At 38.4% G+C, this 72,089-nt stretch overlaps 4 protein-coding genes across 4 annotated transcripts in view; 3 read left to right on the top strand and 1 right to left on the bottom strand.

Annotated features, from left to right (window-relative positions):
- The first annotated feature begins 7,473 nt into the window (after positions 1-7,473).
- On the top strand, positions 7,474-33,223 carry LOC149779880 (uncharacterized). Its single transcript, XM_089937316.1, has 2 exons — positions 7,474-7,495; positions 32,160-33,223. The coding sequence occupies exons 1-2, from the start codon at positions 7,474-7,476 to the stop codon at positions 33,221-33,223; spliced, it is 1,086 nt and encodes a 361-aa protein (XP_089793442.1).
- A 3,381-nt stretch (positions 33,224-36,604) lies between these two features.
- Positions 36,605-44,640, top strand: LOC149779881 (N-terminal Xaa-Pro-Lys N-methyltransferase 1-B-like). Its single transcript, XM_089936564.1, has 2 exons — positions 36,605-36,854; positions 40,734-44,640. The coding sequence occupies exons 1-2, from the start codon at positions 36,693-36,695 to the stop codon at positions 41,244-41,246; spliced, it is 675 nt and encodes a 224-aa protein (XP_089792690.1). The 5' UTR covers positions 36,605-36,692; the 3' UTR covers positions 41,247-44,640.
- Positions 44,641-57,922: 13,282 nt separating this feature from the next.
- On the bottom strand, positions 57,923-71,410 carry LOC149779882 (large ribosomal subunit protein uL29-like). Its single transcript, XM_089936566.1, has 4 exons — positions 71,314-71,410; positions 64,630-64,704; positions 62,163-62,224; positions 57,923-58,183 (listed from the first exon to the last, which is right to left on the bottom strand). The coding sequence occupies exons 1-4, from the start codon at positions 71,314-71,316 to the stop codon at positions 57,952-57,954; spliced, it is 372 nt and encodes a 123-aa protein (XP_089792692.1). The 5' UTR covers positions 71,317-71,410; the 3' UTR covers positions 57,923-57,951.
- Positions 71,411-71,583: 173 nt separating this feature from the next.
- Positions 71,584-72,089, top strand: part of LOC149779883 (actin-related protein 2/3 complex subunit 5-C-like) — a 9,290-nt gene continuing 8,784 nt past the window's right edge. The window contains exon 1 of the mRNA XM_089936565.1: positions 71,584-71,856. Within this exon, the coding sequence (XP_089792691.1) occupies positions 71,714-71,856 (143 nt within the window). The 5' untranslated portion in view covers positions 71,584-71,713. The remainder of the gene's footprint in view (positions 71,857-72,089) is intronic.

Consider the following 72,089-nt stretch of genomic DNA (forward strand, 5'->3'; position numbering starts at 1 on the left):
ATGTCCCATAACATAGATTACAAAGTCCATGACTCCCGAAACGGTGTTTCCCAGGATGACGTTTGATGATATTATAATTTCAGCGCGAAAACACGTGGGAAGCCAAACTGAAGAAAATGAAGAAGGATATAAAAGTAACCGCATCGACATTAATCTGGAAAAAGGAAAGAAAAAACTGAAGCCAGCGTGGAATTCTCGAAAAAGAGGAAGCCGATTATATTTATAAACGAAACACGATTCAAAGTGAGAGAATCAGATAGTGGATATGAAAAGAGAAGAGCGTAGGGTACAAACCTGCTCAATGACATCAAATACAATCACTATACCGAACTGAGCAGAGGATGGCTGAAGCATTGTGTGGAATATAAGTTCGCCCCCATGAAGATCTTTGTCAGCACGGGATCGAAAATTGATGGCTGCACGATGCATGCTCACGTATGTCAACCGAGATTCATCGAAGCAAGGATGAAAACTAGAAAGAATAGATGAATAAGTGGCTGAATAAGTTAAAAGAGTACAATGCTCAGTTGATAGGACACACCACCAGACGATTACTCAATACAATGTTCAACGTGCCAGGAGTGAAGCAGGCTGAGGCCCCGGCAGGATTAGAGTCTGCTAGACTGAAAGAACAAGTGTTACTAAATTCAGCGACAGAGAAGCGTGAACAGTTAGAAGACGTGCTGAGTAAAATTGATGAGATGAGAAAGCCTCGGGAATGGATGAATGATCCCCCGACAATGGGACAGGGACTCCGTAAAGGAAAAGGCATCTGCAGGGGTAGTTTTGGCACCAACACCATCCGCTACTACAAACATCCAGCCGAGATCGTCTCACGACTAAAAAAGCTGATCGATTCTAAACAAGAGGAGAATGTCGACGTGGAGATCGATAGCGAAATGGTGGACATCCTCAGTCATCTCCTGGATCACCAACTGGTAACGTCGGATCAGTACCAGATTCTGTATGAGGACCTGATCTAACTGAAGTCCATTTTAGTCACATACACTTAGGTAGAAAAGACCATTTTTTATATATAAAAACTGTTCCAAATGACTCTCGACGCTACAATGCTTCTGTTCGATTCGCGTTCCGTGATTTCCATGGTATGGTAAGGTATAACCCTCAGCAGTCATCGAAGGAAATCACGCTGATCTCCGCCGAAATATGGAACATCTTTTATATCAAATCGAACAACAATCAGTTTTTGTACTTGACGGTAGCACCGTCGTAAGGCACTCCACGAAAGGCGATGACGATCTCACCAGGTTGGTCCGACTTCACCAACATCGCCACGGAAATCTCCAGGCTGATCACTGCCAACGAAGACACCTCCACAAACATCCGCAAACATCAAGATCGAGCCTAATTATTCTACGATGCGCACCAGAAACACCCTCTCGGAAGGATACGTGGTGGGATTTTACATCGCCCACTCGATCGGATCTATCATCGTTTATAACGCGTGCATTGTGGTGGATGGCAATGGAGTGGACGAAGGAGATCTCCCAATGATCACCACCGACATGAACAGTCTCCTTATCAACTGCTCGCTCGCTCAAGGATAGCTCTCCTCTGTCTGTTTGTGATTTATTCTACGGCGAATAACGTCTCACCGGGATCGCTAATGCTAATCCCTTTATTTATTATCCCAACCTGAACACGTACACGATCTCTGAAATCACCATGTGGCTCACCGATCATCCGGAAACGACGTCGTTAATAACCAAGAAAGAATCACCTTATATCTGCACGAGCGGCGAAAAGCAGTATGACGTAAAGTCTGATAACAAAGCAAAACTGTATGGCGTAGGAAGATGCAAGCATCGTAAACGTCGAGATGCATTGGCATCGTAAAGCCTTATGACACAAGACGGCTCACAAGAAAATATTAGCAGTTAAATAGTAGCTGTTAAATTAAACAATCACGCGAACAACGGTGTAAAATCGTGGGTGGATTTTTATCCACGCTGGTTTCCTCAGTACAATCAGCTTTTCCAGGAATTGAAGCTAACGCAGTTCCGATTACCTTCAAAGCAACTGAAGTAGGAACCACCGGAGCCGCCTCTACCGCTGAAACTGCCAGGGTTCCAAAAATAGTAACAAACATCATGCCGCAATCGATTATGTCAAAAACACAGTCACTGACATCATGAGCAACAAAAGCGTCGCCCCTGCAGGAAACTCAGCTGTCCGAGCTTTTCAGGAAGGCCAAACTGGATCTTTAAAAAAGGTGGAAGTCCACATCGCAAAATCAGAAAGAATTTTACAGGATCTGGAGAGAAAAGTGAGTGCATATAGTTCACAATCTCTTGGCGCCATCATGTCCAGTTATAGATTGAAAAGATTGTAGTGAGAAGGACAACAAAATAAAGAATGCCTTTTAATAGCAGTGTACTTTTGTAACGGTGTTATTTTATAACACTATTATAACCTATATGCGTTATTATGTCATGTATTCGAGATTCACTCCCGATTACCTTCGGCTGAACGATGGCAATGGCATCGATGACTGGACGACCGAATTCGAATACGTCGAATACCAGAACACAAACATTGCGAATCACAACACCAGCACGCAGCGAAAAATAGAAACGCGTGACGAAGATATGTACCTGCTTCCCATCAATGTCTTTCTGGAGGTCCCAGGAAAATTAAAACTATAGCGTTCGGAAACTACTTGGCGGCTGAACAAGTCACGTTGCAAAATAAAGGTTGGTCGTTTTCAAGTCGGTCCAATATCAGCTGGATAATCAGACCGTGGAAGAAATTAATGGCTACTTACCTCAAGCCAGCACGATTCTGAATTTAATCACGTTTAGCGATGACTACGTGCGAATGTGCGCCACCAACATGTGGTGGTTCAGAGATACAGCTACGGGAGAGGCTGTGAGTTCTGCGTTTGCAGTAGCGACTGTGAGTGATGCTGCCGGGGCCAATGAAGGAAATTTCAGAGTCAATTTTGCTCTTGTGCGTAATGCCATCTTAAATGTCGGATTCACAGCCCGACGCGCTCTCACCGATAACAGCCACCAGATCTGCATGCTGCTTCCTCTCATCAGCATCTTCGGCGTGTGTCGAGATATTCGTACCGTCTTCAGAGGTGTCAACCACACGCTGTTTGTGAAAAGAGATTTTCCGGCCCAATACCAGCACAAATCAGCAGCGTCAAATAATGGACAATTTACCATGAAGTAGTTATCGTTGTGGATGCCCAAAATTACTCCCTCGAAGGCTCACATGCTCAAAATGGAATCGACGATGGCCAGGTTCACCGAAAACTTCACTTTGAACAACACCTCATTTACATGCAACATGCTCCGAAAACGACCTCGTAGACAGTAGCTACCAATTAGGGCAGCGAGCTTTCAAGACGTGTTCGTGGTGTTTCAGCTGTCAGCACGACGTGTAGACCAAACTCAAAACAAGCACCTATTTGACCATCTAGGGTTGTCTCGCATTCACATCAGCATCAACTGCAGGTAGCATCCAGAGCGAGAGCTCGAATGCAACTTCTTCGACGACACCACCCAAAAATATTCTCGCGCCTACATGATGTTCATAGAAGCCATGCAGAAGTACCAGGACGTGGACTTGTATCCCATCTTCCACTTCGATGTATCCATATATTCCAAGCACCCCTAAGATTCATCCGCCGACATCGAGATCCGGTGGACTATGGGCAATCCTACAGATGAAGGTTACGTCTGTTACGCTCTGGTGACGTCAATTATGCTCTGGTGACGTCAGACAGATTAATGACGTTGGATGTGCTCAATGGAGAAATGGATATCCTTGTATAGAGAATGCCTTCTCAGCAAGAAGGAGGCTCGATTGTGGGCAATGGAATTGGCAGTGCGATCATTCCCTACGTGAAGACTGGCGCGCAAGTTGTTTGCGTCGGTCCTTGCACCGTCGGGACCCATTACTGGAGCTTTAAAAAAAGTGGTGATGGGTCGTGGCACGTATGGCTACAGCGTTGCTTGTCGCGGTCTCCTCCAGAAACATGCCATCGTCACCTCATCCGGCGATTATGCTAACCGTTGCTATCAAAATAAACCTGTCCAAGAAAAACCAACAAAATAATAGCATTCAATATAACACAATCTCGTGCATCCCAGTAAATTTCACGCCGTCACCGCAGCAAAAGAAAAGTATCGCTGTTGCAACATCCGACAAAACGCCTGTATCGATCAGGATTAAAGCGTCGGTGCTTACAGGACCGGACTAACTCATGCTGACGAACTTGCCAGACCACCTAGCTAGCTAAACATCCTACTGCACGAAAAGGCAATGTTCTTAACTCATCAAATTCGCCGTTGTTCGCTGGAATGTTAATGCCAGGATTGCTCAGCATCGGAAAAGGACTCTAACTTCCTGGAACCACACGCGGTAATGAACTTTCCAGAAGGGGCATGAGAAAAAAAAAGGTTTTTACGTCTCGGGAACCAAAACTTGATAAAACAAGGTCTCCTAAAACACAGTTTCGTGAGTCTATGACTCCTACGACAACGTTACAAGAACCTTTGTCCAACCTTGACCTCGATAAAGCATTAGCACCCAGCGTTGGAAATTTCAGAGTTGTCCTTTTTAAGGATCGGCTTTCCAAACACATTACGCCCAATTAGAGCTGAGTGATTGACCTGTAAATTATTAAAATGGGCATGGCACTCACTGGGTCGCCGTAGTCAACGATCCACGTTACAGTGACTTGGAGTATTTCGACTTGTTTGGTTTACCTCCCCCCTCCTCCAATGATGTCGTGCGCTATCTCTGACAACCAAACAAAGGATCCGTGTACAACTCGTTACAGCTTCAAAACGTCAACGATAGCAAGTGTGGATGGTAATGTATCGATTACATCCAACGCAGATACAGAGGACAATCCCCCGTAGAAACAGTGTTATCACTGTTTCCAAAATTATTTTACAACTTCGAAATAGATATTTCTGAAACAGCGTAGTTGTCAAAATAGTGTAAACTATAGGATATACGCAGCCAGCATGAACTCTGGTGCCTTAAGTGCAAAACAAGAACGAAGAGCTTTGACCCCGTCAAGGTGGTCATAAAGGATCATCTCCTCATGATCAAATCTAGGTGTGCCGTGTATGGTTAAAAAAATCGCATATCGTCACCGGTAAAGAAACACCAGAGTTCACTAAAATGTAGTGTCATGGCTCTGTATAAAATTTACCATTGTAGACATTGTGATCTCGACACGAGCTGCGAAGATCATGGAAAATTGTTCCAAAAAAATCTTTGTCCTAGTTAACTTATTTATATCCTGTATAGAGTATCAACTTGTTCTTTGAACAAGACAAACACGTTGTTGTTGTTGGGGGTTGGGGTTGGGATTGGGGGGAGTATTGGTTGGGTTGTATTTGTTCAAACTATTGTCAGATTTACTGTTAAGTCGGGTCGAATTGTCTTTGTATTTGGGCCGAAGTTTCTTTTAAAGTTGGGCCGCATATATATATATATATATATATATATATATATATATATATATATATATATATATATATATATATATATATATATATATATATATATATATATGTGTGTGTGTGTGTGTGTGTGTGTGTGTGTGTGTGTGTCGCACTGAGCATTTTATTGAAGAAGAAATACTTGCTAAAACTATTCTCAATTGTATTGTTGAGTTGGGCTGAATTGTCTTTCAAGTTCAGATGAATTGTCTTAGTTTCGGTCCAATTTGGACCTAATCGTCTTGTACCGAATTGTATCGATACCAAACACCGATGTAAACTGTTGATTAAATGATACGCACATGTTCCTAAGTAATATGCGATAAGTGTAATGTGTTTATGATATTATGTTGTATTAACGTGCATGGCCTTGGAATTGGTGTACCACTGACAACTCGTTGGATGAATTTTGTGATATGTTTGCACGAATCACAAATGATCCGTATAGTTTTATCATTGTTTTGACTTGTTGTCTCACACAACAATTTAACAATTATAACAATAATATAAAATGACTATCAATGATGTCATATAAAACTTTGAAAATCGACGCCATCAAACTGCTCGTGAATGCCGGTATTTAATTTGTAATGTTATGTATGGTTGAAAAAGTCTCAAAGACCTGTTACAGTTAAGACAAACTGCTCAAGAAGCTCCCACGGTGGGTTTTGAACAAACATTTGTGCCAAGGATTGCAACAACAAAGTAAATTGCGGAACATGCTAAGGATATTAGAAAGGCAGTAAAAGTAACAGTAGAAAAAGTGGCGGCGCTATTGGGAACAGAATAAAATTCAAATTGTAAAATAGCTAAATGCAACAAGTATATTAAGAAATCAACAAGATCAAGTGCAGAGACTACTACATGATTGCCACATGCGATTGGGGAAGTCAAAGAAGATGCCAGAGAACTTGGAGAATCTGCGGATGTACCCATTTACTTGATTAAGATGTTAGAGAGGCAGTTACCAAAATACCAAATGTGCCACACAAATAAAGATCACAGTTGTCAGCAAAACCTCAATATTTCAACAAAACGTTCGTTACCCGATCTTTACAAATTCTGTGTTGCTCTTCGTAGACCCGAGTACATTATTAGAAAACCATCAGCAGCGCATGACAAATACATGAACAGGAAATAGTCTAAAATTATGTTTATCGAGTTTTCAGTGCTCGGTGACGACAATTTTGTACAAATGCTTAATGCATTATGAGTGGAAGAGGTCAAGAAGGTGAAACGTTATGGAAAGAATGCATTACACTTTACACACCTCAACCAGAAATATCATCGCAACTTCAGGAAGAATTTCTAAAACAACATCACCAACAATTTCTAAGGCAAGTATCACATGTAATCCAAAGTGAAGAGCAACAATAGACGAAATATCCAACCAAAACATATATCACCTTCAAAAGCACTAGAAGAAAAAGAACAAAAAGAAAGGAAAGTTTTCCCACAGTTTAGTTCAAAGATATATTGGATTCCGCATTTGCCATTGGAATGTCTGTGCTGGTGGATCGAAGCAAAGAAAATGTTCAGCATTACTCATACCCGGCTAGTATCGTAATATTATTCAGGGATTATTTAGAAGGATGGCTCCCAAGGCAGCACCAGTCGCAAAACAATTATCAATGAAAGCTATCGACGTTATTCGTGAAAAAGCTCCTAGTGCAGTTGCTAGTGCTGCTGGTAAAGCCTTCGCGGCAATCAAAGACAGAATAGCACGACTATTACGCAGACGTCAGACGGTACAACCAGTAAAACTACCGTCTACCGAGGTTATGCCAGCGAATATAAGTAAAATAATAAATCAGACCTCAAATCAAAAACTAGCAGCCTTGGTAAATCAAGGAGAACCTAAAGAGGAAAAAATAAACACGATTTTTATTTCAGGAGGCGGCGTTTTCCGAAGGTCTAGGCGACCACGATTTAAAAAATGAGCAGTATAATAAAGATGTTCAAACGTATATCCGATACAGCATTCGACATGGATGAACCAGTTCAAAAAGGTAAATCCGTGCGTGATTATCAGTATTATTCTTATGACGCACGTGTACCTAAGACACGAGGAAGAATTGAGTTACAAGTCCATGATACAAGTAAATATTTTCTACCCGCCGAGGCATTTACTGAGAGAAGGCGAGCTTGTAACAGATGTTCCTCTCAATACAGAATATGGGAGGGATGATATAATTGGTTTTGTTAATAATGGTATTATGGCGTTATTTGACAGTGCCACATACATGATTGATGGAAAAAAATATTGAGACAATTCAAAAAGACGTTGACGTTGCCACAACAATAGTAGGGTTAGCAAGATACTCCGACAAGTAAACAAGATCAACGGGTCCGTCAATGATGTTTACCAAAAATAACGCTGATCATTCTCATGCCAGTCAATTTTGTCATATACTTGTAACACAAAATACTTCGGTTGACCCACAACCAGTTGGAGGTGTACTTAGACCCGCCGCTAACTTTTTGATGCCGTATATCTTCAACAACAATTACAATTTAGGATGTGCTACACGTAAATTAATGTTGAAAGGTGATCATAGAAGATTTTCATGTGCGATTCCACTGTCGCATATATTTGGATTTTGCAGAAATGTCCGAAACGTTATCTTTGGAGCGAAACACACAGTTGTGCTTGTACGAAAGGGTAACGATAACGATGCTATTTGACGATCAGATGCAGATGGTGCTGGTAAAGTAATACTGTTTAAACTCTCACTATGGATGCCAGTAATGACTCCATCGATTGCTGATTTTTCAGTGTTTTGTGTAACTTTGCTAACGCAGCAGGGACATCACAACCGCCAGGTTTTATGTTATAAAAACCTGCGTTCACCCGGTCTGACAAAGGTGAAAGTCTTTGCTTCACATCGAACACAAGTTTCAGCTGTTGCGGTTTGACGATTACGTGTTTGAACTCGATTTGGATTTGCTGTACATATTTCTGTGAGACATTGCACACATTATGAAGGCATGATTGTGTTATAAAACATATGACATTTAACGTGACAAATTAGACAGGAAAGCTGAAGATTTCAATGTCACTGATTTGTCCGCACAGGCGGCACATTGAAAAAGGAGAGATGAAGATTTCAATATCATAGACTTATCTGCACAGGCAAATCCCCAATCACCCAAGCACGATGATACGTTTTTAAACTCAGCATGCATGCTAAAAATTGGCCCAGATTAATCAGGGAAAGCCAAACTGTTGCTGAATCTGATGACGAGATGCTTATAGTGAGATCGATGTAATTGCGCCTTTTGAGGACGATCAGCCATGTTATGGTGTACTCAAGGATTTTACCGATGCACTTCAATCATCGTCGAGAAGCAAAGCGTCTACCATTAGTTTCTTCTCCACCATCGACAGGACAAATGGGAAGACCTCACGTCGAGTCATGAACAAAGGTTTAAGCCACTTATCAAAAACACGCGTTAAATGGCGAATAAAGTGAAGAAAGTCGCGGAAATCACCTCAGCGATAATAGGAACAGAAGATGAACAGGACAGCCCGAACCACTGAGCAGTCACCACTGCGCCCAGAATATTATGTGGACCCAGAGACGGTTGTAGGCCCTTTAGTCCAACAAGAGGCAACGACGCAACCCAAGTGTATTTTAAAGATACCACGGATTATATATTTAACGAGCTCGTCCGCACCAGATATGACACATTCGTCGCTGAGGACGGTTCTATGTTAGTCTGAAAATATTAATAAAACTCCAAAGGATAAACGAAATGCAGTGGAAAACGAAAAATTCGATGGGTCTTATTATAACTTTGTTTCTATGTCATGGATAAAGACAAACTTTCTATGGATGATGTATAGGTGAGGGTGGGCGACCAAGCCAGGACAAGATAGAATTTTGGCCGTAAGGATAACTCTGGAGGGATTTGATGAGATACTGAAGACGTTTCGGGAAGTTCAACACATAAAGGGACAGAAACAACCAGGTATGATACATTGGAGAGTATTACATGTAATTTTTGGTCAATTATTAATACTTCATTCATATGAAATCCTTTGTTTTATGTAAAATGTTCTTTGAATTACCGTGCAAAATAATGGGATGGTAATGAATTAGTACTCTAATGCAGGGACGTCATTGGGGGGAGGGAAAGGGAGCATTCCCCCCCCCCCCCGAATTTGCATGTGCTGTAAAATGTAAAATTGTTGTTGCCTATATACGAAAATTAACAAGCCCGTCAAGTTTTGTCCCCCACCCCCATTCAAAATTTGTCCCCCCCCCCATTCAAATGTTGCCCCCCCCCCCCGAAAAAAGTTGAAATGACGTCCCTGCTCTAATGCACACACAACTCTCGTGTACGACGTTATTCAAGGTAGGGGCCTTTGAAATTCTAACAGTTTAGAATATAAAAAAAGGAACTAGAATATCAGAGTGGGACAATACTCCATCTCTCTCTCTCTCACACACACACACACACACACACACACATATATATATATATATATATATATATATATATATATATATATATATATATATATATATATATATATATATATATATATATATATATATATATATATATATATATATATATATATATTTATATATATATACATATATATACATATATATATATATATATATATATATATATATATATATATATATATATATATATATATATATATATATATATATATATAAAGGACCTGTTTTGTGAGGGTTTTCTGGACCCCCTCTCGCTGAGAAAAAAAAAAGAACACACAAACGTACTATATCACTTGTCTTTTGAAATTTGACTATAGTTTTATTCTTGCCCACGTTTATAGGGTACTATGCACACTTTAGTAAACAGTCACGTAGACATTTGTTTTGGTACCCTTTCGAGAAAAGTCAAGGCCCTTTTGAAATTTTGTATGTATTGTCCCCATCTGGTATTCTGCCGTTTTCTTACTACTGTGGTATAATTTCAACGGCCTGTGTTCAATGTAAGCCGGCTATCCAGTGATTCTTACTTGATTTCAGTTAAAAATAAAACATATGCTATCTGACTTCTACGACAAAATCCCATTCCCGCCTCTAATTGAAAACTAATGTATAGTGACCTGAGCCGACCCTGACAGTACGGATGTTGATCGGGATGTTTCATATCATTATAAAGGATGTGTCATTGTTGCTTTGTGGAAATAAAATTTATTCAACGTTAAAGGAAAACCGCATGTATCCCGAGGTTGTATAACCTAGTATTTGTGTGAAGAGAATACTAATTAGAGACGTTTGAATGCACTACAGTTTATAATTTATTATAAAAGATAAAAGAAGTGTATCATGCTTGAATTCACATACATTTTTTTTTTCTTACCATGTGGGAGCTTCAAAAATCACACGATGAAAATAGGATTTCTGCGTGGTTTTAGCACGAATTCTTACATTTCAGTCACAATTTGTTCTTGGTCCTAAATAATTGTCTTGTAACTCTTGGTACTCACATTTGTTTCCCATAGCTTTTTTCTTTTCTTTCTAATCTTCGTCATTTTGGTCAGTGGTCAGTATATACTAACTGATGTTGCAAAATGACTGTATATGAGAGAGATGTGGTTTTGGTGGTGGTAGTGGTAGTGGGCTATTTCTTTAAATTAGCATTGTATCCACGCGACACGAATTGGTTTGACTTGAGTCTTGCGGTATAACAACAAAATTAGGTAATTTTGTGCAGAGGCTGTATGAGTAAATCTACAAGACACGGATGCACTGGTGATACGCAAGAATCAAAGAAGCACGGATTCAAAACGTAAAGTTCTAGGACTCACAGACCGATTCGTTGTCATATTTAACGGCAAAGATTATCCCTAGTTTGGTACAGGTCTTTTTAATCTTAAGTATCATACAAAGTTTTATTACAGCCCTGCAAGACATGTATTTGCTGTTAAATTAAAATTCATGATCCAAAGGATAACTATCATGTCAAACAGGGGGCGTAACTCATATTATCCCCCCCCCCCCCCAACACACACACACACACACACACACACACACACACACACACACACGCAGTGAAAATGAAATCTGCATTATGTGTTGCCCTCTTGGCTGAAATGGGGCGGGGGGGGGGCATGTACTGTTTATTAAGTAACTTGAAAAGAAAGCCCTTGTTTTTCAAACATATGCGAGTTTTTCATAAATATTTTTGATATGCAAATAATGTGATTTTTAATTTAACCATACTATAACAATTTTTTTTAAACAATTGCTTGTGTTGGCTTTAATGGCACGTTATTAGCTTCATCATGCCGAAGTAATGGGAGCTAAGACAGTCGACCCGAGGTGGCCTGGCCAGGGATGGAACCGTGATCCCGGGATTCTTTTATTACGAATCAGACGCTCACAAAATTTATGGCGGCACCGGCTATAATAGTTTTAGAAATCAAATCATCCGTGAAAGTTAGCAACACTTATCCGAAACACGCTGATACAAATAAACTAGTTTATGCTAATGAAGGACGGAGTTTGGTGGAGGCGAGTAAACTACTAGTTGGATAGATAACATCACGCTCCAGTCATGTGTTTCGTTCGATAAACTTTCTATGACCTTGTCATGCACAATGGATTTTACAAAGTATGGGGTATGAGTAGTGAAAGGGGATACCCTACGGACAATGGGAATTAGCATTACAGAACCCCTTGGGACAATCTACGGACAATGGAAATTTAACATGGCGAAAAATCGTGGGACAATCTACGGACAAGGGGAATTTAACATGGCAATAAATCGTGGGACAATCTACGGACAAGGGGAATTTAACATGGGGAATAGAGTTTGGGCTTGTTTAGGGACAAGGGGAATTTAACATGGGATTTTTCTTTTAAAAAAAAATTTTTAAAAAGGGGTAGGCAATGGAAAGGCTATCTCTTTTCGAGATATATGGGGCCCTGAAAAGGGCCTTTGGGTTTTTTCTTCTTCTTTTAACTTCTTAACTTCTTCCACCATCCTCTTATTTTGTCCATCATTCCTTTCTTCTTTTTTTTTTCTTTTTCCGGCAGCCAGTCCGGGTGGCCCATGGCCCGGAACTTCTCTTGGATTTTCATCCAGTTTGTGTTCAGTTTTTCGAATTCATCCCTTTTTTTTTCTATTTTCTTCTTCTTTTCTTTCCTTTAACCACTTTTCTTTGATCTTCTTGACCTCTTCGGTCAGCACATTCCTCATTAGTTCTTCAGCTTTCTTAAGTTTTTCTAACCCCCACTTCGCGAAACACCAATCTGTCCATTCTACAATGTCTTCTAGAAAGCACCTTGCACTCGTCACATGATCTATCGCTTCTTTTAACTTACCCACTTTGACATACGGTGGGTTAATTAAACCTCTGATTCTCTTCTCCTCATCCTCTATCATTTCTTTTACAATATTTACGGATAAGTGGAGGCTGGTTACTTGTCTTGAGACGAAGTCTTTTGTCACTGCATACCTCCATTCCTGTTCAACCCTTTCTACTACACTCAATCCATCTACCATCCAATACCAACTTCCCATAAGATCGTTGTATAAAGCTGAAGCTGCTGGCATCTTCTTGTTTGCTTATTCCGTAGAATGGGTTCCAATGGCCAACACTGTTAGTTTTATACTCAAAGCGCGAACGTGAAGGAAAACATCCCCCTAAAAACATAAAATGGATCTTACCTAGATCATGACCCAACAATGCGCGGACGTGAAGGAAAACATCCCTCTACTTTTTTCATATAATATAACCCTAACTATACTCTTCACATACGCTAAGAAACCCATAATCTACTATTCACACAAACTTACTTCACCATTTACAAACACAAACACACACACACTTCCACTATTAATAAAGAGTTAGTGTTTATTTTCACACTACTCTACCTACACACATTGGCAAATTAATAGTTATTTCTTTTCTAGAGTATTGGGTAGCCCTGAAAAGGGCTGTTTTGTTTGGAACTTCATGGACACCTGGTTAATGGTGGCACCTTCCAGGCCTGGCGCCACATACACATCTTATCCCCCAGTTACTTTTTACCTTTTGGGGGGAGAGAGCAGAGGCAGGATATGTCGCTTCAGAATCCCAATTTTCACTCTCTGGGATTCTGAAATTTTTTCTTCTCTCCTTTTCCTCCTCCTCTTCTTTATATCTTCTCTCCTCCTCTTCTTTTTTTCTTCTTTCCTCCTCTCTTATCCTTCCCTCCTCGACAATGGCTTCAGCGGCCAGTTCATTTAATATGCGCCTGGCATATTCCAGATGCACATGAAGTTCCAACAGTTTCTCCAGTCTCGTGTTCATTTTTGGTGTTGATCAATCAACAAGGGTAGCTGGACTGCCGAACGAGTTTCAATTTATACTGAAAGCGCGGACGTGAAGGAAAACATCCCCCTAAAAACATAAAATTCATCTTACCTAGATCATTAACCAGAACAACGCGCGGACCTAAAAGAAACACTCGCTCACTTTTTTATGCTACACATCACTTCAATAGACTATCCACATACGCAAAGCAATCCAATCTAACCCAAAATATACACCTCAAACAGCCCAAAAAACAAACATCATTTTAATCTACTATCCACACCAACCTACTTTATCACTTACAAACACAATCACACAAACACACAAACACATACCCTCACATTTTTTAAAGAAAGAGTTAGTGTTTATTTTCACACTACTCTACCTACACACATTGGCAAATTAATAGTTATTTCTTTTCTAGAGTATTGGGTAGCCCTAAAAAGGGCTGTTTTTTTTTGTTTTGCTATGGCATTCTTTTTTAGTTTCTAAGAATGCGATGTCCTCTGAGGATAGACTTTCTGGCGATAGGTCTGCTTCTTCGAAAAGAGAAGAAGAATTCTTTGGTGTCGATACGACAATCGACAAAGCCTCTGTCAGCTTCAGGTTGCTGCTGTTGCTGCTGTTGTTGCTGCTGTTGCTGCTGTCTCTGAAGTCTGTACTTCTCTGTCCATTCTTCTTTCTCCCTGTTCATTTCTTCTCTGAAGAGCTCTTCTATCAGGTCTTCAGTGATTTTTAACATTCTCACATTCTCTATTTCTTCTGGCTTCGGTATCAGACTGTGTCTGACCCTATGCAAATTCACGTAGGCTTCGTTGAGCTTAGCTAGTTTGGAGCACATCTTCTTAGGAGGATGAGTCGACAATGGATGGCTAGACTGGGAACAACCCGGTTCTTAAAGTTAAAGCGCGGACGTGAAGGAAAACATCCCCCACACGGTTTTCGAGCCGCAACGTTCATGAGAGGGATAGTAAGAAATGAAAGAGCATCAATCCAACATTCTTATAGCTAAACAAACCACAAAGGCATTTTTTTTCAAAACACAACATTTTTTATTCAAAAATCACTTAACACTAACTAACAACAACTCTAACAATAATCCAACATGATAACATCAAACAATTTTTTTCAAATGACAAACATTTTTTTCTTCAATTACTAACTACTTTGAACAGGGCTGACAACGTTGTGAATGAAATTGTGATTTCCACTGTTGGAAATCATTAGGCCATTGATGGACACTACGTTTCCTAGCTTGAGACAAAAGATAAGCATAATGGTCACAAAACCATCGATCTACTTTCACATCGTTTCTAGCAGAAGAACGAGGATCGAAATGAGTCACTAAATGTTCTAAGGAATAGCCCAGGCTGCGATGATGCAGAAAATACACACAGTACTGTCCACACACCAAGGAATCTGTGCCTTGTAATTTCACATTATTGAATCGGGTGGTTTGAGCATTTCTTCTCATAAAGTCGATGATATCGTCTTCCAAAGGGGGCAATCCGTACGAATCGAAATATTCCACACATCCTTCTTGAGGAAAGTAGACGGCTACCCAGTGGGTTCCTGGGAGATGACTGTCGTCCGTGTTGATCACGTAAGCTTGATGGTCTTTAGGTTTGCGATGAGGGAGTTCATCTTTAGCACAGACGACAGGATTCCAAGAAGCCGTATACGAACTGTGGTTCAAAAGGTAATAAAGTTCCCAGGTATCCATTGTTTTGTGTTTTTTTCTTCTTCACAGGTAATAATAAGTCGTCAATTCGATCCTGACTTTTTGCTTGAAAATGTCTGACGAATAAACGGTTATTCGTTCTGTTTCCTCACTCTGATTCAGGAGAGCTTCGATACGATGGATCTCTTGAGTGGTTAATGCTGGACAAGAATGTTCACGCAAGTCTTTATACCACTGGTGCAACACGTCTTTGTTCGAGATGAGACTCCAAGCTTCGTCCAGATACTCGTCCAATTTTTCTTCTTGACTTAACATTAGGCATTTATCGTGTTGAATTTGACTGGGATGATCGTTTTGACATCCATAACAATTTTTCTTGATCAATTCCGTCATTTTGTCGACCAAGTGTTTGGCAAAACAGGAGACTAAATGGGCTTCTTGTTCTGGCCATCTCGATTTCATCATGATCACTTCTTCTTTTTCCACGGTCTCCTTACATTCCATCTCCAAAGTTTCTCCACTAGGTAAAGAGGGATAACAGTCTTCCATGGCTTCTAGTAATCTAGGATGACTTCTCTTAAACTGTTGATTTCTATCGTATTATCAAATTCTGCATACAGGATGACGTTCACTGTGTTCCCTGCTTCCAGTGCACTCGCAAACTGAATTTCCACTCGAATCTGGCCAGATTTTATAGGGTGGAAATGTCCCTCGTCGCTGCCTTGGTCTGGAGTGAAATCGAAAGCCCACAAAGCATAGCCTCCGTCATAATCGTCGTACGTAATGCCGTGACTGGTGTTGGTTCCTAACTGACCGGTGGCTTCGTACAGGGACAAGTACGATCTCAAGTAATTCTTCTGGGCAAAGTTAGGCTCGAAAGGTCGGGTACACAAGGTCTTGCCATCGCGACTGACTTCGATCTTGGACACATTGTAATGCTTAAACTCAAAAGGATTTTCGTTGTGGACTCCGTTGAAGGCTGTATTCTTGACGATACCAACAATCAAACGCTTGGGTAACTGTCCTTGGAACAGATGATCTTCGATCATGGATCGCTGTCCAGCAGGAATGGTGAACGTTTTCACTTCTACGCGTCGTATGGGATACTTGGCAGTTGTTCTGCTTAACGTTTGACTGATATCGTTTCCCACTTTAGGTAACACTTCTACGCGACGCACGTAGAGCTTGGCTTCTTGGATAACAGTTTTGTATTCATTGGCATGGGTCATCAAATGGAAAGCGGCACTGCTACGATTCAGTCTCAGGCGGATATCCACACCGTTCAGCAAATACTTTTCTTGTAACCACATGTCCAAATGCAAACGATCCATCAGTTCTAAACTTCGCCCTTGCAGAATTTTAGTTCTACGTGTGTTAAACCCCACATTGTGAGGATTGTCATCTTCTGTCAGGACTGTGTCGCTAAACGTGTTCTCACCTGCCGTGTCAGGTTTCCATACCACGCAAGCATCCAGATGAGTATTCTTGGCTTCTTTTCCGTACGTCAAGAGATTTTCCAAGTAGGCACGATATGGGTAAGTATCCATGCTGCTGCTGACCAGTTTGTTATTCAAGTACAAGTCCACTTCGCTGAACAAGGAATGCATGAAATTGTTGACGGGCGCTACCCTATCATTGGCTCCAGGATTGGTGTTGTCAGTTTTGATCACTTTGACTTTCAAATACAGGTAACTGCTATTCAGATCGATGTAATCTTCGGGCTGTCCTTTGATTTCAAACTCGATGGGAGCGGAATCGGTCAATGAGGAGACCGGGTGAAATTCCACCCACTGGGATTCTTGCATCGTCATCATGGTGGGGGGCATGGCAAACATATCCAGTTCCGTCTTGGAACAAGCACAAGACTCTCGGTGCATCATTTTTTTTTGTTCTTCCTCAATAATCGAAAACGTCTAAGTCTCGAACGGTTCTTCTTTTCTTGGCCTTTCTCGCTTGAAGTCTGGTGAAAGGGTGTTTTCTGCGTCGTCTCTTTCTGCCTTGTCCTTGCTGAATGCCTGATTCGGTAGCGTGCAGGGCATTTATAGGTGTGTCTCGTCGGCCTAAAATGTCTTTACCCGTTTGCAGCAAGACATTTTTGCCTGCCCTCATGAAGGCTTCTTTAGGGTTTTGTTTGTCGATGATGACATTTTGGAGAAATTCTTTGCCTTGTGTCAGTGCCGCATCTTTCAAGGCGTGCAATCCTCGTGTTACCATCGGTTTCAACACCGGGGCCACCGAACGAAAGGCCGATTTTAACATGTCTCCTAAACCGTGTCCTCGCTGTCGAGCCACCCCTTGGTACACTGGATACATGACTTACGAGTCGTGAGAGAACCGTTTTCGAAAATGGAGTTTCACCGTGACTTTTCCTTTGGTGAATGGAATATTTTGTCCCAAATCTCCTTTTATAGTAATGTTGACCGTGTCCAAATACGACTTGCTGACCGGCAAATAGTGAGGATGGACAAATTCGCGGTGAACGTGATAAGTGTTTCCACCTTCCTCGTCAGCGTTCGCGGCAGAATCCACTTTGAAAGGAATGACACGCAGTAACGGCACAGAGGTGTGTCCCACCACGTTATACTCCACCACATCGGAATACACAAAGATCAAATTCAGTCCTTGGTTCAGTTCTACCGGGAAACGAAAATACCTCGCAAAAATATCGTTGTCGGAAATGACTGGCAATTCGTTTTTCTTCATCATGACCATTCTCATCTCCGTGTCACCGCCCAACATGTCAAACAATTCAGGACAAAATAAGAAAGACATGAATTTTTTGGACCCCTCAGAAAATTTCATCAGAAAGCGACGAGCTATTTTGTGGTATTCCAGGGTGACACTTTTTTGGACATTACTCAAAGCTTTATGGAACACGCCATTAAACCTGGAGGCTATGGCGCTGACCAAATGATGACCACTGAAATAATAGCCTGGGAGAATGAACAAGTTGTAGGTGGTCGTTTTAGTTTTGTCATCATAGGTTTTATTGGTAGATGTGCCAATCTTATCCAACTCCTCTTGCAATTGTTTGTCATGAACTTCCACCTTAAACCAATTTTGCTGGGCAGTGATATTGTGGACTTGGGTCGGGTGAATCATTTCTACTAAAGCCACTTCCCAATGGGCTTCGTGATCTAACTGGATGGCTTGAGGTAATTTGGCCGTGTAACAGCACAACGTGTTGTGGGGAAACACCTCCATAGAACTGTCACTGGGTAAGGTTAAGTAAAATTGGTTTTGGTGACTCATAATTCCAGAGTTCTGTGGCTGTCCGAGGGGATATTACTGGATGTCAGAGGCGTGTCTCCGCCCAAAATGGGGTTCTGGTTGTGGTTGTTGGAGTGGTGACTGGCACTGACACTGGCACTGGACACAACGTTCCCGTTTGAGGAGAATTTCAGGGAGGGATTGGGAAGCAGGTAACCGATGCAACTGCTCAATAAAATGGTCCACAATTGTTTGTCTCCTTGTTGCAAACTCAAATTGGCGATGGCTGCCCCGATGACACAATACACCACGAAGATTTGGCAGAAAAAGACGATTTGCGTTTTAGGCACACGTTCTCCACACCACACCCACAAGGGTTGTTTTTGTAAATCTTGCACAGAAGAACTAGGGGAAGAAGGACTGGTCGACGTAGCTGCGTCTGATGTGTGAAAGGGCATGATGGTCACTTCTTCTTTTTATAGTCGATGACTTGCGAAGCGTCGATCCAAGAATCGAAACTGGGTGGATATCCTTTCCAACGTACTTTGACTTCTTTGACACGTCGTTTGCCCACTTTACGGGTTCTGCGTTCGAGAATGCTTTCGATGTCGTACACGTCGTCTTCTTTTTTGGTGACACGTTGTAACTCGGGCAAATAAAACGTTCCTTTGAGTACTTCTCCGTTCATGTCTTCCAATTTATAGACGGCAGGATGACGGCCATGTACTCGTCCAGTGACGCGAAACAGTTCGGTCGTCCAGTTAGGTAAGTAACCTTTGTCGAAAGTGCGTTTGGTTTTGCCAATGCGCACCCAATCTCCTACGGTCAACTCTCCACTTTTCTTGGGGACAGCCCTCGTCGGGGACGTACCGAACAGGCGCTCGAACACCAGCACTTCGTTGTCGGGAGTCACGTCTTGCGGGGCACGTCCGATGCTTCGATGGTAAGATTGGTTGTACGCTTGCACCAGGTGAGGTAAGATGTCGATGTACTTCAGAGTGTGGTGATGCGTAAAATATTTCCACATGCGTTCTTTCAAAGTGCGTTGAAAACGTTCCACGATGCTGGCTTTGGTTTCGGGATTCTCGGTGGTAAAAAAATGAATGTCACGTTTCTTTAATTCTTTTTGGAAAGCTTGGTTCAGAAATTCGGTGCCTTTGTCCGTTTGCCATCGAAGAGGGTGACGACCGCTTTGTTTCAACACCCGTTGCAGGGCTCGCACTAACTCGCTGCTCGATTTGGAAGTCAAGGGCACGACCCAGGCAAATTTGGAAAAGACGTCGATGACACAGAACAAATATTTGTAGCCACGATTGTAGCTGGCCAAATGAGAGACATCGGCTAAATCGGCTTGCCATTGATGATCGATGCCTTCCACTCGGGTGCGACTTCTGGCAAACTTGCGTCGAATGGGTTTGTGCAAAGTGTAGGTAGCTTGTTCTTGTAACCATCGTTGCACTTGAGGTAAACGGAGACTTTTCAGTCGCGTTTTGGCAGCACGATACAATTTTTGAACTCCTGCGTAACCTGCAGGATGGGAGGGATCGTAGTAAATGCTGGCTAAGACTTTTTCCATTTTTTATTTTGTGTTGGTGTGTTAATAAGTCACCCACTCTTCGGTGATGCTACTTTGGGTGGGTCGAAAGGGTGGTTTGGAAACGGATTTACGTGTCCGATGGGCTACGGGAGTAGAAGTCGAAGGTAGTGGTGGTGGTGGAGGTGGCAATGGAATGGCTTTGGTTTTCTTTTCTTTTTTCGCTTCTGGTTTCTCTTCTTTCTTTTTCACTTCTGTCGAAGGAGGTGTGGACATCATCTTTTTAACCCAAGCTTTCATTTCTTCTCGTTGGGGTGTGGGGGACGGGGTCAATAAGGATGCTGCAATCTTACTCGAAATGGGAGCTGCTGACGGTGTTTGAAACACTTCGCGCGTCTCTTCTTCCTCAGGTCTTTGTGGGGTAGCATCTCTGGTGACGGTTGGGGATGACAGTAGTGGTGGTGGTGGTGGTAATGATGGTGCTGGACTTTTCATCAAGGTCTTAAAATCTTTTAGAGTGGGTAAAGCTGTTTCGTCTAAAGCTTTCTGGTGAAAGAGTTGCAGTCTTTGCAAGAGTTGACCGTACTTTTGCGATTTTTCTGTTTCGGACAAATCTTGGCGATCCATCAAGGATTGCAATTCGTGTTGTAACTGGGACATCTCGCTCAAATTGGGATTGGGAGGTAAATGCGGGGTGCGTTGTTCTTGCCACCGATGGTATTCCATCCATCGTTTGTAAGGCACTAAAGCTAGTTTTCGTCCTTCCATGGGGTTGTCAGGGGTCGATTCTGAGATCTTGGGACTTCCGAGGGCCTTTTTATCTTGCTCCCACCAGTCCTCCCAACATGGTTCCCAAGACTCCTTTCAGTATGGGGCCTAACAAGAGAGGTAAAATGCCTCCACGTTGGACCAACATCTTCTTTTTTTGACGAATGGGAATTTTCTTTTGAACCATTTTCCGAAGAACGTGACGATGTTTGCCTAAGCATTGTTTCTGGTGTTTGGACAAAGGGATCGTGCCTTTCAAAACGTTCAAACAACATTCGCACACGGTATCGATGACCTCTTTGGAGGCTGTTTGAATGAGTTTTTTTCGTAGGGGTGGAGAAGCTTTGGACAGGACAGATAACATGTCCCCATGTTTGGCTAAACGTGGTGGCAGTCCTTTCCTTTTCTTTCCTTGGGGTTTTCTGGAGGGTGACATCTTTGAGTCTTCAGGAGCACCAAAAAACACTGATATCCTACTCGGTCACAGGCCTTTTTTATACTGGAACGCGTCGCCATTGATTGCCTTTACGTCGTATCAGTTTGAGGACAGGCATGACACGTCGTGCAGGGGTACGTAACGGACTAAATCGAGCCAGTTCTTGCTTGGACAAATCCAGTAAACTTTGTAACATGCCCGATCTTTCATGGACTTTGATTTTGGGAGAAGGTACTTTGTGAGCAGCAGCCACTGCCGCTAAATTGGAAGGTCCTGCCACTGGGGAAGTTCTTTTGGGGGTCATCAACGGAGAAGTTCTTGGTGTAATCAACGTCTCCAAGTACTCTTCAGTTCCTGGTGACATCAACGGAGAAGTGGACAAACGTGAGGCTGTCGGAGACGCTGTGGCAGGTCGTGGTTTGCGAGTGTAAGGTTGCGTCCTGGCCGAAGTGCCTCTCTTGCGACTAGTTTTCTTCTTCTGTGGACTTTTCTTTTTCTGAGGACTTTTTCTCTGTTTCTTTTTCTGGGGGCTTCTTTTCTTTTTTCGGGGTGGTGTCTGGTAAGAGGAGGGTCCTGCCACTGGAGAAGTTCTTCTCTTTGGGGACCTGGTCTTTTTCTTCTTGGGGCTTCGTTGAACTTTTGTCTTAGGGATAACTTTTGGGGCATTAGGATCCCATCTTAAGAGTGAGCGAATGATGACCCCTCCTAGAGTACCGCTCCCTCCAGGTTTCAAAATGATTTGTTTTTTGGTTTGAGTGTCGATGCGGGGATCGGCCAGTTGGACCAAAGCGACTTTGTTTCGATCGAAAAAGCGTTGGGTTTGATGAGGAATCTGAATGATTCCTTGGAGTAATTGACGTGCCGTCACCGTAAACCATCGTAAGACTTCTTTGAGACTAGCTTCTAAGACACGAGCTCGTGTTTGTGGATCTTTTTCTCGACTGATGCCATACAAGGCACGAATCAATTTGACGGGAAGATGCGACTGAAGGGACGTCATGTTCACACTGTGTGAGACAGACGAAAAAGGGTCTGAGGTTTTTATAGATTTTTTTCATGGGGAGTGAAATGAAGTCGAGGACGGAGACGTGTACAGGACAGGTCCTCCGTCTTGGCACCAGTGGTGAAACAAGTGGGTACGAAATCGCAAATCATCGGGGGTCGTAGGTTTCAAATCGACGAGTAAATAGGCGTGTGGTGTTTGAGTGGCATCGTCGTACGCCTGAGTCAGCCAAGGCGTTCCTAACTGTTTGGCTAAGACTTGCACTTGCGATTTATCTCGAGGGCTTTTAAACAAGACCACGTAATGCGCATTGAGACTGATGGTGCGATGGGCTTTACTTTGTTGAAACAAATTTTGGGTGATGTAAACGACACTGGCATTACGGTGATGCCCTTTGCGCGTGAACCACAATTTAATTTCTTCTTCGTCTTCTCCTAACATGTCGTCGAAAATGACCAAATGGGTTTGACGGGAGTCAGAGACGATGCCGTCGTCTTCTTTAGGAATGCCTTCCACAAACACGATGGAATCGCCTTGACTTTCTCGCAAAAGGCTGTACGCCGATTGCCACTCTTTGTAACACCACACGATCCGTTGAGGGGGCCGATCGATCAAATGATGTTTATGCTCGATCAAACGTTTGACGAATTCGGTTTTGCCTGAACCGCTAGGTCCAGCAATGAGCATGTTAAAGGGATGGCGAAGATACAAAGCCTCCCAACTGGCACGATCTAAGTGTTCGTCGATGACTTTGACAGTAGAGGAAGAGGGAGCAGAGACAGCAGAGGTAGCCATGGTGTGAGAAATGTCACTTGTGACACGAAAAACAAACAAGACAAGAGTTTATATACTTTTTCAGAACACGTTTATTGAATGTTTCAAATATGAACACGAAAGACAAAAATACATACAACCCAAATAGTGATGTACAGGAATATAAAACACAGCAAAGCGATCAAAGTGGAATATAAACAAGTGTCTGTACAACATGTTTTGGGTAACCAAGATGTCCTAGGGACAGTGTGTAATGTTCTTACAGTCTCTCCATGAGGTATTGTCACACAAGTGTCCTCCCGGAATGACCTTTCAGGAATGTCCATGACAGTCCTGTCCTGAAGCGAGTGGTTGTTCTCGGTGACGGGTTCTTCTGGCACCGTCACTAACACAGGTTGAAAAGTAACTTTTTTCCTTGAACAACTCTTGTGCATACTGGGCCACTTCTTGGGTCCAAGCCTCAAAACCCCCCTTTTTCCAGTCACGAACATCTGTCCAATGAGGGTGTAAGTCACAAGCTACACACACATCGTCATACACGTCTTGGGTAGCTAAAAGTTGACGAATCTTTTTTTCCTGTTGAGGTCGAGAAGTATCCAGATGAAACCGCAAGGCTTTGAGCAAAAGGAGTTTTTCGTGACCATTTAAGGCCATGGAGGTGGTAAGTACTGATCGTAAAGAGTCCACAAAGAATCGGCTGGTAAACGAAATCCCAGAAAACAAGTCACTAAGACACACACTACTTGTCGTCCCAAATTGAATGGATACAGTTCTTGTAATAATCGATGGTAATGATCCACGGTTTGAATATGGTCATTGAGTTCCTTCCACGGAATCTGTTGGATGACATGTGACATAAACCGTGGCATGGCAGCCTGTTTTTATATTCTCTTTTTTTTGGATGCAATACACGTACTTTCTAGCCAGAGATCTTCGTTCTCCAGTAGGGAATCTAAATCTTGCATACTGTAACCGAAACGTCAGAGTTCGTTTAGGTGTTTCCTCTTCCGCTAAGCAGATTCCACGTAAAATATGTTGGTAATCCTTTACCTTGTCTTCCTCAATGCGTTGCACTAGGTGAATCTCGAAGTAACCATAATCATGAACATGTCGATCATTAGCGACCTCAAAGTTTTGAACAATGTCTGACCATTGAAAGAATTTCTGACGAATCAGTTCTCTTATACCATTCAGGTACCAGTGGTTAAAGATCTGGTGACGTATCGGATGCAATTGTTCTTTACGTTTGACTTGTATTTTGACCAGCTCTCGGTAAATGCGTTCTCTCAGCTCCACAGGCAAAGCACGAATGTTCTCTTGTAAAGTATCCATGAATAGGTCATACTAAATCCTCTTTGGTCTGACACATGAAATGTACTGTTTGCACAAACATGGTTTTAATTCATTGTCGAATCTAAATCGTTTCACCACTAATTTACACATTACAATTCGTTCAGAAGTTTCCTCTTTCACCAAGTTGACATTGCGTGAAAGATGTTGGTAATTCGTTAACTCTTCCTCTGGAATTCGATGCAGTACGTTTACAATGTAGTAGATAGAATCGTCCATACCAAACCATTCCTTTTTATAACCAGGAGGTCGTTGATCAATGTCTGTCCAATGGAACACTTTTAACTCAATCAGTCCTTGTATAGCCTGAAGGTACCAGTGGTTCAAACACCGGTGACGTAACGGATGCAATTGTTCTTTACGTTTCACTTGTATTTTGACCAGTTCTCGATAAATGCGTTCTCTCAACTCCACAGGCAAAGCACAAATGTTCTCTTGTAAAGTATCCATGAACAGATTATTATGGTAAGAAGTTACTTCAATGTCTCGGTCCCACTAAGGGTAAGTAATGACAATTCGGTGACCATCGAGCATGTTCTACGTAGGCCGAATCTTGCGGTTCCCAGTGGTGAAGTGACACACCGCAACTGAAGCACTTGACTTTATCTCCTTCGCCCAAGTAGAAAAATCCGGCTCTGGCTAATTCTTCAGGGGTCGGTCCTCCCAGATACTTTGGCCATTTTCCTTTGAACGATTGAAGACGATTTTCAAAGTCGCAGTATTCCGACAAACGCACAGGGAACGAATATTCGTCTTTCACAGGTTCGTTTCGATGAGGGTTGGGTGACATGAACAGGAGTTTGCTCAGGGCTGGATGACATCCGTAGGGAGGTAAACGTGAAGGTCGACATTCCCCTTTAAACCCGGTAAAATGTCTAAGAGGACGAGCGGCATCGCTTTCGCATCCCTCAGGTTTGACACGCACAGCATCACTTTCCATGATAGGGGCAGTGAGAACAAAGTTCCCATGATGCTTTACGGCATCGCTCAGGTCACAAGGTACAGCATCGTATCCATCGCAAGGCTCACAATCACACTCGTCTGCAAACTCCGTTACGCAATTACAATGGTAACCACATGGACAATCGCAGTTTCCTTCCGGACATTTTCCGTCGCAATGCATGGGTCTTATCCATCCAATATTAGTCACACTAGAGGAAGATACAACTTTTTTACAATCCCCAAACTGGAACGATGTCTCTTTCAAAGTATTCATCTTGTTCGCTCGGTCTTGGTAGTCACAATGAACTATCGATCTTGCCTAGGGTTCCTTTTTTATATACAGACCAATACCGACGTGACCGTACGGTAAGGTGAAATGATTGGGAAGTCGAACTCGCTTCTGGTATACAATTTGATAGACTTTTTCCAAGGGTCGACTGACGATGTGGTGAGTGGGTAAACGTACAATCTTGTTCGGTTGATAGGTGGTCACTTTAAAGTTTCCATCCTCTCCCGATTGCAAGGCTTCTTTCAATACCCCAAAGTTGACCACTCGACTGGTACGATAATTCAGAGTCAGTCCTTTCACTTTGCACGTCGTGTGCACTTCTCCTTGTTTGTCCCGGTATTCGTAGCCGTAATTTTTGGGACCGCCACTGACGAAACTTAGAATCTTGTCGTCGGGATGCTCGTCTGTCCAGGCTCCTAAACGGTCTCCTTCGATGTTAGGGTGATGTTGAATCGGGTGATGGATGTAAATGCAGCTGTCCGTGTCAAAGTACAGGACGCGTTCTTCTAACAGTTCTAAAGCTTCGTACAATTTTAAGCGAGCATGGGCTGTCACGTAAGCCGCAATGATGACATTTCCAAAAGGGTCGTCTTGTACAAAGTCCAGATCTTCTTCGTAATTGACCAAGATCAAATTCTCTCGAACGACGTCCACGTGTTTCATGTATTTGGTTTTGTCGTGAATCATCTGGAAGTAGCGTGAAGGTTCTGTCAAATATTCCGTCTTGGGTAAACACGGTCGTTGTGCCATTTTACCCCACAAGCAATTTAACATCACTTTGGCAAACGATCGCCTGCCTTCGTTTTTCTCGATGTGGTCTAAAGTGATGCCTTCTTGTTCGTAGTATTTCTCTTTGAATTTTATTTGGTCTTCGGGAGTGTGACACCAGGAAGGATAGCTGCTGGCTTCTTGCTTCAGTTTCAAAAAGGCATCCACGTAGTCTGCGAAAATGCCTTTCTGACTGGGGTCACCCTTGCGGTATTGTTGTGTCTTGGGAAAGTGGCAAATTTCGTACACTTCTAACAGTTGATATCCCATGTCCAGAGCTTTGAACAATTCTACGCTGACCCAGGTTCCCGTCAAGGCCCGTTCTTCCTGGCTGTGATGGCAAGGTTGGTCTTGGTTGCACGTTTCGGCACAAGTACGGCACAAGGGAAACATCAGTTTGCCTTGACAATGGTGAGGTAAGACGGGATGGTATAGGTTCGTGGGAGGCAAAACTTTGCACTTGATCAAGCCTTCGTATTGTCGAATGTTTTTCAGGTCGATGTGTTCCGTCAGCAATTGCGGGTGCCCTACAGGAAAGCGACAATATTTGCACACGTAGGGATACAGCGAACACACGTCCAAGTATTTGATTTCTTCTCCTTTCTCTTCGTCGGCTTGGTACAGCAAACAGGTGGCATTGGTCCTTCCTCCGTACAAACTATCCCTCGGGTTCAGCGGGTCCATGAACTGGTAACTTTCCACGAGGCGTTTAAACTCGGGATCGGTTTTCAAGCGGTGATCGTATTCGTGTTCCCACATTTCCACCACTTGGTATCCTTCCTGTTCCAACTTTAGGCGTCGTTGACAAGTGTCCTGGTACAAGTCTTCCATGGTTCGTTGTAAAAACTGATTTTTAGTGCCACGGTCAGGGTAACAGACGGGACATCCGTGAAATAAGCAACCGTTAAACTCGTACACGATCTTGGGGTTTTCTAAGTCCCAGCCATCGACCGAATACGTTCCGATGGTCTTTTCGCCCCCTCCGTTGCGAGCATGCTGAATCCACTTGTCTTCCTTGTCGCACAAGTAATGTAACCAGCGTAGGGCTTTGACCGAGTATTGACGCTTGACAAAGTGGGTCGTTTGAGGGCTGATGACAGCCACGGTGTTTTCAGGCATGAATCGTTGTTGATACACTAAGGAACACACTTTGGCAATGGTGCAAGCTTCTTTCAAAGGATCGACCCCTCCGTGTTCCATGAACAGTTCTCGAAATTTTCCACAGCAACGCCGTAAAATGTCCACGTCGGAACGACAATACTTTAACATTTCTTCCTGAAAGTCGAAAGGGTCCGAGGCGTGAGCCTGGTACCAAGCGTAGAAAGCTTCTCGTTGTTCGGTACGCATGTTGTTGGGGTCGTAATAGTGAGCCTCGGGTAAATGGGGTAGAACGGCGTGTTGATTGGCTTCCGTATTGAAAAAGTGTGGAAAGTACCCTTTAGCCATTTCTGTCATTCCAAACGTTTTAGGCATTCGACTCAAAGGCATGGCCAAATAGCTCATCGAATCTTTAAACTGTACTTGTCCCACTTGCATGAAAATGATTTTGGCTCCGTTCAAAGTCACTTTAGGACGCTCGGTGCCTTGTTCTGTATAGTATCTGAGAAGAAACTGTCCATCGTATCCGGAGAAATTGTGAGCCATCACCGTGGCATGACGATGACAATCTCCGTAACGTTCGATGTCCTCTTGGCTCCACGTCTTGTCGACGGGGTCTAAGACCCATTGGGCAAAATCGGCTAACGTGTTTGGTCCCCGAAAGATTTTTTCACGCCCTCCGGGAATCTTGCTGCAGTGAGGGCAATGACTGAAGATAGGTTCTTGAATGCACTTCTCGCACGCTCGATGAGCCACGCAGAAATTAGGAATGTGAATTCCAGTCTCTTGCATGCATTCGAAATCGAAAAAGATGAAATTGCCTTTCTTCTTGTGACCGTCCTCTTTCTCTGGTGGGGGTTGGTATTTTTGCACGTAACATTCGTGTTCCAAGTCCACGATGTGGTGACAAATGTGACATTTTTTCTTTCCTGAACATACGTGTGCCTTGGTATTATTGGTACGTATGCCTTGTCCACACGTAGGGCACAATCTCAGGAGTTGACAAGCGCATTTCTTCTGTGAACCTTGCGTCTTCAAATGTTGTTGGTAACAGGTAGGGCTGACAAACGTGCGCAGACAAGTGGAACAAGGCACTGGTTCTTCGCTCAGACAGGGTGGAGAGGCCAAACATCCTGAGCATTTCCATCCACAATGTTTGTGTTGCTCTCGATTATTATAACCATAGTCACATTTCTCACAGTAATAACCGTATCCCAAGAATCCGGTGATACTGGTAATGGTATCGAAATGGTCATCGTGATGATAAACATGAATGTATTTTCCGTCCTTAAAATCTTGGCCTCGAAACAATAGAGGCCCGCGCATTTCTTGAGGGTGCACTTTCAAGGTGTATCGTGGAGCTAGGACATCTTGCAATTTTTGCATCTCAGGAACGCCGCAGGGTGTGTCTTTGGGCAGTCCGGCTTGTTGTAACAGGAGTTCTGCTTCGTTTCGTTGTTTGGCTCGGTCGGAACGTTGAATAGTGTCCCAGGTTCTTTTCCATTCTACCGTGTCGTTCTTGTTGGCATAGGTTCGTCCCACCACGATGGCACGGACTAAACACATCTGGTCATGAGGGTTGTTAATTCGGACGAGACTCGTTTTGGTGTTGCGAAGGTCGTCCACCAATAACATCTTTTTGCGTCCTGTCCCTTGAGGAGGAGAGACGTGGGTCATGTCCAGTGTGGCTTTACCATCGGTGATGTCAAACTGATCATTAGATTGTTGTACGTGTTGAATCTTGTCCATGACTTTGGAAGCAGTCAATTCTGCAGGGGTGCTAAACTCGATCCAAACAGGGGATTTCAAACCGTCGTGTTGTATGGAAAGTCTCAAGCGATCGTCTTCTTTGGGTTGACATTGTCGCTTGAGTGCAGTGAGCAAAGAATCCCACACCTCGGTGATGAACACTTCTGCTTTCTCTAACGGCACTTCAGCCTTGAAATCTTTAAACTTCACCGTGTATTTGTAAGCCGTGGTTCTAAATTTTCTAGAGGAGCGCTTTTCCGTCTCTCGAATGGAATAGTACTTTTCAGGGTTGACTAAGGGTGGTGAACTTGGTTTAGAGGGTTCAGATTCTGGTTCACTCATGTCCTCTTCAAAATCACTGGCATGAATTTGTGCCAAGATTTCAGCCCTGGTACGAGGCGATAGATCACGTTTCTGCCTCTTACTTTCTTCTTCTTCTTCTTTCTTCTCGAATGAATGGGATCGTTTCATCTTGAAAGCAAAAAGTCAAATGACTCAAGTTCAAACACCATAAACTACTTTATAGTCATAGCAGACCAGCGTATATAAAAGGGTGTGTGTCTTATCCTTTCACTATTCATTTCACTCTCAAGCCGAGCACAACGATGGAAGAGACTAACCAGATGGAACGTTTCGTCAGAGCTTTGCGAGGGGTCATTAGAAAATTCTCTTCAGACCAGCCTACGGACTACTCTCCTTCCTTTAGAGATAAAAGTCAAGATACTTGCTATATCTGTCAGAAGAAAGGGCATTGGTCTTCAGAGTGTCCAGACCGTCAAAAAAGAAAAAAAACAGGGGATAAAAAAGACAAAAGTCAAGATACCTGTTATTATTGTAAAGAAAAAGGACATTGGTCTCCAGATTGCCCCAAAAAGAAACAAGAGGAGTCAGAAGAAAAGAGGAATTCTTCAGAAGAAGAGAGGGATTCTTCAGAGGAAGAGAGGGATTCTTCTGAGGAAGAAAGAAGACAGGTGAAGAAAAAGAAACAGGAGAAAAAAAGAAGAAGGGAAGAAAGCGAGGAGGAAGAAGAGGAAAAGAGTGTGACGGTGAAGAAATTCAAACAGCAGAGAGACTAAACAAGGAGAAAAGAAGAAGTCAATGAACTTTTTATTAAAGTGTTGTGTTGTGAATTGTGAATTGGATTGTAAAAAAAAATGGAGAAAAGAATAAATGAATGATATAAGGTAAGAGTCTTTGAGTTTTGATTTTAAAATAAGAAGCTACACTCACGCACTCATACACAGACACGTACTATAAGGGTAAAATGGGTGAGTTTTTTTTTAGTTATTGGCAAATTGAAATTGTATTTCTTTTCGAGAAATGTGGGTGGCCCTGAAAAGGGCCTTTTTTTTCTTTATGGTGCAGGGGTGAGTTTAAGCAATCAATTTTAACTGCCTTAAGCCTTTGCCACGGCCAAGGCCTACTTCTGGACTGCGTAATGTTGATGATAATGATTGGGTTGAAATCACTAAGGGTGGTACGGTAGGCTTAGTCACAGGGTTGACATGTTTGGCTCGGGAAGGTCGTATTCTCTTCGGTCGTGATAAAGAAGTCTGATACATTTGTTTCAGACTTCTTAACTCCGCTAAAATGTCCAACAGTACCGTGACCGTTTGATTTTCACCCTCTTGTTTCTTTGCTGCTACTTCTTCTTGCTGTTGTTTTTTTCTTACCTCTTCTTCTTGCTGTTGCTGTTGCTGTAGGAGAAAAGCCTGTTCCGCTTCCTTTTGTCGTTGTATAAATTTCTCCAATTCTTCTTTCTGTCTCTGTCTAAAATTCTCCACTTGCGGTAATGAAGAAGGTAACGAAGGTTCCGGAACAAATTCTTGCGAGGAGAGAAAATCCACAAAATCCCAATTCACCTCTTCTGAAAGTAAGTCCGGGTTCCCTTGGGCGGTCTCCCCTGCTGGTGCACCCCACTGGATCGTTTTCTGAGTTTCCGTCATGTTGAATCACTATCGCATAGATTGACTGCACACAAGCGCTAGCGAATCTATATTGACTACGTGACGTCACAGACTGCTCTCTTCGGATTGGATGCGGGCTGACTGAATTCTGTAACGCGTGTTCGGATTGGTGAATGAACTCAATCCGTTTCAATCCTTCCTGTCCCTATAAATAAGCGCCGTTCACTGCATTGATTCACCTATTCTCGGAGCCTCAACATGTGGACAGACGTTGAATCTTCAACCCTTGTGTCAACGATGATGTTCAGGACGGACATGCTCATGTATGTCCGATCCAAGTGGACCGTTGTCCACAGGACCAACAGCAACCTGTGGATAAGAAGAGTCTATATAGAGAGACAAGGTTGCCTCAAGAGGACTCTGATGTATGGCCCTGCTGTAAGACGAAGTTTGAGGAAAAGAAGATGTCGCAAATGCCCTCTATGTTAAGAGCATATTAACATAAACCAAAGGCCCTTTTTAGGGCCAGCCATATTTCTCGAAAAGAGATAGTCTTTGAATTGCCTACCCCTTTTTTTAAAAAAAAATCCCATGTTAAATTCCCCTTGTCCGTAGATTGTCCCACGATTTATTGCCATGTTAAATTCCCCTTGTCCGTAGATTGTCCCACGATTTTTCGCCATGTTAAATTTCCATTGTCCGTAGATTGTCCCAAGGGGTTCTGTAATGCTAATTCCCATTGTCCGTAGGGTATCCCCTTTCACTACTGGTATGTCAAGCTTGAACTACTAATTTCAGATATGCTAATTATTTTTTTTAGCTCGCAATAAAAAAAGGCTTCTATTTATATACAGTTCTCGTTTCTTTGCAGAAAAGGGTGATTTGGTGAGGCTCCAGTGGGTTCCAGATCACGATCCATGTGGAGACAAAGAATCTCGCAGAGCCATACAACTTGGTCTCAGGGGAGAAATTCTGAGAAAGCTTAACGAAAACTGTATTCGTGATATCACTGATATAACAGACTTTGTGAAAGAACAGCACGTGTTGGTGGTTCAAAATAGCCTCAAGTCACTGTGGACTCCAAGAGAACGAGTATATATGCTCAGCGACCAAGAGTTGCGTCACCACGTTAGGTTAGGCGACGACGACGACCATAAAACTGCTCCAAAATATTTGACATCGAATGACGTTGAAATTAATGAGTCCGGAATTTCAACCGGAAGTAGAGAAACTGAGATAGGAGACGAAGTCAAAATGTTGACACTGAATTCTAATGAATGTTGCGAGTATAAACATAAAGTTGTTTCTGACGAGGGCCGTAATTCAGTTTCAAAATCCCAAGTAATCCTGTGTCTTGGCGGAGCTTTTAATCCAGTTCATACCAGGCACGTCATGGTCATGGTGATGGCAAAACGCTGGCTGGAAGATAATACAAATTATGAAGTAGTAGCTAGGCGATTAGCCGTGGCACCAGATGGGTATGTACTGGGCAAGATGACAAAGAAAAACGAAAAGTGTATGAAGGCGGAACATAGAATACAACTTTGCGAGCTGACATGCAAGGATGACAATGAGTGGCTCCAGCCGTTTCCGAAATTTATTTGTTCGGCGTTTGAATGTGGAATGAAGACTAAATATGATCTTGAACATAAGAAGAACTGTAAAGATTTACAAATAGCTCTCATAATCGGAGCGGATCGGGCTGTTAATCGAAGGGGTCACGCAAAATGGCATAGGGACTATAGTCATATTACACTATGCATTGGGAGACAAGGAGAAACTGGTCAAGTGATATGCAAATTAGAAGAAGACAAAAAAGCAGGAACATTTAAACATTCGAAGTTTTTTGTAGTTCCGGATGAATTGGACAATGTCAGTTCGAAATCGACTGGGTTACTCAGACGCTTTTGCAATTTAACATCAGAGACATATTGAACATGTGTAATATATACATTTGAAAATACCTACAATTTCAAATTTTTACAACTCTTTCGTTCAGTTTTCAAAAAGAAATATAACTCTTTTCTTAAACACCTTTCAATATTAGTAGGCGCAATATTCTTCTAAAATATAAGGTCAATATTAGTAGGCGGAATATTCTTCTAAAACATGAGGCCAATATTAGTTGCTAGGGCATTCTTCTAAAACAGGTGAATATTAGTTGCTAGGACATTCTTCTAAAACAGGTCAATATTAGTTGGCGGGGCATTCTTCTAATATATGAGGTCAATATTAGTTACTGGGGGATTCTTCTTAAATGAGGTGAATATTAGTTGGCGGTCTACACATGCTGTCCGGGTAAATATTAGGATGCAAATAAAGCTACAAACATGTAGATAGTAACGATATTTTGGGTAAAATATGACCTATCCTCAATCTGAGAGATTGTGTTACACGCATTTTCAAAAACAACATAAAAGCCAGTGATTTTTATGGAAATCCTTTAAACTGTCTTGTTATGAATACTTCTTCTAAAAAGTATATTATGCACAGTTATGTATTCTAGTATACCGATTTCCGAATGACAAATAGCATGGTTTTACTTCATAATTGTTTTTGCACAGTGTCAGTTAAATGATGGAGACAATACGTCAGAAGTTTAATAAGTATTCAAGGAATGACTAAAATACGGGAGGTTAATTTGTTACTTTAATAAGTTAACCACATAAACATTAGGACCGCTCCGGTGGCCTAGTGGTTAGAGCGTCCGCCTCGGATGCGAGGGGTCATGGGTTCGATTCCCGACCGAGTCATACCAAAGACTTACAAAAATGGTACTAACAGCTGCCTCGCTTGGCGCTCAGCATTAAGAGGTTAGTGTTAGGACTGGTTGGCCTGGTGTCAGTATAATGTGACTGGGCGGGACATCATGCTACATGTCTGCGCCATGATGCCCCAGTGCTAGGCATCACTGTAAACTGCCACACTGCAGACATCGTAGCGATATGACTGAAAAATTGTTAAAGTTATGTTAAAAATCTAATTCATACACACACACACACACACACACACACACAAACACATTAGCTTGCTGATACATGATTCAATCTTTGCCACTATACTGCAAATTGAAAAGGGGCTATGGTCGATCATCAGTAGTTTTTTTAATGGTCTTTCTACCACTACTCGCCAAAGATCAAAGAGTTTATGAAATGACCCGTTATAAGTCGTCCGTCCGCTACCACAATTTTATTATCACTACTTCTACTAAACTATTTGTATGATTGCCATGAAACTTCAAACACACACACACACACACACACATAAATGAAAACGATGCCGCTCAGACATCCAATATGACCGACACAGCGGCTATCTTGAACATTGTGTTTACTATGCGCCTCCTGAAAGCAAGGTCATGGCAAGGTGCGCCTCCTGAAAGCAAGGTCATAGCAAGGTGCGCCTCCTGAAAGCAAGGTCATAGCAAGGTGCGCCTCCTGAAAGCAAGGTCATAGCAAGGTGCGCCTCCTGAAAGCAAGGTCATAGCATGGTGCTTCATTCAAAAACTTAACATATCCATCTGGTTCTTAATGAAAATTATGCTGATCTGACATTCTGTATGACCGCCACGGAAGCCAACGGGAAAATCGTTTTATAGCCACTTGTCCTGAGCGGAAAGTCATATCGAAATGGGGTTTTCACCTGTGGGCGTGTGATAGTTGACCCCTGCTGAAAATGGCGCCAATCTAACCTCTGCTATGGCAGCCACCTTGAAAATCTTTTTATCGATATACCTCAAAGATGGATAATCATTTTGGCACGGTTTGATCAAAATACTTCTTACAACGGCAACAGTCCTAAATGAAACTGGTGCTCATCTGACCTCAATATATTGCCACAATGGAGATACTCTTAAAAGTCTTGTTATCAATACTTCTAAATGAAAATCATATCCACATGTGTTTTTCACCGGTAGACAACTTATGATGTTAGGCTGGTCCTAAATAAAAACGATGTTGATCGACATCCAATATGGCCACCATTGCAATCGTTTTGAAACAAAAATCTTATCACTACATCTCTGTCGTTGGTCATATTGAGATAGAGTTTCCACAAAAAAAGAGATCTAATGATATCTTGTACATCCTAAATGAAAATGGTGCTGACTTTACATTTAATGTGGCCGCCACTGCAGTCAGTTTGAAAATGTTGTCACTGCTCAAGAAAATCATAGACCGTTTCAACACTCATCAATTAAGATGCCGCGGCACACAGTTTGAGAATCACTGTATTACTGAAATTGTTTTAACGATGGTGTCTGTGGATTGTTCACAGGAGCCCCAAATACTCTCAAGGACCTGGCCTCGTGCGCTACAACGATCACTAAACAAATTGCAATGCGATTTGTTTCATGGGATACATGTGCGAGAGGAAAGTAGCAGAATTGTTACACAAACGTGTGCAAAAATCATGAATGGGAAAAATCATAGAAGTTAGGAAGGCTTTGACATAGATTAGTACCAACAATAATTGTGAAGAAAAAATAACAACCTACAGCCCAATTAGCACACTACCAACTTAGCGATGATTTAAAATGCGATACAGCTCTGAATCAAAGAGGTGAGAATATACTGAGACAATATAAAATAAACTTACAACATTCAAAACTAAAATTCTAAATTAAAATATGTTGCACTGTTAATAAAAAGCTATTTAAGAAAGAAAATAATCTCTCTCTCTCTCTCTCTCTCTCTCTCTCTCTCTCGTGATACAACTGATAACGGCGCAAATTCAAAACGGTTTCCCAACGTTTCGCGCCAAACAAGCTGATTGTCTTACATATGCAAAACAAACATTAAACACTAAATCTACGAAAAATTCTGGACTCCTCAATTTTAGAATCACTAGTGGCCGTCTACACCAAAAGATATAAACAATACGAAGTTGTACAAAAATAATAGACGATCGGGTTCTTGTGTCTATCATATAGAGAACAAATATGTATGTGTGTATTATTATATATAATCGTTGTCGAATTTTTGAAACTGAATAAAAATTATCTAATGTTAGATACTAAATTGCATTATTAGAAAAACGCCAGTTTTGACACGAAGAAATGCATATGAAAAGTCTTTCTCATAAAATTGATAAGAGCCGTATACGACACAAAGGACTTACGAAAGTTAGACTAATACTTATTTTCGCATCCTTAGAGTGTACCCAGTTACTCTGCCACAAACTGGACGCACCATTATAGGACTTTACAAAGTTTTTCTTATTTATTGTGTTTGGGACCGTTCCGTATAGCACAACTTTTGTTCAACTATAGCGCAACAAAATTACCTCCCTTAAATAAATCTTCTCTTGTAAGGTTTTCAACCCACGCGGATTTGACATAGCTGTATTAACAATTTACATGCACTATCAAATTGAAGTGAATCAGAGGTGAATAATTTCTCTTGTTATGGCAGATGAAGTACAAAATTCAACTTGTGACTTCTATGGAGATGCAAAAAAGTATTGGGACAGTATCCCCGCCAACCTAGATGGCATGCTTGGTGGTTTTGCTCAGATCTCCCCTACTGATATCGACGGCTCCAAGGCATTCATCAGGCCATTACTGACTGTAGGTATCATATAAGACATATTATTTCGCTATTAACAAAGTATTGTATTAAAAAAATGAGCAATTTACACTTTAAACAGATTAGAAAATGTAACATCTTCATTTAAAGTTTGACAAGACAAATATCCTTGAAATTGATACATTTCGGTCACCTTGTTAGAAATATTTTCCAAAATGGAAATTTTAAACTTTCAGCTTTCAGCCTTTAACCATCACAAATTTAACCTGGATCATTTCGTTATTATTATATTATGCAGGAAAGACAGTACTATATACTGTTGATAAAAGTTTGAAATGACAACTGCAAATAATCATGAACTTGACGGCATTGATAATTAGGTGGCAGTACATGTATATGTATTTGTAAAGTCCCAAACAGGAAAAGGTGTTATCCTGTGTATTAGTAACTCACTGCTAATTTGCAGATGGGAGAGTTTAATATGAGATTTATTTTAAAAATTCAGACAATTGCTAAAAAGTAGTTTCTATCCATTGTGATCTTGGCAGGGAATTAATCAAAATTTTGTCGTAAAATAAAAATGATGTACTTTTTCATTTTCCTTTTTATCATTTTGAAAGCCAGAAAATTCAGAGTTTATGCTGGATGGGTGACATTCAAAAATAGGCTGGAGACTCATGAGTTCCATCAGTTAAAGAGGCCAGGACTCCTTATTCTGAATCTATTCAGAGTTCTGACAAAAATAGAATAAAGTTGCTGGAGAAAGTATTTTCAGTTTCTTTAAATAAAAAATCTCAGAATCCTTATTCATTTATAGGATATTTAATCTTGTTGTGACTGTATGGTCTTAACCCTTTACCTCATGCAAGTACCCTTGGATGCCTCTACTCCATTTGCATGGAAGCGCCTTTTGTCACCTCTACTAGATTTGCATGGAAGTGCCTTTTGACACCTCTGTAAACATCAGCCGTTTTAAGCCAGTTTTTTGTAGCCCCACCTTCGGGGAATGACAATTAGGTCAGATTACGTGGTCACTGTTTATGCTGTGGTCAATATCTGCTATTTAAATTAACTGGGTCATAATCTCCACTCTCCAAAATGGCGGTCTCGGATTTTATTTAGTACATACGAAGTTTTCACGATTAGAATCACAAATATGAAAGACTCATTAACTTAGGTAAAGGCTCTGATGTAGGCAGCAATTAGTTTATATAAATTATCAAATTCAGATGACTTAGTGATGTAGACACAGACGAAAAACTTGTGAATTTCGAGTATGAGAAATGGCAGCTACAGTTGGTCACGCGGCCTCACTGACATGACGGTGAATGGGTTCTCTCAAGATTTTAAAGCAGATTAAAAATTCTTCCATGAAAAATAATTGCACAGCTATAACAATCAGACTTTACTCTTAAATTTTTCCACACATAATAGAAGTGTACAAAAATGTAAAATGGTTAAAATTGCTGTTAAACATAACATACACTACATTGCTTACAGTTAACAGGCAGGCCTATGCCTATGGAGTCGAATAGGTAACAGGTGTTCTATTTTAGCGTGCTGCACTTTGTTACTATGCTCTATGAGGTAAAGAATTAACTAAGCAGCAGAATGAATTGAAATGAAGAAGTTTGTTAAAATCAATACATTTTATTTATCTTAGTTATAAAGTACAGATGTAAAAGGAACTTGAAGTATTGTGAATTAAATCCCAGATAATCCTAAAATTTATCACAAGTCTAAACTATATTGTTCTGAATGAATTCCAATATTAAATGTGCTGATGTACCAATAGTCTTGAATGGGTTGATGTGCCAACAGTCTTGATGTATCACAGTGATATAATCCTGAATGTCTTTGAATGAATCGACAATAATCCTAAAATTGAGATTTTGTCCAAAATATTTATGAGCACCTAATGATTCTAATAAATACTTTTGAAATGAATGATTCCTCTTTTGGTGATATTGGAACACAACAATAAATAATTCCAGAGACTAAACTTATATTTTGCTGTTTTGTCCACCATTAAATGCATCCCTATCTATTACTCTCATGTCCTTTTTGGGTTCTACTATAGGGTTGAACCCTCATATTTCAGAACTGCTCAGATACTTTGAGCATTAGAGACCAGGCTCAAGCTCATTAATGCCTAGGTGGAACCTTTCATGTGTTTCTTGGTCATTATCTAAATTACTGTAATGCTATCAGATCTTTTTAGCACTTGAATGAAATTCATGCCTTATTGGTCGAGGTAAGTTGCCTACATTCCAATGGCAACTGTGGTTCAGCTTCATTTCTCTGTTAGCCCAGCTTCTGCCAAGAATCTGCTGCCTCAGTAGCCCATGAAACACTTGAAATTCCAAGCCTCACTCATATCTGTCTTACAAACAATCAATATAGACTCTTGGCCTGGTTAGAGCCCTGTGTTTCCATTTGGGTAAGTCAAATGAAAGTAATTGGAAATCTCTTTTTCCCACTCAGATACCTCTTATAGTTTTGACTGTCCATATCTCTAGGCAGATTAGTCAGATTTTAAAAACGAACTCTGCTGTCTCTAGCTGATTGTGATCTTTTCCTTCATGACAATCAATGCCCATAATGCTAGTTCTATTGCTTTATCTTTGACCTTTTTTATTTATCTCTGTGTTTGATGTCATGCCATTGCAAATGCATCAATGCATTGGACGCAGTAGTGTCATCCCTGCAAGATGTCAGCAAGCCATCCTCTTGTCAGTAGTAGGGGATCCTACTGGAAGAATAATGGCACATATATGTTCTTTCTGACAGCTTATCATGGGACATTGAACCTTCCACCAGGCTAGAAAAGTGTGCAAAGCAATAATACTGTAGTATGTAATGTATTACAACTATTAATATGTAGTTATTAGGGAAAAACTAAGTGTAATTATATAATAATTACCTCATATTGTTGGCAATTAACACCTCCTTCAGAAAATTCTTTTAGTATTGGTCCAAATCAAGGAATAGTATATGAAGTGATTAAGGCATTGGATTGTGGTTGTGTTTATTTTTGGTCTAAATCTACATTTACTAACTGGAGGAGGGAATATTCTCCATTAACTGGGGAATAGTGCTGTGAAAACAGAGTAAAGTAAGTTTTACAGTAGGTAGGTATTATACAGTTAATATTTTGCCCACAAAGTGTAGATACAAGTATTCTTCTGTAAATAATTCCTCCAAAAATATGAACAGAGAGACATAATTTGTATCGTTCCATCATAAAGCATTTTATGATTTGCCTTAATTCCATGCAGAAATTTGTTGTACAGGTAAGGAAAGGAATGCTGGGACACAGTTATCATTCAACATGCTCCTGGGATTTATGTGTTTTACATAAACAAGTAGAGTGTTAAAAAATAGTCCATACAAAGAGTTCTCAAGACTGTTCTCTTCTGACAATCGTATGCTCATTATTCCCACTATGAAAACAAAGTCATATGGACAGTGTTCTTTTGCATACCAAGGCCCAGCAATGTGGAATGAATTGCCCACTGAACTTAGACACAAAGACACAGTGATCACATTCAAGAGGGCTCTCAAAACTCACTTATTTCGACTGCAAGAACAAACTTAAAGACCTAATAATGTTTCCTACCTGAAATATTCTCAGCATGTTTTTTATTTTTTAATGTTTTTTCTAATTTTATAGTGTTTGTTTTTGTTGTAATATTATTATATGTTTTTTTATCTTATAGGTGTTGTCTAATGTTGTAAAGAGCTTAGAGCTTCTAAAGATTAGGCATTATACAAAGTTATCATTATTATTATTTACATTTCAGATACAATTCAGTGTTTGAATACAATTATTTCTATAAAAAATAATGTATGTAATATGTTTATTGTCTAACACTGTTCTTGAATATACATTCAGCAGTATACATTTTACTCTTGAACAGGTTGGTGGAGGAAAAACAAAAAATATCCGTGCACTAGATTGTGGTGCAGGGATAGGTAGAATCACAAAGAGGCTGCTGCTGCCAATATTTAAATATGTTGACATGGTGGAGCTCAGCCAACACTTTCTTGATGCAGCTGGACAGTTCATTGGGAGTGATATTTCACGTGTTGAAAGGAGAATCTGTTGTGGACTTCAGGACTTCAATCCAGAGAGGGAAAGATATGATGTTATATGGTGCCAGTGGGTTTTAGGACATCTGAGGGATGATGATTTAGTAGATTTCTTCAGAAGATGTAAGACAGGGCTGACTCCTGAGGGCCTTATTGTTATCAAGGAGAATTTCACTTCAGCAGATTCTAAAGATTTTGATTCAGATGACAGTAGTTACACAAGACCTAAGGAACTTCTCATTGAGCTGATAAATAAATCAGGACTTAGAATACTTCAGCAACAAAAACAAAAGGGCTTTCCTAAAGGACTTTATGATGTTTACATGTTTGCTGTACAATAATTTTTTTTATATTAAAAAACTATATATATTGTTACTATTATTTATCCAGTGCCAAGCCTATTCCCATTTTTACATGGTGTGGTCAAATATTTCCTTAGGATATCTTTGATTAAAATCCCACTCATAATTCCTAGTCTGGTCAACTGGTCTTATCATGGAAGAAGTACTGTACCATAAGAATCTAATTTTCAGAATTCAGGACATGGAAACCACTTGGATGAACGTTTGGTATATTGTGAATTTGGGGTATTATTGTTCATGGTTTTGCAAAATGATTTTGTTTTTGGTCAGTACATAAGTTGATGGATTAGGAACAAAGTATTCATTCCACGGAAAGATCGTTATTTGTGGGTCTTTCAGTCGATGGTTGAGAGCAATAAAAAAAGTTGTGAAAATTTGTATTCCACTGAAAATAGTGGGATTCACATGACATCAGATATGTTTGAGAGACATATTTTATGTGCAGTAGCCAATCTGACAGTGCAAAACTTTGACTCATGCTGTCTGTAGCAATAGTTTCTCATCTGGTGCTTCGAATTTTGATACTAGCTAGGTTTCTGTTAGATTTTGTATTTAGAAGGCGTTAGTACAAAAGAAATTTAAATTATGAGTAAAATATTTGGATCTTTTAATCAAAAGGAGCCAATAGAATGTCTAACATGAGCTCTCCGTGTGCACCAAGAATATGTGGCTATAACAGTTTGAACTTTGCAATAAAGCACTAATACTGCATCAGGCATGCACATTGCACATGCCTAATCTGTCATACCTAACATCTGATGGAGCTTGTATGCATCAGATGGTACAGAGAACAAAAAACATCTCACTGGAGCTCATAGACAGCAGTGGGTACACAGAACATACAGACATGCTAAGCAGTTTTCAAATTATTTTTATATATCCACTGGTGTGTCCTTAATCATAGTAAAAACTGATCTAAATACTTTATGTATTCGGCATTTCCAGAATTATTTCCCTTTGATAAAGTCCCATATATTGTGCTTGTCAGCTGGATCTTTTTGAAAAGTGAATATTGTCGAGTGAGATTTTCCCCTATGTATGACTAAAAGTTATGGGGGGTTCTTTTATTGAAGTTAACAGATGTGGGGCTTGCAAATAATATGTGCGGTTTTGCACATTTGGTTGAATTTTTGTCATTCATTATTACTATTGATCATAGACCAGGAGAGCTTATTAGATGATTTTTCATCAGTTGTCCATCTGTCCATTAACACACTACTCCTCTTAAACTACTTGGATGACTGACATGAAACTTTAGACACACATTCATTCCATGATCTACTTGGTCCCATTTAAAAATCATGCCACTCAGACATCCTAGTATGGCCACCACATCAGCCATCTTGACAATCTTTTATAGATACGACTACTGAATAGCAGCTGATGATATCAGCATGGTGTTGTCACTAAAAGATCTTATGTTCTGTTGGTCCCAAATGAAAATGGTTTTGATCTGATGTCCAATCCTGCCTTTTGGAAAATTTTAAAGCACCACTCCTTCTAAAAGGAAATTTATATTGACACAGAATATTCACAGGATGGCTTTTTATAATGTCTAGTTGGTCCTTAATGAAAATAGTGCTGATCTGATGTCAAATATGGATAAATGGTGGCCATTTTGATCTGATGTCAAATATGGATAAATGGTGGCCATTTTGATCTGATGTCAAATATGGATAAATGGTGGCCATTTTGATCTGATGTCAAATATGGATATGATGGCTGCCATTTTGTTCTGATGTCAAATATGGATACGATGGTGGCCATTTTGATCTGATGTTAAATATGGATACAATGGTGGCCATTTTAATCTGATGTCAAATATGGATATGATGGCTGCCATTTTGTTCTGATGTCAAATATGGATACGATGGTGGCCATTTTGATCTGATGTCAACTATGGATAAATGGTGGCCATTTTGAAAAACTTGTTATGAATTATCACTAAAAGTCCTCTTATCTTGAAAATATTTATCTTCACTTCTCCAAAATGGATGGTTATATCCACTCAAAAATGGATGGTTATATCCACTCCAAAATGGATGGTTATATCCACATGTGGGTTTTCACCAAAAGACTTTTTATGATACCTAGATGGTCTTAAATGGTGCTAATCATTAATCCTATATGGCTGCTGTCACTACTTCCCCTGAATGAATTGTCATTTTGACATAGGGGTTTCACCAAAATACTTCTAATGACATCTACTTGATCCAAAATAAAACTGGAGCCAGTCAGTAATCAAATATTTTGAAAGTTATAACTAAAAAATATCAGTGATGTTTTCAGTACTCTGCAGTTAAAAGGAAGAAACGATCTTGAATATTTTCACCATGTAGACCATTAGTCCCGCAAGGTACTCTTGTTTGTTAATTAAGAATGTATTAAATTAAGTGTACAGCTAGCCTGTGCACCTTGTTGATAATGTTTTAATCTTTTTAAATATACACTTTTATGGACTAGAACATTTAAATGTTTTTTTCCCTTTAGATAATTTTTGTTTTCGTCTTAAGGCTGTTTTCTGTCTCTTGACTGGGCATGCATGTTATCAGACACTTTTTAACTTTTAGGCTATTGTGACATATCAGATTTCAGTTAGTCTTGTACATTTTTCTCTTTGTTGTTTTTGTTGTTGTTTTTTTTCTTCAGAATTTGTTAAAGTGATTTTTAATGTTTGCTTAATACTGCATTGGTTCAACTAAATTCAGTTATGGATGAAGACTAATTGAGCTATACAGCGTTTGTTTTGCTCCAGAAGCAATATTGACAGATACTCTACCTATCGAGTTTTTTTGGTGGCCCCACGAATTTTCAAATGGCTTGCAGTTTTTCTTAATTTTACCTTGTTCTTCTTCAAAGCAAAGTAGGCCATTGGCCAATCAGAAGGACACACTAGTTTTATTAGTTTGAGAGAATCTAATATATTAAACAGCGTAAAGACAAGAACTGATTTGCTGATACCCAAGTTTAACCTGTTATAAAGTGCAAAGGATTGTAGTGCAGGCCCAAATTATGGCACCAATTAGCTTACAATAAGTGCATTGGAAGTGTTAGGTACAAGCCTTCCTTTTGGCTGTTCCCTTTGTATAGAAAACCAGTTACGATTGATGCACTTGGGAATCATTAAACAGTTTTTGAAACTTAACATTTGTAAAATTCTTATGCAGGTATTTGTTTTTGTACTATTAATCAAATGAGCTTAGAACTAATTTTAATTTTAGTTTCTCACTTTCATGTTTTTTTTAAATCTAATGGCTAGTTATGGCAAAAGAGAACCAAACTATACATGTCACAGAAAAGTTTACAATTAGTCGGATGTGGACATGTAATATTAACATGTATAATGTTGTGAAATAAAATACTATTAGCATTACTATCAGTCTTGTTTTCTGTGTTATTACAATCTTTTGTATACCATGGTCAGTGAGGGGCTTGTTTACGTTGCATTGACCTCAGAATATGATTTACATCATGGTTGTACATGGTGGATGTATTCTGTTATGGTCTTATATATCAGTCTGTTTGTCTATCCATTTGTTCATTAGAAATTTGTTCTCTCTGCAAGAACTTGACTGTATATTATTTCACACCCCATTAGCAGGCGAATTTGACATGTAGAATAAAAAAAGCCTGTCAATTTGTAGATCCAAAGGTCAGTGTGAAAGTGACCTGCCAAAGATAAAAGTTTAAGTGATATATTTGGTTCTTTATTATTTAGCCCAAGCGTACTTTAGATGTGTGTTGGCCTGTAGGACTCATAGAAGCCTATTGATTAGGGGGACAGTAGACCAAAGGGCAGGGTCACTGTAAGCAGTTGTAATATTACATGAAGTTACTTTTTTACTTTATGACATCGGGAAGCAGGTGTTGGCTACAATATGGACTATGTTCTTAATACAGAAGTGGGAAAAGAAGAAGACACCCAGGCGGGTCTGATATTGTTCATGAGGCTGAAATTGGTCTTAAATATGCAGGAGTTTATCCAAAATTTTGGGGTTAAGATGATGCTATTACTAAAGGTTTGTCTACATTTTACTGTATTGGATTATAATGATTCCAGTGAAATTTGTTTATTTCTGTTCAAACTCAACTGGTTTTTGAGAACAAGTCTCTTAAAAGTTTTTGTAGCTCAACTAGTCACAGACCAGTAGAGCTTGTATGAGAGCCTTTAATCCTGCATCCATTTAGCATGAATTTGATACAGTCGCAAAAAGTTTAAAATATCACACATATCCCAATGCTTTAATGATCCTAAATAAAACATATTACACCTTAGACTTCTAATGTTAAATTTTGTTATCACTGTTCATCCTGATCATATTTACATGGGGTTTTCATTAGTAGAATTATGTATCCAGTATAGCCACTGACATTCATGTAAATCTTGTTGCTGCTCAGAATGAATGGTTGCATCAAAAAATGGGAGTTTCTCTGAGCGACTTTTTATGACGTCTATTTTGTCGTAAATGAAAAAGTCTTGCATCGCAATATGTTACAGTGAAAATCTTAATAAGTTTGTTATTGCTACTTCCGAATGGAAGTGACATGGGGTTTCCACCAAAGACTTCTTAGACTGGCATTTCAGTGGTCTGAAATAAACATCAGACCTACAGCATGATGGCTATATTTAAGATCTTATTATTAGTAGTTACCTTTTAATGTGGGCTAGGAGTTAGAGCATCTGCCTTGGATGCGGGAGGTTGTGGGTTTGATTCCCGGCCGAGTTATACCAAACTTACAAAAATGGTACTAAAAGCTGCCTCGCTTGGCGCTCAGCATAAAGAGGTTAGTGTTAGGACTGGTCAGCCTGGTGTCAGGATAATGTGACTGGGTGGGACATCATGCTATATGTCTGCGGTATGATGCCCCAGCAATACATCACTATAATCTGCCACACTGCAGCAATCTGACTGAAAAATTGTTAAAGCTACGTTAAAAATCCAAATCACACACACACCTTTTAAATGAATGTCATATTGAGATCATCATCATTTAACACAGTTTGTGCAATTTGAATAATGCCCAGAACAATAACGCTTCAAAATCTATTCCATGTAGACAAATGTATTGATCCTCTGTCCTTGCAGTGTTCATACGGTCCTTGAAGCTCTTTGACAGTTTGGGAAAAATGAGGTTGCATTTTCAAGGCCTTGAAAGTTTGGGAAAATCGAGCAGATTACCCTGAGGTCTTTAAAAGTCTTTGAAAATTGAAATAAACCCAAACATTTTAGCAGTGCTAATGTCTGTTAAGAGAACAATTTACTTTGTATTAAATTTGATGCATAAGTTACATATTTCTGAAATAACAATGAATGTTAACCTATCTTCCAGAACATTAATAAAGCTATTTTAGGAAATTAATTATAGTTTGAATTTCATCATTAAACAATATTGTAGTATTTTTCATTCATTGTTTTCTCATATAACATAACTTGTATACAAAATGTTAGTGAAAATAGGTCTTATAATCAATGTTTGTGGTCTCTGAAAGTTTGGGAAAAGTCTTTGAATGTATTATTCAGAATTCTGTATGAACATTGCCTTGATGTCAGGTTCAAGGTCAAAGGCAATGGTAACTGATTATGCGCTACATTTAAATGTATCTTGTAAACATCTTTACTCAAACATAAGAAAATAATTTGTTATGTTAGATTCCTGGAGAAAATAAAATAGGCCAGTACAGCATTAATCCCTTCGAGGAACTCTTGTTAGTAACAATTTTCACTATTGAATCACTGACAAACTCATTCATGCAGTATTGAAAGCCTTCAAGCCATGTTTTTTTATGTAAATTCTGTTAAGCGGTTTTTGAGAAGTCAATTAAAATTTATATTTGGTTTACTTTAGTAGTGGGGGCCAGATTCACAACAAATCAAGGGGCCCCGAGTGGTCTAAAGCGCTATCTGTTATGGATAACTGCCATCTCACCTCTGTCTGTGCTGGTTCAAGTCTCAGAATCAGTCAATGTGGATATGTAGCTTCTCGTGGGTCGGCGGTTCTTTCCAGTGTTTTCCTGGGTTCTTCCTCCACCATTAATACTGGCCACCATGTATAGCCTATAAGCAAAATCATTTTAAGGTTTTTCTGTTCTTAGTAAGGCTGACCATATTTGATATCAAATCTGCATTATTTGTACAGATCTAAAAGTAACACTTGCATTCCGTGTTGATAGGGAGCTTTGATATATTGTCCATGGTATATCAACATTTTGTTCCTGTACTTTGGTTGCTCGATGGTCATGGTTGTATTTGATACATAAAGTTTTTTTGGCACTTTATATCCTTATAGTACTAGTGTGCCATAAAACCCCCAGTGAACCAACCAAACAACCAGACTTTAAAAAAACCTTCACGCCAGGATGTTTTAAGAAAATTGGTGTCATCTGCAAATGGGGTGGTCAAATTCTCTTGAGAAACAGTAGTCATTTATCTGCCGCTGTCATTGTCAGCATATTGTTATCGTTTGTGTGAAGTTTTTTCATTTCAATATATTTCCTATACAGCTTGATAAATTTTCATCCTATTTGGCATGAATCATTATGAAGCAAAGACATTTCATTCTGTGATGTATGCACTTGCCCCATGACCTTTAGGTCTAATTCAGTAATAGAAAATAGGCATTGAGTTGTTTTTAAGGGGTCTTCATTGGCTTACCTGTACATAACCACCTTAGTGGATTTGCTTCACTTGGGATGAATCATTCTTACGAAGCTACAACAATTAATTTTGCAACATACTTGCTTGTCCCTCTGATCTGGGATAAAGATCTGTCACAGAAACAGATGTAGAGCTAGAAAGTGCTGAAAAACTTTGACCACATTTTATGGAAAGCATTTATGCATAATGGTCTTGTCATTTGGTTATACTGATCTGAAATATAACATGGTCACCTTTACCCACAAGAGTATTATGAACAACACATTTTACACCTGCCCCATGTTAAATAGCTATGTAGGCTGACAAAACTGAAAACTGACATTTTCCGCAAATACAATGGCAGTTTCCATGCCCAAAGAATGTTATTCTGCTGAAACCATTTTTCTTAGTTACACTGACCATGCTCTTTGAACTTTTCAATTCCAAAATTGATATATTTCTTCATTACCCTATGTATATGCCATCCACAAAGTTTGGTAGCCACTAATGATAGAGATCAACTCAAGTATTATACATAAACCATTTTTCTTTTGCAGTCAAAGTGACATTTACTTTTCACCTTTTACTGCGAAAATCAGTTCCTCTTGCCCCAAAAGCAAAATATCCACAAAGTTTTTAACTATAAATGGCAAAGAAGTAGAGTTATTGTGCAGACACATTTTTTTCTTCTATTAATTACAGTGGCCTTGATCTTTTGATGATACAATCATTGTAGTTCTTCCTTTCCCGAAGAACAAGCAAACTACAAACTTTGGTAACTATAGACAGTCAAGTTATTGTGCAGAAACTGTGTTTCTTTGTTCACAGCACCTAGCTGTTTGACCTTGTAACACAATTTTGATTGGTTTCTTCCTTACCCCAAGAATAAGCCATCTGCAGTCTATTGAAAATATGGTGGATCGCCTAGTTTGTATTTTCTTCTTTCAGTAACATTAAGCTTTCTGTAACTGTTACTGTAAATGATTGGCAACTAGAGCTGTGTGGAAATAAAATTAGTAACAGAGGGACTGACAACATAAAATAAATGCACTCCGTATTAAGGCAGGCGTATAAAAAAAAAATTAAATGCCATTTCTAAACAAGAGTACCTCAAAGGGACTGATACTCTAATGATTGAAAGGAATTTCCAGAAATTCAAGACAACGGTAAGACCAACTTTTCCCTTTTAATTGCTGTCTGTTTAAACCATTTCTATTTTCATTAGCTAATAACAAGATTTTAAAATAAGCTGCTCTGTGGTGGCCATATTGGCCAAAAGATTGGCAACATTTTCATTTAGGACCAACTAGACATCAATAAATATATTGTGGAGTACCCGTAGTCAAAGCCCCATGTAAATATGGCCATATATTGTGGAGTACCCATAGTCAAAGCCCAGTGTTAATATGGCCATATATTGAGGAGTACCCGTAGCTATCACAAGACTTTGAAGATGATATTAAACCAACTGACATAATGTTCATATGAAACCAACCAGACACCATAAGAATCCTCCGGTGAAAACCTCGTGTCACTGAGTATTGAAAACAAGATTTTCAAGATGACCACCAACTGCCATGGTGGTCAAATTGGCTGTTAGATTACTGGTAGCACCATTTTCTTTTGGTACAAAGAAGATACCATAATGAGTTTTCCCTGAAAACACCATATTGATATGACTTTCCATTAGGAATATTGATGACAACTTCAAAAGCTAGCAACAGTGGTAGTTATAATGGATATAAAATTTACATTTTCATTTAGTAGGAACCTATGGCCAATATTGAAAAAAAAAGAAAAAACAAACAAACAAACAAATTTTGTTAGTAAAGCATAAAATGTAGGTGAACATGGCCTTATTTGTAACAATGTAGAACTAACAGAGATGCATACAATTTTTTAAGTTTCATGATTCAAGCACCCAATAACACAACTTTAAGCACAAAATTTCAACTAAGTTACTGAAGTATGAAATATCAGAGAGACCTCTATCCAAAAGAGTGTGCCATGCTTCTCATGCTAAAACACCCATCAGGTTCAAATATTTAGAGCAGTATAAATGCATGTCAAACACTCATGTAGTACTAACATAAACCTACAAATTTGATTTCAGTTAGAAGTAGCTGACTGGAAAATTGACTTTGCCTTTAGAGATTTGACCTCACCCAAACAAAGAACATATTGTAAAACAACGACAGCTAAAAATAAGGTGAAAGACAATGTAAGATGTTTCCTTTAAATTGTAAAATGTTTTTCTTGCAAATGAACGTCTAATTTTGTTTATTGTTTTTTTATTGCACATTGAATCTTGCACTAATAGTTAACATTATTAAAGTTCATTTATATATATAATATTTTGATGTGTATAATGTATGTAATGATTTACATAATGTAAATTTTGTTGTTGTTGTTGGGTTTAACGCCATTTTTGAGCACATGATAGGCTATACATGGCGGCCAGTATTAATGGTGGAGGAAGAACCCGGGAAAATACCGGGAAGAACCACCGACCCATGAGAAGCTACTGGCAAGCTTTCTCATATACCCACATTGGCCGAATCCGAGACTCGAACCCACGCAGACAGAGGTGAGATGGCAGTGATCCATAACGGAAAGCGCTTTAGACCACTCAGGGCCCCCATAATGTAAATAACAATGAATATAATGTATATAATGAGATATAAAATTTATATAATGAGGTGTATAATGTATATAATTATGTACAAAATAATACATGTAGATATGCAGAAATGATACAATAACCACATACAGCTGGAGAATGTAATTCAAAGATCCTACTGTAGAGTATTTGCAACAGATTAAATAAACCTGTGGGAATGCCATGTTTCCTATTCTTTTGACAGATTAAATAAACCTGTGGGAATGCCATGTTTCCTATCATTTTGACAGATTAAATAAACCTGTGGGAATGCCATGTTTCCTATCCTTTTGACATTAAATAAACCTGTGGAAATGACAGGTTTCCTATCCTTTTGACACATTAAATAAGCATGTGGGAATGCCAGGTGTCCTATCCTTTTGACATTAAATAAACATGTGGAAGTGCCAGTTTCCTATCCTTTTGACATTAAATAAACATGTGGGAATGACAGGTTTCCTATCCTTTTGACACCTTAAATAAACCTGAGGGAATACCAGGTTCCTAACCTTTTCACATTAAATAAACCTGTGGGAATGACAGGTTTATTATCCTTTTGACACATTAAACTGGTGGGAATGCCAGGTTTCCTATCCTTTTGACAGATTAAATAAACCTGTGGGAATGCCAGGTTCCTAACCTTTTGACATTAAATAAACCTGTGGGAATGACAGGTTTCCTATCCTTTTGACACATTAAATAAACCTGTGGGAATGCCAGGTTCCTATCTTTTTGATGCATTAAATAAACCTGTGGGAATGCCAGGTTTACTATCCTTTTGACACATTAAATAAACATGTGGGAATGCCAGGTTCCTATCCTTTTGACACATTAAATAAATCTTTGGGAATGCCAGGTTTCCTATCCTTTTGACACATTAAATAAATCTTTGGGAATGCCAGGTTTCTTATCCTTTTGACACATTAAATAAACCTGTGGGAATGCCAGATTTCCAATCCTTTTGACAGATTAAATAAACCTGTGGGAATGACAGGTTTCCTATCCTTTTGACAGATTAAACCTGTGGGAATGACAGGTTTCCTATCCTTTTGACACATTAAATAAACCTGTGGGAATGCCAGATTTCCTATCCTTTTGACAGATTAAATAAACATGTGGGAATAACAGGTTTCCTATCATTTTGACGGATTAAATAAACCTGTGGGAATGCCAGGTTTCCTATCCTTTTGACAGATTAAACCTGTGGGAATGCCAGGTTTCCTATCCTTTTGACAGGTTAAATAAACCTGTGGGAATGACAGGTTTCCTATCCTTTTGACAGAATCAAAGCTCATCGCTTATCATGCCTGTAAGTTATGTCATCAATAATTATCACCTAGTCACCTTGAAATATGCGATATGCATCAAAACAAACTTTGCCAAGCTTACGTTTGAGAGTTAGTAAGCTTAGTGCATTTTCATGAACCAGTAAAGTGGCTGGGCAGTTTTATTGGCCTTTTAAAATGATTATGGAGAAGCTTATATCCCAACGTTCTGCCAATACAGTATACCATGCAAAAGCCCTATGTGGTCACTGGCTAAGTACAAAAACCTCAGCCTGAAATGCTGTTCACCATTACCTTTTCTGTAGATTGTGGTACTAATAGATGTATACAGTTATCTAGGTTAATGATTCTAGCTTGAACAGCTATAATGCAGAATATTAAGCAGCGATGCATGGAATACAGACTCAGTGACCTATTTTAATTTTAAAATTGTTTAACTCATCAAAATGCATTTCCCCACCAATATTATATTATCCCAGGTAAAACAAATATACCAGATGCAAAGAAAACTCATTATAACTTAAACTTCTAAAATTCACATAAATATCAAGTACAAGATATAATATAAATTATAAAGACAAATTTATGGAAAATAGCAGAAAACGATCAAGATATTTAATCATCTAACTTAAAATTTGTTGTAGAAACTGCATTCCTTTAAACAAGGATTTTCTCATTGGTATATATAGACTTACAGTTTATTCATGCAGTTCATATTTTTTTTTATAAAAAAAAATTCTGTCCCACCTGGAAGAAACCAACACACTTGACAATAATATTTGCCACTGTCAGTGGACACTGGCATGGTATGCATTCAGGGCATGACATAATATCTCATCACTCCTACTCGTGTTACATAAGGAATGCCAATTTCCAACTCGTGTTCTCAAGTTTGTGATGTTTTCATATCACCAGTTTTGATAAGTATGATGAAGTTGCAGATTTAAACAGTCGGTCAGTATGTGAAATATTCCACTCGGAAATGCCCGACTGTTTTAGCCTTTGTACCAATGTGAAATGGCAACAAACAGTACAAGATACTTTTCACAGGTTGTATTAGCAAGTCATGTTTCTGCAAATCAGAGATATTAAGGGGTTGTCAGATTTAATATTTTGCAATGCTTTGAATGTAGACGGTGGTCGAAAAATGAAATTTGTTTTGGGGATTTCACTGTAGCTTAAAAGTTTTCAGTATGTCTGTAATTTCTACATTAAGAACTGAGGTTTTGTCCACTCCAGATGGCATGATGGGGTGTTGCATTTGCAGCTCCAACTTTGTCTTCCTCTTTTGAACCATCAGTATACTGGAACGCATGGCTATATGATGTTCCGATTTATTCAAATATACTCTAAAAACAGATTTGGTGATGACGTTTGAATCAGCAAAGGTAAAATATTATTTTGAGAAGTTTTGACGACCACGGTGGTGATTAGGGAATGCAGAATTTTGTACTGGAAACACAAGATCTTTTGCTACTTCTTGGTAGTGATGGGGCTGTATGTGGAATGAAATCTGGTTTGTGATTCACTGAACCAATCCCTTTCAGGCCACAGAGGTGCAATCAGGATATTCCATTCTTATGCAGTACTTGTGGAATTGACCCATCGCCAGTTGTCAATCATTGTGCTCGATTGACCAATCAGCGAACGCTATAATACACACTTCCAGGCACTGTTTATGTCCGCCATTTTCCTCCGACAAGCTGTTTCTGTCGATATCAACTCAGCTATTGTATATATTTACAAATTTCACAACGGTTCGGAGAAGTCTCCCCACTTCGCCTGGAGAAGTCGCCCCAAGGATCATATATAGCAATTCTGAGATGTCGCCACATGGTTAAGGCTTTATTTATTGTTGTTTTTCTTCAACTTAATAATTTATTAAATTTATAAAATGTGCAATTTTTAAACTTTTCCATTTGATCAACCCCGCTTCTGTACTTAACGAAAAATAAATGTTATCTGTCCCTTTTGCTCTGCTCTTCAAATTATTAAATGCATTTTAATAATATTGGTAGAGATAGTGTTATCAATATTTTTTATTACATTTACATCTAAAAATGAAACATGCGTACTATATGCAGCATAAGTAAATGTAATCGTCGGGTGAAAATGATTTAGGCGATCAAAATTTTTTTTTCAGTTCTTCAATTGAATGCTTCCAGATCATAAATATGTCATCTAAAAATCTGAACCAAAGAGATGGATTAAACTTTTGGTTTTGAATAAAATCCTTTTCTAATTCACCCATGAAAGGGAAGAGTATATAGAAGCCATATTAATACCCATAATCTGTATGTAATTCGTATTATTAAATTGAAAATAGTTATTTTCCAAGATAAGTTTTTATTATTTTACAAATATCTTCGCTAGATAGTGTGCTATTATTAGGATTGTTATCAAGACAATATTTGCATGCTTCAATACCATCTGCACGCGGAATGTTGGTATATAGTGATGTTACATCTAATGATACCAGGATTGAAATTATCAGATAGATTTGGAATAGACTTCGACTTTTTAATGAAAGTAGTTGTATCTTTAATGTATGAAGGAAGTGATTTCATTAAAGGTTGTAAAACACTATCAATACATTTGGATAGATTTTCAGTATATGAATTACAACCCGATGTAATGGGTCATCCTGGAAAATTTAAAGGTAAATTATGGTCAGGATTTGTACGAGTTTTGGGTAATATGTAGAATTGAGGTGTACGTATGTTAAGAGGGAAAGTATCAAATTCCCTCACACAGAATTATCAATTTTAGCGATCTCATTAATGCATGTTGAAATTTTTTATTTAATTTCTAATCGACGTCCAACTTCTTTAACATAATCATCTTGATTCACAATAATAACAGTGTTTGACTTATCCTTTCTAATCACTATACTGTCATCATTCATTAGCTTATATACAGGCTTAATTTCGTCCTTATAAATATTACTATGATATTGCTTTTTTAGTTAATATCTCTTTTGCGATCGCGTATATATAAAAATATAAATATAAAAATATAAATATGAATCACGTAAAAGATGACTTAATTCTGTTATAAAAAGTTATTTGGGTGACAAGTTTTGGGACGATTCTCCAACCAATTGGGGCGACTTCTCCAGTTACGTGGGGGTGAGTTCTCCGCATACCGAAGTAACTTAGAGAAGTGCAAGCGATGGATAAATGCTCTCGGTCTCTGTCTCAATGTTGTTTCATATGGCAAATATTGCTCACAAAATATCGTCTGGTATATCTTTTAATGTTATCACGCCCACCATTTACACGGGATGTTTGTCGGAGGTTAAGAGGTTGTCAAGTCAAGTTTTCGGTAGGCTGAACGATCTATCTTCTGGCCTACGGTCAATTAACCCAAGGGGTGAAAATGCACACGACAAGTAGTTTATGAGGACTTGTACTAATGGATAGATGGAAAGGTGACCTCACAAAATTTACGCACATTGTTAAATGGACATGGGGCCATTGGATGACCTTCACTGGTCTGCAGCTAAAACCTGAACTAAGCCAATGAAATCCTAGACATTTTCAATTTCACTTGCAGAAAAAAAAAATTAAACAAAATTCACAGAGATGCAAAAAATTTCTTTAAAATTAAATTTATAATAAACCTTAGGATCATTTAAATGTAAATTTTGGGAGAGGGAAAGACAAGAGATGTGAATTGCTGTCATCAGATGTACATACATGAACTGTAGTCTTCTTGTTGAACAGTAGCAGTTCCATATTATGCTCATACGAAAAGCTTTCCATTTAAATATGTTTTTTGAACATTGTCGTTTCATTCTTGCATTTCAAGTTTTGTATCCTGCATGTATGAAGTGCTCATTGAAGTTTTAGTGCTCTTTTAGACCCCGTTATCTGCAAAACTGTTTCAGAGATATAATACTTATAATCAAAAAAAATTGTTAATCTCAAGTCCAAATGTTTTCGCTCCATTATTTAAATTTTTTTGAGCAGAAAGCAAATGTAAGCTTTTACTATATATACTTGCTTATAATCCAGCATTATTTTTACTTTAAAAAAATTATTAATGCAAAATAGGGGTTAACTTATAGATATAAAAAATTAAAATCGGACCTTACTCCCTTACCTTGCAAATACAGATGTTTTCAATTTTCAATGTTTGATACAGCTGCTAATTAGATAAATATGGCCTTAATCATTTAGCATGTAAAAGCACCGCTGCTTTTTTTCCTAGTGGACAACCATTTGAGTTTGCTACAAATTTGATACTTGTTCAATGCCATGTTGAGTCCCTTTGATGATTCAACGGACACCTGTTGTGTCAATCCTTTGATGAGATTTCAAAGACTTTATGTCTCTTACAGACCCAAACTCAACCTCTACATAAATAATGGTCCAAGTTATTGAATAGCCTGTATTCTGTTAGTGTACTTTGTCACTTTGATAACATACATCATGAACCATTATGGGGAAAATAAACACAATGCATACAATGGATCATTAAGTTAACGATAATAGACTTTGCCAAGAAAAAACAATATTGCTGCAGAACGTGAATTTTGTGTCAGAGAAACAGGCATGACTGGCACACAATAAAAAGCATTTTTAATTTATAATGCTAGCCATCTGAAGAATATTTTAATAATGCAAAGCCCTTATGCAAACTTGGAGCTTGGTTTGAACAAGTGTGTTCTAGAGCAGTATGTTTCATGCGCATTTGATGCAGTCTGTGAAAAAGAAGGCAAAAACAATTTACAAAGGCTGGAAATGTGAAGCATCCATGGATAGAGTTAGGATCTCAGCGGATGTGTAATGTAATGCACAGGAGAAAATTCAAAAAGATCTTGTCAAATCATTTAAGAAATGTATTTCCAATGCAATGGATGGGATCAAGGATAATGAACAATTTACCGATTTTATTCAAAATAATCAAATAAGGAATCACAAGTCGGATGTTTACGATGATAGTGAAGGAATTCATATTATGAATCACAAAAATGTGGACTGGACTCGTTTATTATAATACTATTGGAATTAATATACAATGCAATATTGTGAATCGCATCATTCTTAATTACCATTTTTATACCAGTTTATGACAGACATTTCACTGCAAGGATTTATTGTATAAATGGATTAAAAAATCTAGTGTTATGATTCATTATATGTAGACAAATTGTTGTCAATTTATTTGTGCATACATGGCTTAGCAATACAAATGAATTTATTCTACGTTTTTTCTTTATTTGTCCTATGTCTATCGAGTTCGACTTATTTATTATTTACCTAAAGTGCAACTCTCACTGATTATGTCACCCCCTGCAGACAGATTTGACTTTCAAACAACACCTCAACTTAAAGGGTCAAACAAATTCTCTTTTTCTCAGTTCTAAAATGGGGACTGAGGTGGTCGACTTATAAGCGAGTACAGATGGTAAGTATTCAAGATAATATCAAAGAGTTGCATTAGGGTTTTCAGTTCAGTTCCTTAACATAGCTTTGATCTAGTTAGGGCGATAATGATTGTGTTTTGGGAGTTTAACGCCAATTATCAGCACATGATGGGCTATACATGGCAGCCAGTATATGCATAAACAATTTCTGAATGTTACAGAAAAACGGCATATTTACAAATTCATTTTTCTAGACATAAGTTTCATTTCCACTAAGTGTTTTATAATGAAATCTTAGTGTTCCAAGAGGCAAAGGTCCAATTGTTTTTAAAAAATCTTATATAATCTTGAAAGTAGTAATAAAAGGAAATTCAAGATGGATGCCGTAATGGATATTGGAGGGTAATCATTTTTATTTAGGTCCCTGGTACTGCATTAGGTGTTCAGGGGACAACAATTCCCCATCCTAACAAGTAATTTTTATTATCTGGCAAGTGAAAATTCATGCAAGTAACCAACTTGTTTCATTAAGTTTGAGATCATTTACCATGCATCATCTTTGTTGAGCTAGCAATCAAATCTGGTATTGTCACTCCCTACAGGCATAGGATGGCTCACTAGATGATGCATAAGGATGTACATGGTGTAATGTAAAATCGGTTGCAGGAAGCCAAGAAACTATTTCAAAATACAACACGAGAAAATTTTTCACTTGAGACTTTTTAATGAACACTTAAGCCTTGACAGCATACTTTCTTGTTGGGTACAAGCGCTCTTTTCTCTGCTGTTTCTTTGTCTTTATTGCCTTTTCATATTTTGTGAGCACTCTGCGCAGGGCACGAGTCTTCTTGGGACGCAAGTCTTTGGGCTTATATCGCTTGGAGCGGTAATATTTGCGCAGATTTTCTTTCTGTGTCTGGTGAATCACAGTCAACACTCGTGCAATGGACTTTCTGATGACAACACTGAAAAATAAGAATGCACAGATGCAGTCAAAACTCGAAATAAAACTTGATACGGTAAAAGAACCATGTATAGAGAATATGTACAACTATTGTGACCATGAAAGACTATCTGGTGTAACACAAAAAATGAACATTAACTTCGCAACATGGTCAAAAACAAAATGCAACAAAAACTGTCAGAAAATAATGAGAAGCATGTCATTTCATTTGCCCTCTCACCTCAAGATAACCAAACTAATCACAACTTATGATGCCTATATGTAAAAACTTGGTATCAAAAATGTTTAGATTCAGTTGTCATGACACTGTGCCAACGGATCATGGTTTATATTTGAAACTCATAAATTTTTGCTGTCTCAACTGAGCTTTGTCATAACATGGTTGTGCTGGCAGATCCAGGTCTATACTGTATCCTATACTTACAAATTTTAACCAACAGTGTAGACAATGACGCATTACTTTGCCAGTATAAGGTGACTAATACACTTGCATTTGCTTTCTACATGATGAATCTGCCTTTTACCATATGCCTTCACAATGATAGGTTTTTGGAGGTTGCTCTAGGAATATGTGCTGCAAATGACATCTTTTCTTTTTTTTAATACATGTCACTTTCATTTAAGTTTTTAAAAATCTTTTACACTGGAAACTTGGAGGTGGTGGGTGTTGGCATTATGTGACTATTGAGCCTCTGATGTCAAGACATAGATATGTAAGCTGTGATAAATCCTGTCGCATCTGTCAACATATTGAAACTAAGCAAATGTTAAACTAACAATTTCTAAGACAAATCATCTTTTTAACTTTATTACACAGGCAGGATTCAATGTAAGATGGCTTACGTTTACTAGGCCCGGTGTTTATACTATGTCAATGCTGCATCGTTTTGGACAATTTGTACTTGAATACAAGCAACAATAGTGTACCTAACGGAGATGATACAATGAGATCAGTTTAACTTTCTTTACCCCAATCAAGTGCAAACACATTTCAAACATAGGAAAATTTTGAGAAGAATCATTAAAGATTAAACCAGGCATTCATATTCATGTTCACATCTGAAATGTCAACGAAGATTAATCTGTACATAAAACCAATCAGTTTATGACCCTTCAATTGTTTTGTGCTATAGAGCTGAAGCAGTTAGTCAAACTCTCCTCTAACCACCATTCTCACCAAAATACTTGTTCCACAATGATGCAGACTGTGTCGAATCTAAAGTTTGATGCGCCCCTCATTTATGATCAGTTTTATCAGATAGGTAAGAAAATTTTCAGCAATATTTATAGAGCAATCCCATTTATAACAAATTATATTCAATCAAAGGCAACTTTTCTTTCCAGTAGGGTACAACTTTTCTCACTTTTCAAATTTTGTTTGCTTAACTAGTGATTGGGGGGCCCTGAGTGGCCGAGTGGTCTAAAGCGCTCTTCGTTACGGATCACTGCCATCTCACCTCTGTCTGCGGCGGTTCGAGTCTAAGATTCAGCCAATGTGGGTATGTGAGAAAGCTTGCCAGTAGCTTCTCGTGGGTCGGTGGTTCTTTCCGGGGTTTTCCCGGGTTCTTCCTCCACCATTAATACTGGCCGCCATGTATAGCCTATCATGTGCTGAAAAATGGCGTTAAACCCCACAACAACAACAACTAGTGATTGGACTAGATACTATTCAATACTCATAGATGTTTTTCAGACAATTATCTAGAGCAAGTGGCTCCTAAAAAAATATCATTTGATCACTTACCCAAAGTCAATTTCTTTTTGATCCAAAGATCCAAATTTAACTTGTCTTTCAAAATATAAATTTTTATTTTTTCTGATTTCATTAAAGCTATGTTTCCTCCATAACTGTCTTGCTGTATACTGGTACAAAAATAGTTTATGCTTTATGGTGTTTTAAAGGAACATTTATGTTCAACTTTGGTTTCTCAAATTCTGATTCCTTTTCATGCAAAGCATTGCATTCCTTAAAGTTCTGATGTCAATATCGTCTCCAACTGCACAATGTTAACCTTAGTGATTGTATTAAACATCTGAAGTGTGTCAGTTTATCTTTATACGTGTGATGTTGTTATCAAGGCAAAACCCTCATTAACATTATGCTGCATTGGAACTTGAAACACAATTTCAAACTAATCAACAATTTCTGCATGTGTAAATATTGCAACTGGGTTTGTTCATGTACATTAAATACATTAAAAAGCCTCCTCAGTCCTAATGATCCAAACGTGCTGACCAGTCAAAGTTTCAGATAACAGGCCTCATCACATAGGCTTCGTCTAAATACTAAGCTTGTTACCTTGTGCACTACACCGGCTTGTGTGTCAGTCCTCATTACCACAATGATTTCCTTGCAATATGTGATACTATTACAAAAATTCAGTATTTTATTAAACAATAGATCACTTTTGAAGGAATGGTAGAAATTCTCTTCATCAAGGTGAAACCAGTAAAATCTGGAAGTCCTTACTATGTCCATATGGGAGACACGACTGCTTATCAACTAGTTGCTATTCAGTGCCCAAAGAAAATGTTTTTCTAACAAAAGTTAAGAGCAACTGGCTTCAAAACAGAAATTAAATGACTTGCCTGGATTCAAATTGTTTGCCCCAAAGGTACAATTATTTTGAAACTGTGTAGAAACTGCTATAATTTGAATTTTATTTTAAAAAATGTTTAAAAATGCCCCATTTTCTCCATATCTGTCATGATGTTCACCAGTACAAATATAATTAAAGCTTAATGGTATTATAAAGCTACAGTTATGTCTGACTTTAGCTTACCAATTTTGACTGGATCAATAGAGTAGATGTTCACGAACATAAAGTGTCACAGTTTCTCTTTATGCTTCTTATGTCGTTATCAAGGCAAATACCTCATTCATATTCTACTGCAGTGGGCCTCACAACACAATTTCAAATGACATCACACTATCTACATGTTCTGATACGGAATTTTATACACATTTAGTCAGGGTTCCTGCCTCAAATTAATAAAAAAAAGATTGCAGACCATTTCCAGATCAAAATATAAAAATTTCCTGACCCAACAATGTGAAAAGTTTATTGACCTAATGAGGCTAATATGCTTAAACATTGCAAGCAAAATGTTTAGAGACAGAAAAGTATAATCTAACAAGAGTTTATCTGTATACTAAAACTTCCAAACGCAAAAGAATCGTTATTTACCATTTCCGCTATAAAGAAAATTCAAGACTTTATTCACAACTTTTAATACTATGTCAATTTTTCCAGACATTTTCAAGAACTTTAGACCTTTTCAGAATATGGAGTAGAAATAACAAACTTTCAAAGACAGCTGCTGTGGTGGCCATATTAGACATCAGATTGGTACGATTTTTGTAGTTAGGATCAACTAGACATTGTAAGCAGTCTGTCGAAAATCCATGCTGACATAACAATCCATTCAGAAATAATAGCGAGAACAAGTTTTTTAAGATGAATGTTATGGTGACCATTACTGAAAACCAGTTTGACACCATTCCATTTAGTACAAACAAGACATCACAAATTGCTGGAAACCAGACTGACACCATTCTCTTTAGTACCAACAAGACTGGCCATTACTGGAAACCAGACTGACACCATTCCATTTACTACCAACAAGATATCACAAGTGTTTCGGTGAAAGCATATTGTAGCTATAGCCAGCCATCTAGGAGAAATAGAGACAATATTTTTAAGAGGACCACCACTGTGGCCATACAACCAGTAGAAAAAACAAAAAAAAAGAAGACCCGAATGGGAATGCCACAATTTACCAACTATACCTAAAAAAGAGGTTAGACTGACCTGCTGTGAAAGGTTGATACTCTCACCAAGAGACATTGACAACAAAACTTCATGAAATAAGAAACAACTTAACCAAACATGGTCATTCCACATTTGTGAGGGAGCACAAACATTTTTATGGAAACCTGCAGTTTGAAGTTTGATGCCAATAATGTGATGGATACTTACATTTTGGAAAGCTTGGAAGCTGCTCCACCTGTTACCTTGGCAACTCGCAAAGTTGCAAGCTCCTGTAAAGAAACAAACTAATAAACAAGAATGCTAGAACTTTAGAAACCTAAAATAAATGGGTTTCAATTTCTTCATAATTGAATCTCATGCAAAGTACTATCTTTAAGAATGATCAAGGAAACAGGCTACTAAAGATTTACAGATTTCATAATCTACCATAGTGCATGCAAATTTTCAAACCCTTTTTTTTAAATACACAGTAGAGTCTTAACAGGTATAATTATATGCCTGTACTAAAAACAAATATGTACCTAAATAGCTGATTTTATAAATGAAAATTAAATGTGACATACATGGATCAACATGCTTCAGAATAACATATACAAATATGGCAATAAACAACAGAATTGACCAAAATAAAGCAAATCTATATCAAACATTTATTCTATGCATCACTTATTTTTTACCTGATATTTTTAAGACTATTTTAGAATTTTCTCTTCAATAGCAGTGTGAATGAAAAGATTCCATCTATATTCAATAAAACGCCTATTAAACTGAAATTACAAGCATCACTTTGGCCTTTTTGTCCCTCTAAATCATCAGGAACGGATCTTTCCAATCAAATTAAAACAATGCATACCTGCATAATTCTAAATTTGGATTAAGTGTTGACAAATATTTGCAATACTTTACATTTGCAAATTTTGTGATTTTGCTATAAATTGTAATGGAATTGTCTCCCTTATTATTATAAGTGAGGTTTGCATTGATGTTTTTGTCTGCAATGTCTGATCATTCTGTACACATGAACTTTGTATTACTCAAGTCAGTGTGTATATCTGTATCATTTTAGTGTAGACACCTATGACCCCACTGAGGTTGTTTTGGATTTAACACGATTTCTCAGCACAAGATAGGCCATACATGGCAGCCAATATAACTGGTGGATGAAGAACCCTGGCAAGAAACACCAACCCACAGGAAACTACTGGCAACATTCTCGCATACCCACAATGACCTAGCCCAAGCATTGAACACAGAGATGAGATGGCAGTGATTGGAAGAGGCAAACGTTTTAGACCACTCAGCCACCCAGTGCACTACTTCACAGGAGATGTAAGCAAGTTCAATATTTAAAATGGATTATAACATAAAAGAATTTTGAAAAACCAGAGTGATGTTCAACTGGGCAAAAATAATTTTTAGGAATTCAAAATATGGCCATTTTTTTTCCCTAACTGCTGAGTGTTGAAACCATGTCTAATATTCTCCAGCAATATAAAGATTTTCAAATAGTTTTAATAGTGGAAATACTGCATCTAAGATGGGCATAATTTTCATTTAGAAACCGGTGACATCATTAGATGTCTTTTGGTGAAAACCTCAAGTCATAAATCTCATCCGTTCACTTTTATCAAGATCGCCACCATGACAACCATACTGGATGTACGTCCATTACCATTTTCATTTAGGTCCAACTAGAGACAAGAAATCTTTCCACTGAGTCGAGTTGTAACAAAACTTCAAAGATGGCCACTGTGGCAGCCATAGTGGAACATAGACCAGCACCATTTTATTTTAGGACCAACAAGACATCACAAGAATTCCTCTGCTGAAACTATGTCAACAAGACATCCTGTTCAGGGAAGTGTCAACAAAATTCTAAAGTTGGCTGCCTTGGTGGCCATACTGGACTTCAGATCTACACCATTCTGACTTAAAACCATCTAGACATAAAAGTCTAATAGTGAAAACCTTGTGTTGATACATCCATCCACATTCAGGAGTAGTGACAAGATTTTCAAGATGGCTGCTGTGTGACAGCCATACTGGATGTCAGACATTTTCATTCAAAACCAACTGAACACCAATGTGACATTCTGTTCAGGGGGTTGTGATAAAAAGATTTTCAAGATGGCTGCTGTGTGGCGTATATGGATATAAGAATGGCATCATTTATACGTCATACAAACTAGATGTCACAAGAAGAATTTTTGTTAAAACCTAATGTTGATATGACTATCAATGTACGAGTAGCAACAACGTTTTCAAGATGGCCACTGTGAGGGGACATATAAATGTCAACAGCACAATTTTCATTTGGGACCAACTAGAATATGGGATGAATGTGCGTGTAAAGTTTCATGGCAATTCCTTGAAGTAGATTACAAGGAGACAAACTTGTGCTAACATCTGGACAGACAGACTATGACCAGTAAAACTAAAAAATACTAATGTGCGATTTACCCTCAACTTGCTTAGAAAAAGACCTTAAATAGCAAGAATGAATAATAACTTTGCATGGTCCAAGCTTACTAGAAGTAAAATACCAAGATTTGAATGAAACCACCCAGTTGTAAAATTAGTTATTTGATATACAAAGGTGCTACATAAATAGGGTGTAAATGACAGATTTCATGCAATCAGTTTATATAAAGAGTTCATTCAATCAATTCCTTGCCTTTTTTAGATCATCAAGCTGCTTGAGAAGATCTTCTTTCTTCTTCCCACGAAGCTCCTTGGCTTTAACTTTTGCCTGAAAAGAAAAATAACTTGTTTTGAGGGACAGAGCTGCAAAACTAACAGTGTTCATCACAGACAGACTTGGTCAGCACTTGGCTAAAACTCTGCTTCTTGAACATACAAAAACTAGGTGATCAGCTTCTTTCTGATTGAAAACAAGAATTTGCAAAACTGATTAATTCTAATTTTTGGGGTCTTTAGTTTTTCACTTGCCTTTACAAAAGTGTTAATGTTGTACATCTGCTCAATTTTAATTATGTAAATTGGACAAGTTCTGGATGTTCTTTGCATATTTCAAGTTGTCCTTTTTTATATATAAAAAAATGAACATTCTGCATAAACAGCCATATAGTCAAGCACCTTCATAGTCTTAATCACTCAGCTGTCTAATGCAGTCTCAAAGGCAAGATAAGCAGCTTCAAAGTTTCATCTAAAATTCAAACTGATGGGTCACTGGCGCCACCAAGACTTTCAAACAGGGCCACTAAGAACTCGGCATAGGCCACAACATTCTCTTCACAACCTGACTATTGGATTCGTTAAGATTTATAACAAATGTAAACTAAAATAAAATAAAATTTTGATTATTCATATAACAGAAAAATACATCAGTGTGTACACAGGGTAAATGAAAATTAGTTTGTAACCCAAATTCAAAAACTTCTCCCTTAAGACGTGTAGCACTTTCGACAGAGCAACGTAAAAACGATCATCTTCTACCAGCTATATCGTCATTGTTAGATGAACCACCAATATTACAATTTATGCTGAAATAAAGTTCATTTCTTGCTCTTTTTAACTATTTGTTTGGTTTGTTGATAAAAATAAGAGAATGAACAATAATTTTCATCTAAAAAAAACACAGTTTCATTGTTGGGAACGATTCGGTCAGCTGAGCGCCTCACAGTGAAAGCAAGAAATATTGCCTTCGCTAGGGAAATTCCATTTAAACTCCGAAGTCACCAGGTCAACACCTAAAAATAGCACCACATGGTAGAGCAGGGAACGGCCTTTATTTTCATATAAGTTTGAAATATGTATGTTTAAATTAACTTTTCTTGGTAAGCATTCAAAAAATAGGTTCATTTTTCCAGCTAAATATCTTGGCCATTTTTAAAAATTGATAATGATACCTATATGCGCTGGAAAGCCCAATTTTCGCTGAATTTAATGATATGCATGGCTTCGAGATCTTATTAAAGGCACCAATCGCAAGCGTGTAAACCGCAAGGTCATATTCAAATATCTCGAGTCACGCCCTGTGAGGTGATTCCGAATGAAATGGCTGACCTCTCATCGACAGGTGGTCCAGATTTTGGTCTCGTTTGTGAGAAATTGCAAAGCACATTGTCAAGTATTGTTTTTCGTGCTTTTCCAAACATTCATGTATATTTTTATGCATTTCTTTTATTTTAATTTTAATGGATTAAATAAGATACTCTTCTATAAAATGCGTGTATACTGCGACAGGAAGTTCACAATTACCGTGTTAACCTATCTTGCATTCCGAGACTGCGAGAGTGATTTAATTTTAATAAATAGTAACTACCTATATTGATTCGATGAATTAGTAAAATCAGTGAATAATTAATCATTCTGTTCATAAATATTTTGTTTTTTTGCTCATTTCCTCACAGTTATTGGACGTTTATAAACCGGAAGTAGGTTTCTGTTACGATGTATTTCTTCGTTCTGTTGTTTTCATCCAAATATTTTTCTTGGTTGAAGTTTCGTTGTTATTTTTAGTTGGTCTCTCTGGGAAATCAACACTTTTATACTGTTATCATACACAAATAGTAATTAATCTCTGTATGTCTGTCTGTTTCTTTGCTATAAAAATAAATAAAAAACACATTTCCATCCTCCCAATCTAGCAATCAATCATTCAATGTCATGATTTGGTATTATGTATAAATATATCAAAACGTTTTTTGGTGAAGTAAAATAAAACAAAATATGCTCACAAAGTTAAACATTTAAAATTCTACCACCTGAAGATCTCAATCTAGAATATACACCAAAAAAATATTAAAAGTTTGATAATTTTTGTTTACAATGTTTAAGTTTCAAACTGTGGAAGAAAAAAAGTCAGTTTCCCAAATCTTGCACCGATACAGGTCTTATAAATTATTAACTGTGCTGTTTTGCACTTTTACAGAGAATGAAGACTTCCACCGTATGTCTACATGGTTGATTAAAAAGGGCAAAGGAGAAAAATAGCCCTTGAGCATCAAGAGCAAGATGTCATCACCTTCAAGTTTTTTGATCCAGCTCCATCAGCTTAAAAGTAAATTTCCGGTCACTTCTGATCAAATTGAAGAACTTTTTGAAAAGATTTGCTCAGCCTCATGTCAAGATGATTTTAGGCATACAAATTTGCAGAAGGAGATACATCATGCGCTGACAGCTGCTGCAGAAGCAAATTTAGAATCAATTTCTGAATCAGATGTTTTGTTGTTTCTTAAAGTTTTCCTGCAGTATTTGTTTTATTGCGATTTTGATATTATGCAAAGCTGACTGGGGATTTTCCAAACAGACATGACATTTTGATATTGAATTTGTTATATAACATGAATTTTTATATTTCAATAAAATTTTGTTATTGGTTGTGCAGATTTTACTTTATTGTGTGGTTGTATGTTGACGTCATGTAAGTTCTGCCGAGGGGGTAGGGAGATGTTTTTTTTTTAAATTCTTTTAAATCCACGGAATATAGAATCATTAGATTACAGCAATCTGAACACAATACACCTTAAATTTTAAAAATTGATAAATAAATGGCCAAGATAATGAATTTTTAATATTTGCGGCTGTATTTGCCGCTGACCAGTTTAGTGAAGATCGTTAATTTGAGGGGTCTGCTACATTGTTATTTCCGATAATCGAGTTCCCAAGAAAATTGAGCAATGTCTCTGTATAGAATGTAAGAGATCTGGAAAGTTCCAGGCTTAAACTGCAATTAGTTTCGATAATATCAACTACTTAATTTGGCCATTTATGCAATTTGACAAATTTGAAGAAAATCTCTGCATTTTATGAAGAATATTTTTACCCATAACTTTTGAACCAGACGAGGTAGACATGTAATCTTTGTTTTGTTCTTTTAGTTTTATAAAGATCTATCTATTGGTTATAAAATCCACACATAAAATCTAAGCTGAAATTTTGGCTGCCAGTACATACTTTCAGAAAAATTAAGTTTAATATGCAATGCAAATGTATGATATTATACTACGTCACTCACAAGAAATTATTTATGTAACATTATTGTTGTCATTATATTTCCTACTGAAGACTATGGATAACACTAGCAGAGATTAAAAAGCTAATAAAGAAAAAACTTAACAAAAGGAGCAGAAAGAACAAATTCTATGTAGACAGAAAAAAATGTCATGAACTTTATCACATAATATGGAATATTCTTATTACAGCCATCTAAATAACCTACTGGATCCAAAATTACATAGTAACTCATACAATTTTGGGAAATACAAAAAAATGATGAAAACAAGACACCATGAACACAGGATCAAATGGCACACCAGCTGAAGCTCTCAAAATAAAGCCCATATGTTGAATGAATAATTCACACATACTATTTTTATAAGCCTTTGTCGGGGTTTCATACAATTAAATATTGACAACTTTGTCACACTTGTAACTAGTACAAGTTGATCAAAGTTATCTTAATGGTTTGTTTTTAATTCTGTAAATATATTTTCATCCTTGTGAGTAATAATTGTGCAGCCTAGTCCTACAATACAAGACATATCACGTTTTGTTTGAGTGCTACGTCCTACTTCCCAGATAATGTAGCATGTTCCAATGTCGCTTGACATCGGAACGAGGAGTCAAAGTTTCTATAATATCTAACATATTGGGTAGCCTATATCGACACTGTTCCACACATTTATGTGTAATTAATATACTTAATGTGCTGTCTTTATCCTTGTGGAATCAAAATCTGACAAGTAAATGGATGGATTTTCGTGTTCCGTTGACATATATTTGAATTTACTGAAATGCGACGGTAGGCTAGGTATGCCAAAGTGCATGTTGAAGTTGGTTCAAGTAGGGATATGTTTCATGAATGAAACCAAATATTGCTTACTGTTACAAGAGTTTATTCTCTCAGATGAAGCACAAATTCACTATTGTTTTAATACAACAAAAGAAAGTACCTTTTTACCATGGCTATGGGGAAAAAAAGCACACCAAAATTGCAATGATCGATAAAACGATTACTTTTGTTTTGTTAAATAAAAAATGCCTAGTTGAAAAGTACTTTGGTTTTCCTTAATGAGCATCACATTGCAACAAACTGAAATGCATGTCAACGGAACATGGATATGTGTCCAATTGCTAGTGTTAGATTTCAAGTTCATAATGATTAAGACAGCAAAGTATATCGATAACACTTAAATATGTGGAGGAATGTCTATATTTGTTGCCAAGTTTATGATAGTCCTACATGTAAGACCTCAACACTGATATTTATGCTTTGGGCATCTGGGTCTTACTGCCTAATAGAGCTGTATAGCGTATTTTGATGTCAACTAACATCATAACGAAAGTCAAATTTTCAGGAACATCTCACACAACTGGAGACCAATAACAACGCTTTTCTACAAGGTAAAGCCATAATATTTTAATCAGACTTTACTTACTCTAATGTCTTTTCTTTAATAAATTCAAATTCTCACAAAAGAAAAGGACCCGTTTCAATGTCCTAAATTTCAGTTGGCTGGAAAGCGATGACAGTCAGGAATGCTGATATATTCTTCTTTAATGAAACGAATAAAAATATATTATGCCTATTGGAACTGTAAGCAATGTTTTGCTTCGTTTAAAAAACTTGTCCCTCACATGAACCTACATCGACTACTGTCAAAGTTCAACAAATTCAAATCTATGTCAATGGGACATGAAAATGTGTCCATTTGCAAGCGTCAGATTTTGATTTCACCAGGATAAAAACTGCACAGTAAGTTGAAGAGTGTTGATATGGCTGCCAAGTATGCAAGATAATCATGAAACTTTGTCAACCGACATTGGAAAACTCTATACAAGGCCGTTATTTGGGTAGTAAGAAAACGCTATATAAGGCCGTTTTTTAGACATAGCACTAAAACAAAAATAATGTGATGTATTGTAGGACTAAAGTATGTGATAATCTCACGTCTGTAGAGTTGGGAACACACTACACAAGGCAGTTGTTTAGGTTGCAAGTCCATCACCTCCCAAAACAAAAATATCTGGTGATGTGTCTTACATTTTAGGACTATTGTGCAGCCATGGAAGTTTTTGTAACTGCTTCTCAAAATACACAGACCAAAGTTCAGCGGTTGCCACGATAATTTGTTCATGAGCAAAAGCTTTTGAATAAGGTGCATTACCAATATTATAATTCTGGAGAAAATTTTGTGAGTGCAACAACAGCAAAAGTCAAGTGACAAGTATAGTCCTACATGTAAGACATAACACATTTTGATTTTGTTGAGGTGCTATGTCTTACTATCCAAATAACGACCTTCTATAGTGTGTTCCGATGTCGTTGACATTGGAATGAGTAACCAAAGTTTCAGGAACATCTCACACATTTGGCAGCCTATATTGACATTTTTCCACTAATTTATGCGTAATTAATATACTTACTGTGCTCTCTTTATCCTGGTGGAATGAAAATATGACACTAGCAAACTGATGCATTTTCACGTTCCATTGACATACATTTGAATTTGTTGCAATGCGATGGTAGTCGAAGTATGCCGAAGCAAGTTCAAGTAGGTTGATGTTTAGGATATGTTTCTTGAACGAAACGAACCGTTGCTTATAGTTCCAATAGGCATAATATATTTTTATTCGTTTCGTTAAAAAATAATGTTTCAACTTTATCCGATTTTGGCATTCTCGGCTTTCATCGCTTTCCAGCCAACTGAAAAGTAGGCCAAAGAAACTTGAAAACGGGTCCATTTCTTTTGTGAGAATTTGAATTTATTAGAGAAAAGGCATCATGGTAAGTAAAGTCTGACTAAAACATTATAACTTTACTTTGTAGAAAAGCGTCATTACTTTAGTTGTCAGTTGTGTGAAATATTCCTGAAAATTTTACTTTCGTAACGATGTTAGTCGACATCAAAACACACTACACTGCGCCTTTAGTTAGGCTGTAAGACCCTGACGCCAACAACATAAATATCAGCGTCGGGTCTTACAGGTAGGACTAGTGACAAGTATACACCACTTGGTTGACATGGGGGAAGTTTGGATGCAATACCTCCAAAGGGTTCAACTACAACGTTTATGATCTGGAAGTGAACATGTTCACTCATGCAAACAAAGAGACGGACAGATAGACTGATGGTCTGTTCAAGTGTTATATCCTCGCATATTACCGCTGGCTAAACCGAGATATGATTGTTGTCAACAACCAGATAACATTGTAACGATCATTACATGAATCTATAATAAAATTACAACGAATCAAAGACATATATCACACAAATTCTTCATCCAATAAATCAATAAATATGTTAGGTTTGCACGTTTATGTATTATAAGGTCAATGCTACTTAGAGACGCGGATGATAATAGGTTTTAGTTAACCATAAGTAAACATTACCATGTCGACTGTTTGTGACGGCGGAAGAGGGCGTACCTTGCATCTACATATACTTCCGTAAAGTCGAAATGCAGCCTTTCATTCATTCGTGCAGCCTATGGAAAAAATATTGATAAACTATTTTTGAATATCTACATTTTTATCTTATAACCAATATTTATCTGGTATCATAACAAACAAATATATAAATCTCTTGAAATTGGTTTAAATCTTTTAAATGATTTATCACTTATTGCCAATAAAATGGAAAGCGTTTATATGATCGTGAATATCAAATGGTCTGTTTAGAATAAGGTAAGAGACCAAAACATTTCCTGGGTGTTGTTGCCGGTTGTCGACTTGTACTTCATCTTCCTAATTTTGTTTTATAAATTTAGTCTAAACGCTTTTTCATTTTTAAATGGCAAAAAATACAGGAGCAAGTAAATTTAGAAAAGTTGATGTAGATCAGTACGATGAGGAAATATACGTAGAAGATGCAGAGCAGCAAGAAGAGGGTGACCAGGGACCGAGTGAGTCGGAAGTCAACATTTTCTTAGCACAGTATCCTTGTACTTCCTCATTCACCAGTAATTTTTACAGGTATCTTTTGTAGGGCATGGTGAGTTGTCCCATGAATTCTTTTACAGCCAACAGAACCATGCGCATTGTATTTAGAAAGAATTCCAGTTACATGGAGTCTTTACAATGAAATTAAGACAATCGGAGGACAGGGGTTCGTTATAGAAAATTAGGAATATCCGTTAGGGAATAGGAGCTCAGGTGTTAGACTTGTA

Source organism: Sinohyriopsis cumingii, chromosome 16 (assembly GCF_028554795.1).
Source record: "Sinohyriopsis cumingii isolate HCF-2022 chromosome 16, ASM2855479v2, whole genome shotgun sequence".
Lineage (NCBI taxonomy): Eukaryota > Metazoa > Mollusca > Bivalvia > Unionida > Unionidae > Sinohyriopsis > Sinohyriopsis cumingii.

Coding starts and splice junctions, on each gene's coding strand:
- LOC149779881 (XM_089936564.1), top strand. CDS start 36,693: ATGGCAGATGAAGTACAAAATTCAACTTGTGACTTCTATGGAGATGCA. Junction 36,855..40,733: donor TCATCAGGCCATTACTGACT/GTAGGTATCATA, acceptor ACTCTTGAACAG/GTTGGTGGAGGAAAAACAAA.
- LOC149779880 (XM_089937316.1), top strand. CDS start 7,474: ATGGATGAACCAGTTCAAAAAG. Junction 7,496..32,159: donor GGATGAACCAGTTCAAAAAG/GTAAATCCGTGC, acceptor GTTTCTTTGCAG/AAAAGGGTGATTTGGTGAGG.
- LOC149779882 (XM_089936566.1), bottom strand. Junction 62,225..64,629: donor AGCTTGATGATCTAAAAAAG/GCAAGGAATTGA, acceptor GTTTCTTTACAG/GAGCTTGCAACTTTGCGAGT. Junction 58,184..62,162: donor GCTTCCAAGCTTTCCAAAAT/GTAAGTATCCAT, acceptor CTTATTTTTCAG/TGTTGTCATCAGAAAGTCCA.